Raw genomic sequence first — 63,158 nt, 5'->3', positions numbered from 1 at the left:
GCCCTGGGGGTGTGACTCTGAGGGACCTGGGGGTGTGACTCTGAGGGACCTGGGGGTATGACTCTGAGGGGCCCTGGGAGGTGTGACTCTGAAGGGACCTGGGGTTGTGACTCTGAGGGGCCCTGGGAGGTGTGGCTCTGAGGGGGCCCATGTGACAGATTTGTCCCCGAGAGGAAGCTGGATGAGAGGGTCTGTTGGATTGCACTTGTATTTCTTCCTTGTACTGTGGAAGAAAATGCACTCTCCAGAGTGCTGTGCTCTTCTGGAGTAATTGGAGACAGATGCTCCTGTTAGGGCCATTTCCTTTTGTTCCTTGGCCACAGGCCCTGGGCGTCTCCTTGGGCAGCAGCGGGGCCCAGCTCTCGTCTCCATCATCCTGTTTTCTGGATGTGATCTGGTGTAGTTCTTGTACCACATCAGGGGGTGGCTGCCACCTGAGCCCCACGGCCCTTGCTAGAGAGGAAAATGCCGCCCACGGTAGCTCACAGCCCCCTAAGCCACCCTAGCTTCTAGATGCACAGAAATAGTTTTGTCAATTTTCTCTACAAAACCTTATTTTTCCCTGCTGCCTTTAGGACAGGGCAGAAATTGATAAACAGGGCTAGTTTGGGGCCTGGGGATTCAGCCTCACCAACTGGATGAAGTGACCACCCAGTCTCCACGGATGTCACGCTTACTGGGTGGACTCTCTTGTTCCACAGCTCCAACTTTTCGGGGGTAAGACCATTGACCAAGCATCAGTTCCAGGTCAGCCACGAGGATGTGGAGGCAAAAAAGAGAAATACTTGAACCTCCAAAGGCAAATGATCTGAACTGAGTTCCCCAGTCTTTTTGGGAGAAAAGGTCCCCCCTTGCAGGCGTCCCCACAGGCTGTTTCTGGAAATCCAGGCCAAACCAGCCCACGGGCCGCAAGACTGCGGGGCCAGCCCTCCCCTGGACCTGCTGCTCCGGATTCATGCTCGTGGGCAGCTCATTTTTTTGTATACATTTTGTTTTTCCCCGGACAACTCTCAGCCCCCGTTTAGAACAGGCCTGCCAGTTTGAATATCCTTTTGGCAGGAGAGGTGGAGAATTTCATTTTTCCACCCAAAGGCCTCACGGCTAATACCCTGCCAGATGCTGGGCGGCCTCAGCAGCCAGCCGGAACCTAGCTCTCCCGGAGGACGGAGGCACTATTTTCCCTGGACAAGATGAGCAAGAAGGGCTTTTCCAGCGAAGCCCAAGCTCCTGAGCCCTGTGCCATAAACTACCCCCGCATCATTGACATTGACCTTTCTGTCAGCCATGCCTAGGCCTGGCCCCGTCACAGGGGAACGAGCAGGAGCCAGGCCTCGGAGGAGTGGGATGGATTCTGCCCTACCACATGGACATCATGTGGATTTTCTTGTCTCCCTCATTGTGAAAGATCTTGTAAAGATCTTGAAGAGACGAATCCCTAGTGTCCTGATGCCTGGGGTCACCTGACCCAGGGGAAGTAATTGTCCCTGATCTTTGTCCAGAGCCTTACAGTTTGCCAGGACAGTGTCTCCTGTGGCCTGGACGGAGCTGACGGTGGGTAGACGCTCCCTCTGGTCACATCCCCCTTATACGGGGGCTCCTCCCCCCTCACCCACACATGCTCAGCTCTGCGGGGGACCTTCTCATTTGTCTTCTTTCCATTTCCAGGTCCTCAGCCCTCTGCTGGGTTTCCTGGCTTCTTACTCCCCATATATATATTTCCCCCCACTTTAAATTCCTTGGCTGTGGGATCTCCTGCTAAAGCCCCGGGCCCCAAGTCTTCCCCACCATCTCCTTGCTCCTACCTCTGGGCTGCTGGGCAGAGCAGACCCTTGTCCCTCTCTGTCTTCTCTCAGGGAAGCCTTGCCTCCCTTCCTGTCGCAGCTGGGTCACTTCAGAGTCCCTTCCTCAGTCCCCTGTCCCCCGGCCGCCTTCCCTCCACAGAACCTTCCTCTGGCATTTCTGGAAAAGGAGGCTGCTGCCTGGCCTCAGCTCCCCTCTCCTCCCCTCGCTCTCATGGCCACCTGTGATGTGGTGTGGCCAAGTTGTCCGACCCCTTCCTGACATGCCTTCGTCCTCTGTGAGGGAAGTGACGCTGGCGCCGTCTCTGAGCGCTCCTGTGAGGATCCAACAGCACGCAGGGAGGAAGGACCCGGCCCCAGAGTAATCACTGTGTGAGTGAGAGCGGCTTTATTCTGGCAACTTCGGAGACAACTTGTCTGTTCAAAGCTTGCCCTCCACATAGTCTCTTAGCTTATCCCTCCCACCCAGGAGGACAGGCTTCTCCCCGTCTCCACATGACCGAATCCAAGCTTCTGGAGAGGGGTTTCGGGTCCCTTCCAGGCAGGCGCGCCTCCTCCACCCCAGGCCTGAGCTCTGCCCCCACCGACGGATGCCCCACCTTCCATGCCAGGTACTTCTGTCTCCTATGACCTTACTCGTGTGGCTTTGCATCCTTTCCCTTTTTTTACTCTTTTTTTTTTTTTTTTTTGGTCATTCCTGCCACCCCAAAGTAAACCAAAACAAGCCTCCCTTTTTTCTATTCAAATGTGTATCAGTTATCTACAGCCGCAAAACACTGCAGAAAATATCACAATTCGGGGACTTAGAACAATGGCATTCATTTAGCTGATAGTTCTGTGGGTTAAGGTTTGGGGGTCTCAGCAGTCAGTTCTTATCTTGGATCTGCTCACATGTCTGCAGTCAGGTGGCATCGGGACATCAGGATGACCCAGCCACGTGTCTCTCCTCTACCCCAGGGCTAGCCCAGAACGTTCTTTTGGTGGGAGCAGAGAATAAGCCCAAATGTGTGAGCCTTCTCAATCCTCCAGGTGGGTCCCATTGGCCAATGCAGAGCAGGTCCCGTGACTGGTCCCGGAGTCTGAGGGGAGGCACTCCAGGGACAGGGTGAGGAGGATGAAGGCTGGGGCCACGAGGCAATCAGCCCTCCCCAGACAACACGCTTTCCACGTGGCCGGGAGAGTGTTCATCTCTCTGTATTACACTGGTCTGTCTACACATCTGCCTTTCTCCCTCGCCCTCCGGCACCAGCTCCTGTGGGGGCAGGGACTGCGTTTTATTCACCATCATGTCACCACTGCCGGCCCCAGAGGTCCTCACTGGTGGCTGACTGGAATGAATTTGTTCTCCCATCTCAGTCTCAGTCTCAAAGAGCTCATTATGCTCTGCTTTTAAACAGATGTCTCTCTCATCTGTAGCCAAATGCCTTGCCTTGCCCCCACTGCCCCTCTGAGTTCCCCGCTGACTAACGTCACGTCCTCATGGTCAAGTCGCTTGACTATGTAGTCTGGAACCACCCTTCCCCCACACCCCTTTACGCCCATGGGTAACTGGACTTTTGAAAGCCACTGGGTGCCTTTTCCCACATTCAAACTATTCATCAGCATCTCGAAGCCTCTCTCACTTGTTAGTAATGAATGGTCGTTTGCTCTTCAAAAGGTTCTCCTTCTGGCAGCCTAGGACTGTGGACAGAGCCTGGCCTTTGGCCTCAGAGAGACCCATCTTGAATCCCAGCTTACCGCCTTCTGGATCTGTGACTCTTGACCAGGAATGATGCAGAGTCTGTTCTCCTCTGAGCCTGAACTGTGGGCTCGCTCCCATTGCTCACCAGGGACATTCAGCCAGACTCTTGCAGAAGACCCAGAGGTTTTCTACACTTCTAGAAGATTCTGGACCCCAAGAAGAGGGAAAGTTGAGTTGAGGGGTTGCATTTTTGTTCTGGAAGTAATGGTGGGAAAAGCAGACTTTAGATTTAAACAGACCAGAATTCAATTCAGATCCCCCTCTCCTCCACCTGACCAAACCCTGGGCACAGGATACTTCTCATTTGTCTCTGCTCATCTCCTTCTCAATCATCTCTCTCTCTTTTAAAGTTTCTCCTTCCGTGTCTTGACATTAGGTTCCTTTAAGGTTCTAGCCTCTCAGATGTTCTCTTTTTATGCTCATTTTCTTGTGAAAGCTTGACTTTTCAATAGCTTATCTGAATTGGTACCTTCCAAATTCAAATGACCAGCTCTAAAATCCCACTCAGGATCCACTCCTTCATTCCCATTTCCTGTCAGAATGGTTTCACACTGATACTCTATAAAGAGCTCAAATCTCAAATGGAAACAGGCTCCCCATCCCGATTTACCCATTTCTGTTAGCTGCGCCATTTCCCCGCCCTTCCCGTGTCCACTTGTCTCTCGTCGGCCCTCTTGGTTTCCTCCTTCCTGTGATGACTGCTCCCATTTTCCCTCTTCCATTGAGCTTCAGATGGGCATGCCACTTCTACTCTAGAAGGTTGTGGAAACACTAATAAGTAACCCTTCCTGGGTACATTTTCTACCCTCTTCCAAAAACAGCGATACAACTTCTGGATTTATGGAGTAAGGAAGTGAAGTACTGATTGTTTTTTATTTCTCTGGGCTATCTTGTCAGTACGACTATGGGCAGCATCCAGAGTTAAGATGTAAGGGGGACAGAATTCTCTATGCTTCTCTTTATTCCTTCTCAAGAAAAGTAGTACCAACCCCACACCCTTGGTGAATGCACATAGGAAGCCTTGGCCTCTGGCCTTTCGACATCTTCACATGTGTGAAGGAGGGTGGGAGTTTTTCCACTCCTGGCCGAGTTCTTTCCAAGAAAATGATCTCATTTATCTTGCTGAAAGGTTTATTTTTACAGTGCACATTTCATTTTCCATTATTTAATAGGCACATAATGTCCCGCAGCTTCCTTCTAAGTGATCTCATGCGTGGGGATTATATGCATTGTTCCAATTCATATAGGCACCCCAGTAAATCTCCATATATTTCTTTCAGCACTGCGGTGATAAAAATACATTGGGTGATGTGTGCCTGTAGTTTGGTTTGTTTGAGGAAAGGTTTTAGTCTGAAAAATAAATACTGTTGACTTAGGAGCAGGGGCTGAGAGGTAGGGCTCGGCAGCAGATGGTCGGGGACCCCCACTCCAGGCAGGGCTTGACATGGGTGGGAGGGGCTGGGGGGGGGACAAGATGTCCACGGAAAGTTATTCGTGGTGCTTGGCAAAGGTGGTAGGGCAGAATTTCTGCAGGCCCAGTGTAATAGGTGTAGGGACCACTGCAGTGGGGTTTGCAGCTGGGGAGAGCGATGGGGCACCACTCTGAATAGGACAGACAAAAGTGGGAATTTACAAGCAGGGATCAGGGCAGGGAGGAGAGGTCAGTGGATGGAAAACAAAGAGGAAACATCAGGGTAAGGAAGGATTCTGGCTAACCTGACCTAACAGAGTTCTTGCTGAGGGCTGGACAGGCGGTCACATGTCACCCAGGGGGAGCGGGGGAGCCCCATCAGATATCAAGGCGGGGGGATGTTGGAGAGGATGATCGAGCAGGGTTCTTGCTCAAATTGGACAAAGCAGAGATGAATGCAGAAGTCCAAAAGTCGAGGCCTCATTGGGAAGAAGATTCTGAAGAAACTGATTGAGTTTGGTCAAGGAGAGATGTTTGTCAAAAAGGAAAGTCTGACTCTACAGCTTTGCTATTTACATTTAGAAAGTGATGTTTGCCAAGGCTTTCAGAACCAAGGTCCAAGATCAGAGACAGATGCTTAAGACATCCTGGGAGGCGTTCGGTGCCCTGGATTTGGGGAAGAATACTGACAAATCTCGGAAGGAATCTAAAAATTTACCTCAGCGTTGTCTGGAAAAAAGCTCTACCCAGTCTTGGTCTTGTTTCCAAAGGTTTGCAAGCCTAGTGAAGTTCTTGTTCAAGTGCAAATAGCTGGCAGCTACAGGGGTGTTTAAGCAAAATGCGTCTGAGAGGTGATGGCCCCTCAGTCTCAGAAATTGCCAGTGAGGAGCTTGCACACCTTCGTGAACCTAGGGAGGTGAGAGCTTTCTGGAGAATCCTGGTCCAAATTCCATGATAAGAAATCAAAGCTCTAGGAAACAGTGGTGGCAATTTTTCAAGAAATGGATTTCAACTTTAAAAGCAATAGGAAAAAAGTTGCTTACTTGCTTTTATAAATAGGAGAAAAAAATATTAATCAATCAAATTCTCTTGACTCAGTTTCTTGGAAATTGACCCTAAATCTTCCCAAGAAAGATATTTTTTGAAATCCCCGCCCCCCACCCACCCAAGTGTTCTTCAGAATTGACCCTGATTAAAGTGTTCTTTTACAGTCTGTGTATTTTAAGTTTTTTAAAAGATTTCATTTATTTATTTATTTGAGAGCATGCATGAGTGGTGGAGGAGGGGCAGAGGGAGAGACAGAATCTCAAGCAGACTCCCCAGTGGGCGGGGAGCCCGACACAGGGCTAGATCCCTCGACCCTGAGATCATGACCTGAGCTGAAATCAAGAGTCAGATACCTAACCAGCTAAGCCACTCAGGCGCCCCACAGTCTGAGTGGTTTTTTTTTTTAAGATTTTATTTTTCTGCGAGAGAGAGAATGAGAGACAGAGAGCATGAGAGGGAGGAGGGTCAGAGGGAGAAGCAGACTCCCTGCTGAGCAGGGAGCCCAGCCCGATGTGGGACTCGATCCCGGGACTCCAGGATCATGACCTGAGCCGAAGGCAGTTGCTTAACCAACTGAGCCACCCAGGCGCCCAGTCTGAGTGTTTTAATAGACTTTATTTTTTAAAGAAATTTTAGGTTTACAGAAACATTGAGTTCCCATATATCCTGTTTGTCCCCTGACTTTCCCTATTATTAACATCTTGCATTATTGTGGTACATTTGTTACAATTGGTGAACCAATGTTGATACATGATTATGAACTAAAGTCCGCAGTTTACATTAAGGTTCATTCTTGGTATTGTACAGTTCTGTAGGTACCTCCTGATGTTTGTGGAAAAAGGCAAGAATTAATTCAGAGAAAACTCCTCATACTTAGAAAAAATGTCTGAGACCTGAGGTGATTGACTATTCATCTGAGTTACACGTTCTTGAGAAAGATTTATTCCGTGCAGTGTAGGGCATAAAATTTGCATTACATCTGGTCTTTCTTATAATAGTTGTATTATAGGAAATTCTCTCAGGAAGAATTTCATCATCAGAATGAGCAATTGTGTGTATATATACGTATCTGATGGGGAATTAAAATTCAATTTTTGTATTTGTCCCTGAAGACACCTTTAGACATGTTGCCTCCAGACAGCCCACATTCATGACGCAAGTTGTATCTTTACTCAGAGTGGGAAAGGTCCTTGTGTACACAACCACTGTGCTCAGCAATTGTCACCATGCTTGAGCCAAGTGCCACTGGGGAGGGAGGGAGAGGGGGGTGGGAGGGTTTTGCTCTTCCTTTCCTGTTGTAGCCCTGGTTCAGTGGCGGAGGACTCCCACGCCCTCTCCCCACGTGGAGGCATGCTAGAGAGGACTATTCTGCTCTCCTTACATCCTGGGTTCTCTCTTTTCCTGGAAGAGTGGCTACTAGGATCACTCAGGGACTGACATCCACAAGCCGGTGTCTGAAGGGTCACTGCACTGAGAGGTCGTGGGCATCACCTCTGCACTTTCAGGATGACCCATGTGCAAGGCGTGCCAGTTACTGGACTCTCATCTTTCAGCTGCACACTCACTCTTTCAGACCCGGCTTTGCAATGTTGAGGCTGGTTCTCTGCAAAGCCCATTTCTGCTTTGCCATCTGCTCCCTGTTGGACCCTGCCAATAAAAGACCTACACGGAGCCTGCAAAGTGTGTGGAGAAGAGGGGACTCCATGCTTCCTGTCTACTTGCTGTTCCTGTGAGCAATGTTTCTCTACCCCAGAAGCAGTGAGCCTTCCTGTTGCAGAAGATGAAGTCTTCAGTTTCTCCAACTCTTGCAGAGCCAGCCTAATGGCACCCTCTTCAGATGCCACACTACCTTCAGGCCTCGCCCACTGCAATCCAGAGTTTAGCAACACCTCAGGGAGGGTTTGCCCACTGATGACTACATCCGCTTCTTCATTCACTCTTTGGCTATTGCTCTTCTTGCATTGCTCCCACTGGTTGCAATCTGACAGAAGAGGAGAGGTTGAGTGCAGCCAGACCCACCTAGCTGCACACTCGTCTTTGTAGACTGTGTGACTGCCAGGCTACATTCATGACTATAAACTATTGCATACTGCCAATAGGAAAGAGGCCTGGGAGAGATCTTAACACAGAAGGAAGAGAGAACCTTCTATTTCTGGTTTTGGCAGTGTAGTATTCCTGGCAGCTGTAAGAGCAGTAAGAGTGGAGTGATGTTGGAGCAGAGGTAAGGCTGCTCTGGACTCTGGGAGGCTGGTGGAGGTAGCACCTGGTCGGCATTTCCAATCTTTGTGACGTCTTTGATGGTTACAGCAGCAGGGGAAGGCGCATGGACTCCTGTATATTTTGTGTGGGGGACAGACATGAATCTGGGGGAAAGGGCACTAGAGGGTGAATTGTGTAAGGCCTAATGACAACCCCTCAAAGATGTTCATGCCCTAATCTCAGAAAACTGTGACTATGTTATACTACCTGGTGAAAGGGATTTTGTAAATGTAATTAAGGTTACAGACCTTTAAATAGACACTTAGTCTTGATTTTCTGCATAGTGTGGAATACAAACCTTAAGTTAAATGTTGGTGTGGTTCCACCTAATAAAGCTTAAAAACAAGACTCAGAAGGATCAAACTTATTTCAAATAACTTAACTGTGTTCCTGAATAAAGATCAAGAATATTTATAGGAGTATAAAAACATTCAGAAACCAAGGCAAAAGTCATAAGGTTAAGCAGTCAATCAAAATAAAAAATTGTCAATCATGCAAAGAAGCAGGAAACCACAACACATAATGAGGGAAAGAAACCAGTCTGTAGAAGCTGACCCGGAGCTGACACAGATAATAGAATTAGTAGACAAGATATAAACACTGTTATAACTGTATTCCATGTGCTCAAGAGGTTATAGGAAAGACTGAACCTACTAAGTAGATACACAGAAGATGTAAAAAGACCCAAAATGAACTTCTAGAGATGAGAATCACAGTGGATTAGATGAATGAAAATATGCAGGATGGGATTAATAGCAGAGTAAACATTAAAGAAAAACAGTAAATTTGAAGACATAGCAAAAGAAACCCAATGAAACACAGAGAAAAAAGACTAATAAAAAAATAGATCATATAAGCTATAGGACAACTTCAAGTAACCTTGAAGTGCTCAGAATTCAAGGGTGGAAGGACAAAAATATTTGAAAAAAATTAAGACTGAACACTTTCCAAATTTAGTGAAAACTATAAACTCACAGACCCAAGAATTTCAATGGACGTTAAGCCCAAGAAACACAAAGAAACTACGAAGGTACATTATAATCATATTGCTTGCTACAAGTGACAAAGCAAAATACTTAAATGAAGCCAGAAAATAGGGGCACATTATATGCAAAGAAACAAAAATAAAGATGAAAACAGCTTTCTTATCAGAAATATTGCAAGACTCAAATTACTAGAATTAGAATGAAAGAAGGGACATTACAACCAATTTCACAGAAATAAAAAGGAATATAAGAGAATACAATGAACAAATTGTATGCCAATAAATTGGATAACCTATATAAAATGAGCAAATTTTCAGAAATTCACAATCTATCAAAACTGAGTCATGAAGAAATAGAAAATCTCAATAGAACTCTAACAAGTTAAGGAGATTGAATTAGTAATAAAAAAATCTCCCAACAAAGAAAAGCCCAGGAGTAGATAGCTTCACTAGTGAATCTTACCAAACATCTAAAGAATTAGCATGAATCCTTTTCAAACTGTTTCAGAAAAATTAAGGTAAGGGAACACTTCTTGACTCATTTTATGAAGCCAGTATTACTTTGATAAAAAGCCAAAGACACCACAAGAAAGGAAAACTACAAGTCAATATCCCTGATGAATAATGATACATAAATCCTCAACAAAATATTTGCAAACCGAAGTCAGTGACATATTAAAGTAATTACACATCATGAGCAAGTGAAATTTACTCCTGGAGTGCAAGGATGGTTCAACAAGTGAAAACCAATTAATGCAACACACCATGTTAATAGATGAATTAAAAAAACCCACATGATAATATCAAATGCAGAAAAAAACATTTGACAAGATTCAACACAATTTAATGATAAAAACACTCGATAAACTAGGAATAGAAGGAAACATCCTCAACATGATAAAGCCATATATGAAAAACCTACAGTTAATATCATATTCAATGGTGAAAGACTAATAGCTTTTCACTAATGGAGAAAGACTAATTAAAGTCAGGAATAAGACAAGGATACATATTTTCACTAATTCTATTCAACATAGTACTGGAAGTCCTAGTCAGAACAATTAGGCAAGAAAAAGAAATAAAAAGCATCCACATTGGAAAGGAAGAAGTAAAATTATCTCTTTTTACAGATAGCCTGATCTTATACATAGAAAGCCTTAAAGATTCAATGAAAAACCCTGTTAAACTAATGAATGAAATTATCAAAATTGTAGGACACAACAAAAGTCAACACATAAAAATCTGTTGCATGTCTATAGACTAGCAATGAACACCCCCAAAAGGAAAAAAAACCCACAATTCCATTTATTTTATTTTTTAAAAGATTTTATTTATTTGAGAGAGAGAATGAGATAGAGAGAGAACCTGAGAGGGGGGGAGGGTCAGAGAGAGAAGCAGACTCCCTGCTGAGCAGGGAGCCCGATGTGGGACTACGATCCTGGGACTCCAGGATCATGACCTGAGCTGAAGGCAGTCGCTTAACCAACTGAGCCACCCAGGTGCCCCTCACAATTCCATTTATAATAGTATCAAAAAGAATAAAATACTAGGGATAAATTTAGTCAAGGAGGCAAAAGTCTTATACACTGAAAACTACAAAACATTGCTATAAGAAATTAAAGAAGACATAAATGGAAAGATATTTTATGTTCATGGTTAGAAAACATAATTAAGATGTCAGTACTATCTAAAGCAATCCACAGTTCCAACACAATTCCTATTAAGACCTCAATGGGATTTTTTTTTTTTTTTTGCAGAAATAGGAAAAAACCCATCCTAAAGTTTATATGAAATTTCAAGGGTGATAGCCAAAACAATATTGAGAAAGAAGAGCAAAGTTGGAGGACTCACACTTCCTGATTTCAAAACATACTACAGAGCTACAGTAATCAAACAGTGTGCAACTGGTGTAAGGACAGACATACACAGACCAACAGTATGCAATAGAGCGTCCAGAAATAAACCGTCACATACAGAGTCACTTGATTTTCGGCAAGAATGCTAAGACCATTCAGTGGGGGAAAGACCAGTCTTTTCTATAGACAGTGCTGGGAAAACTGGATATCCACAAGCAGAAAAATGAAGCTGGACCTTTACCTTACACCATATACAAAGTGTGACTCAAAATGGCCTAAAGACCTAGACTTAATGGCTGCCCCTATAAATCTCCTAGTAGAAAATGGGAAAATCCTGATGATGCTGGTTTTGGCTTGATTTCTTGGTTATGACCCCAAAAGCTCAGGCAACAAAAGAAAAAATACATAAATTAGACTTCATCAAAATTTAAAACTTTTGTGCATCAGAGGATGCTGTCAGGAGAAGGGAAAGACAAGCCACAGAATGGGAGAGTATGTTTGCAAATCATGTCTCATATAAGGAATTAATACCTAGAATAATAACTCCTCCAGCTCAAGAACAAACTCTAAACAACCTAATTCAAAAATGGGCAAAGGATTTGAATATTTATTTCTCTAAAAAGATGCTCAACATCATTAGTCATCAGGAAAATGCTCATCAAAACCACAATGAGCTACCACTACACATCAACTAAAATGACTATTCTGAAAAAAAAAATAAAAAAGGAAAATTACAATGGTTGGTGAGGATGTGGAGAAATTGGAACCCTTCTGCACTGCTAGGGGGATATAAAATGGTGCAGCTGCAGTAGAAAATAGCTTAGCTGTTCCTCAAAAAAATGAAACATAGAATTACCATGTGACCCAACAATTCCACTCCTAGGTGTGTACCCCAAAAGAATCAAAAGCAGAGACTCAATCAGATATTTGTACATGCATGTTCATAGCAGCATTGTTTACAATAGCCAAAATATGAGGGTTGTCTGGGTGGCTCAGTCAGTTAAGTATCCAAGTCTAGATTTCAGCTCAGGGCATGATCTCAGGGTCACGAGCTTGAGCCCTGTGTAATGCTCTGCACTGGGCATAGAGCCTGCTTAAGATTCTCTCCCTCCTTACCTCCTCTAGCACACACGCACACTCTGTCTCTCTAAAAAAATGAAAACAAAAACAAAACAAAACAAAACAAAAAACAATAGCCAAAATATGGGAACGACCCAAATCTTTGTCAACAGATGAATGGATAAACAAAATGCGCTATATACATAACTATGAAATATTGAGCCACAAAAAGGAAGGTAATTCTGACACATGCTACAACTTGATCAAACCCTGAAAATATAATGCTAAGTGAAATAAGCCAGATGCAAAAGGACAAAAATTGTATTATCCCACTTATTAGAGGGATCCAGAAGAGCAGACTCATGGAGAAAGAAAATAGAATAGAGCCTCCCAGGGGCTGGGTGTAGAGGGAAAGGTGGTGTTTATGTGTTTAATGACTCCAGAGATGATGAAAGAGTTCTGGAAATGGATGGTGGTGATGGTTGCGTAACACTGAGAATGTACTGAATGCCACTGAATTGTGCACTTAAAAATGACTAATGTGGTAGAATCAGATGTCACATATATTTACCACAATAAAGTAAAAAAAAATATTTTTATCTGGATGATGATATTTTTTTTTTTCAAATTTTTTAAAAGATTTTATTTATATAGAGAGGAGTGGGGGGAGGGTCAGAGGGAGAGATAATCTCAAGCAGACTCCCTGCTGAGCAGGGCTCCGATCCCAGGACCCTGAGATCATGACCTGAGGTAAAATCAAGAGACAGCTGTTTAACCAGCTGAGCCACCCAGGGGCCCCAAACATTGTTTCTAGTGTTCAAAGACAGTATTTTGCCGAGATTTCTTGCTGACCTGTTCCTTCTACTTGTATTTCAACCTCTTCTTTGCTTCTCTTGTCCCTGTCCTGCTCAATTTTGGTTTTCCTCTCACTAGTTTCTCTTCTATGGGGGACCCCATCCCAGGAACCTTGGCCAACTCAGCAGATCAGTTCCAATAGTTCACGTGGACCAGACCAGCCAGTTCCTTCCGACGCCCCTCATTCATGTATATAGAGTGTTCTCTGCTCCTCACCTGTGTTTCCCATGGACTCCGTCAGACTAGAGCCTTGGTGGCCTATCCTGTTCCTTTATCCTCTGATTGTAGAAGGCGTTTGCCCAGATGTCTGAGGGTCATCCCATGGCGTCAGGTCATCCTGCCCTGGACTTAGTCACCTCCTTCACTCCACCTGTGTCCTCTGGTCAAGCACAGTTCGAAATCCATGTATCTCTGTCTAGACTTATGGAAGCATGTTTCTCATTAGGTTTTAGGGGAAATTCTACTTCCTGTGAATCCTGGCTTGGAGTTTATACTTAGGCTGAGTCAAACCAGGGGTTCTGTTTCCTCAATAGGACGCAATGGGACCCGTTGACACTACTGCAGTGTATGCTCCCTTGACCTTTCTCTCTCAGGTCAGCCTCTTGCCAAGATGGCGACATGCCCCTCGTCGTTTTTGTGTGTGGCCTCAACTGGACTACTTTCAAAGGCCTAGTTTCCCGACTCCGAGATGCCACACCATTTCTGCTGTTCCTTCACTCTGTTTCTGTCCACTTATGGAAGTGCTAGAATTTGATTTCTGAATTTTGCAGGAGAAAACAACTTATCAGAGAGAATGATCAGAGCAGCTTATTCACCAATAATGAGGAAATTAGGACCGTCTCTTACATTTCATTTCAGCTGTTAACCCCCTTCCACGTTATTCAGTTTCTTTGCTTTTATGTAGGTCCATTGTGCCTCGAGACCCGTTGCTATCATTGAGAAGAATAATTGCATTTTGTTTGTTCCTAGTTTCTCCAGCCTAACACAATTCCTGAGAAAGGAGGAAATAGGTTATAGTGGCTAAGAGTTGTTGGAGACAAGCGTAGTTTTGGTTTCAATGTACGGTATCTATTCTCCCCTTTCTCCCTCAGCACCCTGAGAGTTCTTTATGGGAACTACTGTGGCCAGAATTGGATATGATCGGACAGGATTATCATTCATTGTGCCAAAGGTGTGGACGTATGGCCCAAGCCAAGTCTACCATACACTCTTCACCTGCATTTCAGAGATGAACCAAGACAAAAACAAAAACAACCCTGAAATGTGTTGGTGGCAATTGGTCACAGAGGCAGCACCCCATAGGGGCAGATGTCTACCGGTCCTCACACCCCTTTTTAAAATTCTAGTGAGGTGAAATTCACATAATATACAATCAACCCTTTTAAAGTGTACAATTCAGCGGCATTCAGTGCAATCACAGCGCTGTGTGACCACCACCACTCTCTAGTTTCAAAAGCATTTTCCTCACCCCAGAAGACAATTCCGTACCGCTGAAGCACGCACTCCCTGCTACTACACCAGTTCTTGCCACCAAGACGCCTGTCATTATTTCTGGTTCTTCAGTGTTCTCTCCAATTCTGTGGGCTACTTTGTATCCTTGTGATAATTCTTTTTCTACTTCAGTTACTCAAAAGTCGCATTCTCTTGCTTGCAACCCAATCATTCCAACTAATACAAAGCTAAGAGTTTTGGAATCAGAGAATTTTAACCTCAAGTGGAAAAAGTAATTGTCCTGGTTATTTTTTTAAAGATTATTTATTTATTTAAGAGAGAGAGAGAGCACAAGCAGAGGGAGAGGGACAAGCAACTCCCTACTGAGCAGGGCGCCCGACGTTGGGGCTCAATCCTGGAACCCTGAGACCATGACCTGAGCTGAAGGCAGACACCCAACCGACTGAGCCACCCAGGCACCCCTGTCATTGTCAGAATTAAATGAGATAATTCATGTAACGCAGTTGTGGGGTCTTTGTACAGTGAATGCAGTAAATAAGTTATAGGTAATATTATTATAATTATTATTATAATCATTAGGTATTAGATGAACATTTATTTAAAAAAAGATTTATTTATTTAGTTTTTTGAGAGAGAGAGAACACGAGCAGGAGGGGCAGAGAGAATCTGAAGCAGACTCCATGCTGAGTGTGAAGCCCAATGTGGGGCTCGATCTTATGACCCTAAGATCATAACCTGAGCCAAAACCAAGAGTCGGATGCTCAACCGACTGAGCCACCCAGGCACCGCTAGGTATTAGATGAACACTTAATAAGCAAGTTACTACTCCATACAGTATCTGATTTCTCCCACGGTGTGTTTGCAGACTTGAACTTTGTCAAGTCTAGATTTGGTTAGGTAGGATGAATAGGTACAAAGACAAGACATGGACATATGCACACTTGGCAGGAGAGATGAAGATTAATAAATAAATAGTCAAAATTATTGGCGAGTATAGAATCATCCTTTTTATTTTTATCACTTAAACCCTTTATAATAAATATATAAAATAACAAAACGAAGTGATTTAAGAAATATTGGGATGGGTTTTAGAAATATCAGGGCTTATAACAGGCCTTGGAACTGTCCTGCAAGAGCCCATGCATTATTGTTGTGTGTAATGCCCTGTGATCTGATGCCATGCACGGCCACATATCTCTGTGATTTTGGCCAAAGAAAGTTCTGTTTCTGTAGACATAGTGACCAATTACCAACAAAAGAAATATCAGCTTTGCAAAAACAGACTGACTTTTATATATTTCTACCAAATGCAATAACAGAGATAAACATGATATAGAATTTCTGTGGGAATCTCAACCCCACCTTTTTTGACTTTTCCAGGGACTTTCAACCAACTGAATGCTGCTCAGATTGGGTGGTTTTTTAAAAACTTGTGTTATTGAATACAGCAGGCAGGTTCTGTGAATGGCACTTTGATTCTTTTGTTTAGAAAAAGGGACCTGCATCTGTTTCCTATCAAAGGTTTTTACCAGAGTGCTCCTTGCTTCAATGAAGACCACCCTGTATGCTTGAAATTTCTCGTATCTGGAAGGCATAATGCCATCTTTGGAGCAGAACACCCTGCGTGCTTTTTGAGCAAAGCAGAGCCAATACTGCATGCTAGCAAACAGATGTTCAGTGGGCACCCTTCAAGTATCCACAAAAGCTAAGCCTATTCTGATGGAGCAAAGGGATCAAAAGGGTTTAGGAATACATACTCTGGGTCTGATTTCCCTTCCTCCATGCTTGCAGTCCACGCACATTAGAGACAGAGAGCCCAAACATTAATGTGGACCAGAAGCTGTGCTGGGCACATGGGACGCACAGAGGTGGGTATGACTTGACTCTCATCCCCGCCAGCAAGTCATTCCTGGTCTAGAGGGGACACCTAGAGTGGGCAAGAGCGAGTGCACAGTAGAGGCGGTGATCCAGCAAGGCTAGGGGACGTGGTTTCAAATGGGAGGACGGCCAACCCAGCTCCGGGCTGCATCCTGAAGAACATGCTTAGCAGAAGGCAGGGCCATACTGAGTTTTGGGCATTTTCCTGGGAGCAAGGAGGAGGCCTGACTGTATCTTAAGTAGGAGGGCCACACAGCACCCATCATAGTGCTGACTGAGTATTCAATATTTGTAGAACGCAGAATGGAGGTGCCTGTGGGAGTCCTCCCAGAACTGGGTAGAGGCGCATGTAGATATGATTCTCCTGCACAGTGTGCTGTCAAGGAGCTCAGGAGGGGCCAGGAGTGAGACATGGGGATGGGAGTCAGTGGTGTAGAAATGGCGACTGAATCCACAAGCACACAAGATGCCGGCGTGTGCAGAATGGGATGAAAGTGCTGATGGCTAAGTCCTAAAGACACCAATATTCAAGTCCAAACAGAGGGGAGGAGCATGGGAATTGGACTGGCAGGACTGGCCAGGAAGGCAGGGGGAAGCCAGGGAGTAACAGTGCCCAGAGCAAAGGGGTGGGTTCGTAAAGAAGGACATGGCCAGGGGCATCCCGTGCTGCAGAGACCTCACATGGGAGGAGGCCCCCATTGTCCTCTGGAGCTGGCACTGTCCCGACAGAGGTGCCAACCCAGTGGTGGGGGGAGGAAGTCTGCTCTAGCAGTGTGTCAAGAAGTGACCACGGGGGAGACCATCGGGGTGGATGACTGTCTTTTTAGAACCTAGAAGTTCACCTGTGAGGGAATAGAGAGGAAGCTAAAGCATATGGATAGTTGGCTTCTGGTGAGTTTGGAAGAAGGAGGAGCATGGGGAGATGCTGAAAGGAAGGAGGAGGACAGAGAATTTCCTAGAAGCCAGGTCCTGATGCGGCATGGAGAGACTCCTCTGGTCTCATTCTTCTAAGAACCCTGAGCTTTGTCAGGGAATCAGGTAAGTGAATTCTCAGGCTGGCCCTCCCCACCTCTGCTACTTCCTACCGGTCTCTCCATCCGCCCCACTGGACCAGGACTGAGCCACACTTGACTCGCCTTCAAAGCCCCAGAGTTAGAGAAGGAATCATACAATTGCACAGAGCAAAGCAGCCCAGAGAAGTTAAGTGCTGTGGCTAAAGCCCCTACAGCTCGCTGCAGGTAAATGACGGCCTAGAATTCAGGTCCCTGGACTCTGAATCCAATGCCCTTTGCGTTATGTGATCCCGCATTTTGTTCCACGTGGTTCGGTTGCCTGACTATGGAGAGAGAGAGACTTTTCCTCCTAGCAGAGTTCGACTGGTAATGCACAGAAAAATCTCCTCCTCAAGAACACCACGGGGCTATGTTCTTCCATCCAGAGGCACCATCCAGGGATCAAGGAAGAGTCTCTCTCCCTCTCCCATCTGCACTTTTCTCTTTCTCCCCCTCCCCCTCCCTCGTCCCCCAGCCCCTGGCCGCCTCTCAGAAAGGCACTGTGGGGCTGGGAAAATGCCCCAGGCGAGCATCAGTAGCAAGCACAGCCTACTGTTGATTCGCAGCTGCGGTCGGTGCCCGCACAGCCCACACGGGTACTTGGCAGGCGGTCTTGGCTCTCAGTAGAACGGTGCTTTGTTACCATGAATGATCCAGGGCACTGAGTAGAGCTGGCACCACCGACCCCAGGACTCCTGCCAATCGGGTCCCCTGCTCTGGGGCTTGAACAAAGCAGAGCCAGTATTGCATGCTAACAAACCGAGGTTCAGTGGGCACCCTTCCCTGCGTGACTGTGCATAGGGCAGGACCGAGAAGAGCCTGGCGCATTTCAGAGAAAGGTGGCTGTGGCCCGTGGCTCCCTCCTGGTAGGGCCTGAGGGCTTTGGTCTGAGGATCTATGGGAAACGATTTCCAGTCTCTGGGTTGGGTGCAGCTCTTTACGTGTGACCACAGGGCCGCAGTTGATGCGAGGGCTGGGGGCAGCCCTGTGGGGAGAGATACTGGGGAGGTAGGGTATCTCTGTTATCTGAGGGAACGGGGCTGGAGGCGTGACCACTCCTTACGATGGTCCACCGGCCTATCCCAGAGAGCCCACGGAAGTCTTTATTTAGAGAATTTTTTCCCTTACCTTGTCCTTCATTGAGGGCTTACGGTGTTACAATGTGTCAAACACTACGATCACATACAGGAATTGCAATCTATGAGCCGTCGTAGAGTTTGCAGCCTGCAGAGTTAGGTCACAAGAAAGTTAAGGTACTCCGTGAGTGCTCACTTCGTGAGTGCGAAGCTGGCCCAGGTGAGCAGGCAGCTCCTCGCAGTGGGGGGAGTCCACCCCGCAAAAATAATAAGTATCCTCCTCTCAAGCTGAAATCCCACCGAGGAACATCACTCCTTAGGCTTAAAGTTTTCATCGTGCTTCAAAATGTCAGTAAGAGAGGACATTTTCTTTTTCTTTTTTTCAAAGATTTTATTTATTTATTTGACAGAGAGACACAGCGAGAGAGGGAACACAAGCAGGGGGAGTGGGAGAGGGAGAAGCAGGCTTCCCACCGAGCGGGCAGCCCGATGCGGGGCTTGATCCCAGGAGCCCGGGATCATCACCTGAGCCGAAGGCAGACACTTAACGACTGAGCCACCCAGGCGCCCCAACATTTTCTTTTTAAATATCATTAGTCACTTATACTGTTGTGAGAATAATTTTCAGGTTACTTGATAGCATCATAGAATCTCAAGATGGGGAAGGACACCACCTCCTCCTGCAGAGGCTTGAACATCTTCATCCAAATTCTGCTCAAACAGGAAGCAGCATTGCGTTCAAAAGGCTCTTGGCTGCTTCATGAGCCCCTCTGAGCCTCAACCTGCATAGTTTAGAAATCTGTTTTATGGGGATGAGAAAACCAAACTTGTAAGACTGAATATTAAATGAGCTATTTATAAAGTATGACTGATTAATTTTTTTAAAGATTTATTTATTTATTTTAGAGAGAGAGCACAAGTGGGAGGGGCAGAGTGAGAGAGAGAGAATCTCAAGCAGACCCCACACTGAGTGCTGAGCCGGATGCAGGGCTCAATCCCACGACCTTCACCTGAAGTCAAGGGTCGGAGGCTTAACCTAATCATTCTTGAAACTAAGAAAAAAAATACTAACATGGATTATCATTTTGACTACTTTAACAGAAAGCAGTCACTAAGGTAGACAGTAATTAATTCAATATTGTTTATCTGCTTACACTCTCATGTCTCTTATCTGCTTGTTTTTGTCTCTTATCTCACAGATCATGTACTTTTTATTAAAGGGTTTATCAAAGTATAATTTAAATACCACAAAACACACCCATTGTAAGTGTACAAACAAATGCTCCTTAGTAAATGTGTAGGATTTTGCAGCCATCACCATGATCCAGGTTCAGAATATCTCCATCACCCCACACAGTTGTGCTGGCTCAGTTAATCCCCACTTCCATTTCCACAGATCTGTGGAACAGATCTGTTTTTTGTCTCTATGGTTTTGCCTTTTAAAAAAGGTTTATGCAAATGGAAAGTAGAAGAAGCATATATTAGCAGCTTATTTTACAATATTTACAATAATTCCATTGTAAGAAATTTTGTTAATCTATTCTCCAGCTATGGATTGTTTTCATTGTCTTGGCTTTATAAATAAAGCTGCTATTCATAGTCACCTACAAGTCTTTGTGTATACATCATATCTTTTCATTTTTCTTAGGTAGGTACCTAAGAGTGGATTTGCTAATTTATGTGGTAAGTATATGTTTAACTTTTAAAGCAAACCCAACTGTTTTTCCAAAGGAACGGTACATTTTACATTCCCACCAGCAATGGATGAGGGGTGCAGTTTCTGCATATTTTTGCCAACACTTGGTATTTTCAGTCTTGTTCGTTATAACCATTACGGTGGGTCTGTGTGGTATCTCATTGTGGTGTGAATGGGTAGGAGTGTGCATTTCACTAATGGCTGATCAGATTGAGCATCGTTTCATGAGCTTATTTCCATTTGCATATCTTCTTTGGAGAAATGTCTATTGAAATCTTTGCTCATTTAGAAAATCACGTTGTTTGTTTTCCTGTTGAGTTGTCGTTCCTTATATATTCTGGAAACAAATCATTTTCTTTTGGTCAGTTTAGCTAAAAGAGTATCAATATTGCTGATCCTTTTCTTTTTATTGTTGATCTTTTCTAAGAACTGACTTTCTATTTCCTTGAGTTTCTCTATTCTTCAGTTTTCTAGTTCATTAATTTTTGCTCTGATCTTTATTTCTTTCTTATTGCTTTCTTTGGATTTAATTTACCTCTTTTTCTCTCTTGTTTTTTTGGTCTCTCATGTTTTTTTTAAGACGGAAGCTTAAATTACTGATGTGAGAACTTTCTGCTTTCCCAAGTCCTCATTTAGTCCTATCCCATTCATCTTGATATGTTGTATCCTTGTTTAATTCAGCTTAAAATATTTCTGATTTCCATCATGATTTTTCTTTGACTCATGGATTACTTCTAAATGTGTTTAATTTATAAAAACTGAGATTTCCCAAATTTCTTTCTAGTTGTGATTTCTAATTTAATTCATTTGTGGCTGGAGAACATACTCTGAATGATGTAAATCCTTTTAAATATGTTGAAATTTGTTTTATGGCCTAGTATATGATATAACCTGGAGAACATTCCATCTGCTTTTGAAAAAACTGTGTATTTATTTTAAAGTAGAGTGCTCTAAAAATGTCTATTATGTTGACAAGTGTCATTCAAGTCTTCTGCATCTTTGCTGATTTTCTGTTTAGCTGCTCTATCAATTACTGAAGTGGGGTATTGAACTAATTGTTAAAGTGTTTATTTCTTCTTTCAATCTATGCATTTTTGCTTCATGTATTTTGAGGCTCTACTATTTGGTAGTATGACATTTATAATTGTTTTATCTTCCTGATGTATTTACCCTTTATCATATGTAATGACCCTCCTTGTCTTTAATAATATTTTTTATCTGGAAGTTAAATTTGTTTGATAGTAATATAGCCACTCTGGCTCATTTATTGCTACCATTGGCATGGTATATGCTTTTTATCATCTTACTTCCAACCTATTTTTGTCTTTTTGTGTGAAGTGTGTCTCATGTACGGTAGCCATTGAATCTTATTTTTTATTTTTATTTATTTATTTTTTTAAAGATTTTATTTATTTATTTGAGAGAGAGAGAATGAGAGACAGAGAGCATGAGAGGGAGGAGGGTCAGAGGGAGAAGCAGACTCCCTGCTGAGCAGGGAGCCCGATGCGGGACTCGATCCCAGGACTCCAGGATCATGACCTGAGCCGAAGGCAGTCGCTTAACCAACTGAGCCACCCAGGCGCCCTGAATCTTATTTTTTAAATCCATTCTGATAATCACTGCCTTTTGATTATAGTGTTTATCCATTTATACTTAATATAATTATTGCTGTGGTTGGATTTAGGTCTGCCATTTTGTTTTCTGTGTCTCATTTTGAAAATGTGTTCCTCCTTTACTGCTTTTGTGCTAACAATTCTTTCTAGGTATACCATTTCAATTCCTCTGTTGCTTTACTGCATTTTTGTTATTTTCTTAGAGGTTGCTTTACAGATTACAATATGCAAATTAACTTATACCATCTACTTCAGGTTAATACTTGCTTAATTTCAGTAAAATATAGCAATATTGCTTCAATATATCTCAATTTCTTTCCTTTCCTTTGTGCTATTATTATTATATATCTCTACGTATGTTACAAACCTAAGAATAGAGTGTTATAATTATTGCTTTATATAACCTTATGTCTTTTAACAAAATTAGAAGAAAAAAGAAAACACATTTATAGACTTTTATATTAACTCACAGATACCATCTGTAGTGCTGTTCATTTCTTGTAAATTCAAGTTATTATTTGGTGAGACCAAAAGATCAGGAGACAATTGCTATTGAAAAGGTAACTTGTTATATTCACCAATCCCAAAAGAAGGGGGCATGCCATGTCATGCAGGGCCATACAGAGAGGCACCAGAATTGATCAGGAAGCAGAGGGAGCAAGGGGAAAATGTGGGCAAGAGTCTTTATTGTGGTTTCCATAGGAAGGAATGGGTGAGGCAGGGTAAGCAGTCTGACGATTGGCTAGTTTGTATAATTTCAGCAGGCTCTGGGGCTTAGAAGTGTCCCTAGTTGTCTGAAACCTGGCCATGTGGTGATTAGGGTAGGTGGATAGTGGCCTGGAGTGTCAAAGTCCCATAGAGGAGGTGGTTGGGGTGTGGGCTCTGGATTGGTTGGCTTGTATATGAAAAGCACACTTGCAGGCAAGCTGTTTGCTACTTCTGGGAATTGACTAGCTTTGGGAAGGGCAATCCCTCCAGGGTTAGCAAGGCCTCAAGATATCAAATATCAAGTACAGAAACTAGAAAACATTGTTATTGCATGATGCTCCTATTGCTGGGTGAGATCAGGGAAGGGTTGGGAATTGAGAAGAGATCATGTTGCCCCGGCATCTTTAGCCAGGGGACAGGAATCTGATGAAGTTTCACTTCTAACTTGATCTTCATCCCGACCATTGTGCCCCCTTCTCTCTCTGCACACCCCTCCATTCCCCCTCACCTGCCACAAGTATATAAATAAGAAAATGAGACCTAACATTTACTGAGGCAATATCACGTTATTTCCCATTATTCCAATTTGGTGGGATTTTCCTATTCAGTGTCAGGGAGCTAAAACAAGGCTTCTCCACTCTGTTCTTCCCCATCATGGTAGAAATGAATGCAATCCAGTCTGACCTGAATCTGGACTACCGAGAAGAAAAGCATTGCACCTGACTTTTCTGACCCAAAGCTTTAGACACAAAGGATGTCTGGACTGGACAGACACTGTCTTAGTTACCGCCTCTTGGAGGAGGAAATAGGGATTTTCATGTTGTTCCACTCTTACAAGTAAGCATCCAGAATTCCCCTAAGGTTTGCCCCTCAATAAGGAAACACACCTAAGATGAAGAAAATACTTAATTATGACATCACAACTTTCTGTTCTCATCTCAGGCCCCAACACATTTATAGAAACATTGTCCTGTAAAGGATGTTCGAGTGTAATGATTGACATTCCACTGAAGCCAGGGCTCTGTGCACTGAGTTACACTTTGGATAATTAGTACTGGGAAGAGGTGGGGAAGGTGGGGGGAGAAATTGCTAACAATGCCTGAACCTGAGCGTAAGGCACAGGTGGTAACCTCAGCCCCTCTTAGGGCAGGGATTGTACAAAGAAGTAGCATAAAATCAGAGATCATAGCTGAGTCCATTTCATTCTTCCAAGATCAGGATGGTGGGGCAGGGAGAGGAGAAGGTTGGATAATGGGAGGAGAGCTCTACACCAAGAAATGTTCTGAAGTTCATGGTCCAAAAGTCAAGACTCAGCCGGACAGACTGCATCCTTGCTGCGGAAGCCTCAGATGTTCATTGTCAAGTTGATGAACTGGGAACAAAAAGACAGAGAGAGAAAGTGAAGAGTTGGTTATCCCTCTACTCCCCTACCAGCCCTGGTTGGTTTGTGTCACAGCAGTTCCGCCATCCAATCATCTTGCCTTCGAATATGGACTTCCCCTTCAAACCCGAAATATTTTTAAAATGTGAATTCCCAACACTTTCAGTTTTCCAGAGGTCCTGAGATCTTTCTGAGTTAGTTCAAGTCAAGTGCAGAGAGAGAGAGAAATGTGCTTTCTCCCTGGCAAAGAAGAGAGCCTTCCTGAGGCACCTCAGGCAGGGCAATATGAAGTGCCTTTTCCTCTTTGATGAGGGGTCCCCTGATGGTTAGGACAGAGGTGGTCCATCAGGAAGAGGCTGCAGGCTCAGCATCTGGGGCTCTTTACAAGTGAACTGGTGAAGTTGCATGCAGTTCCTTCTCTAGCCTGAGGGCATCCTGCCTCTTCCTCCCCTTGCCCCCTGCTTTCTTATCACAGCATGGTCACGGGGAAACACAATTATGTGGGATGGTTTCTTCTCTCTTCTCTGCTCCACTTCCTGGACACAGCGTATGCCAAGGTCAGGGTCAGGGAAGGCAGCTGGGTGAAGGAAGACACACAGGCTCTTCTAGCAGAGTAACTGTAGGTGGGGCAAGGATCCGATTGTTACCTAGGTGGATGGGAGGGGGCTCTTGAACTTGGCTGCATACTGGACTCATGGGGGAATTTTAAAAATATCAATGCTTGGGGGCGCCTGGGTGGCTCAGTTGGTTAAGCGACTGCCTTCGGCTCAGGTCATGATCCTGGAGTCCCTGGATCGAGTCCCGCATCGGGCTCCCTGGTCTGCAGGGAGTCTGCTTCTCCCTCTGACCCTCCCCCCTCTCATGTGCTCTCTCTCATTCTCTCTCTCTCAAATAAATAAATAAAATCTTAAAAAAAAAAATATCAATGCTTGGGTCCCACCCCGAGAGATTTGGACTTAATTGGTTTGGGTCATGGCCAAGCCATTGGGATTTTAAAATCTCCCCAGGTGATCCTACTGTGCAGCCAGAGTTGAGGATGATGGGCTCGAAGGGAGAAAGAGGGAGAAGACTCGAAGATTTGTCCTGTTGTCTTAGAGATGGACAACTGTGGGCGGGGCAGGAGTTCACACCAGATGACTTGGGTCTGTTGAGGGGAGGGTGGACAGGATAGAGAGCTCATTCCAGCACCCCCACCCATGGACACTTGGTTTGAAAGTGACCCCTTGATTCTGAGGCAATAGAACGCTTCCTCCACGCTTCTGGTACGTTCGTTGAAGCCTTTGGGAGAGAGTGTTGAGTACCAAACCTGCCCACTCTCCCCCTGCACTCTGGACAGGTGGCCACTGTCCTTTCTTCATGCTTAATAGTGGCCAAATATTGATGTAATTGAGAAATCTGGGTCTAGGGGTCCCTCTTGTTTTCATAAGGGGCCAGTTGGAGTATGCACATCTTTTTCTGGAACCCCCCAGGTGTTTTATATGGTTATCGGTCAGAGGAGTTATATTTATTGTGTTGTGTGCATTGAAGTTTAGAGAGAATACTAGAAAAGGAAAATGCCCAGCGTCTGTCTTCAGGGAAATCACAGTGTATCCAGGGATCGGAGATACACACAGAACATTGGTGATGAGGCGACACAATAAGTGGCCAAATTACATGATATTTTTTTAGAAACCAAACTTTTGATGTAAGATTAAGGCCTGATCTCTCTGCAGATGGGGAAACTGAGGCGCAGAGAGGGTGAACTGACCAAAATCAAAGCACAGAAGGGGATGTTCCATCCCATTTAATACACACTGTCATCAACTTCTTTATCTTGATAGTCATTAAAGTGGAACCCAAATCCAAAGTTGCTACTGAATTTGGAAATGAGCCAGTGTTTGTGGTGTGAATGTGGAAGAGGGTGGGGAGGGGAAAGAGCTCAGAGACAGGAAGGAGGTTCGGGCTGCTGGCTTTGCTACTGTTAGGTCCAAGGGAAAGCAGAGCTGGACAGGAAGACACGGGAAAAGAAAGGAGAAAAATGGGCAGTAGAAATCACGGGAACAGGGCACCTGGGTGGCTCAGTCGGTTAAGCATCTACCTTCGGCTCAGGTCCTGACCCCAGGGTCTGGGGATCGAGCCCCGCATCGGGCTCCCTGCTCCGCAGGAAGACTGCTTCTCCCTCTCCCACTCCCCCTGCTTGTGTTCCCTCTCTCACTGTGTCTCTCTCTGTCAAAATAAATAAATAAAATCTTTAAAAGAAAAAAAAGAAAGAAATCATGGGAACCAGTGAAGGGAGGCATTCTATAGTTTCCTCCCTGCCTTTGGGTAGGAGAATGTCTAACCAGCATTCTCAAACTTTAGTATGTGTAGGAATCACTGGGGATCCTCCTAAAACAAGATCTGATTCAGCAGGTCTGGGGTGGGGCTTGGTACTCTGCATTTCCTGTTTGTGTAATTTTTTATTGTCTTCATTTTACTGACATATAATTGACATTAACACTGTGTAAGTGTTATATATGTATTTATATATTGCAATGTGATTAGCTAACACCTCTTTCAGGTCACATGATTATCATTTCTTTTTTGTGTGTGGCTAGAACAATTAAGATGTAGTCTCTTAGCAACTCTGAAGTTTATAACAGTTTTGTGGGCTGTAATCACTATGTGGCACTCTGCATTTCTAACAGCTCCCCTAGGTGATGCGCATGCCGCTGGTCTGCGGACCACACTCTAGGCACTGGGGACAAGACGGTCCACACCTGGGACACCTCTTCAAAGCCTCTGAAACTCTGATCCAGGCTCTTCCCTCCATCACTTTTGCTGTGGTTAGCCCTGTAACTGGCAAAAGTTGTGTCTTTCTCAGGGTTTTTGAGGTGTGTGCAAACATGTGCATACATGCAGGCGCGTGCGCACACACACACACCCCAAGAATCATGAGACCCACAGGACAACATGCACAAGGGGAGTGAACGAATTGGAAGCTAGAAGGCAGGCAGGCTGAGGAACCCATACGGCAGAAGGAAGAAAAGAAGAAGGCAGGGTTTACTTGCTCACTCTGTTCCAGGTGATTAATCATTTTATGCCTCAGTTTCCACTTCTGCCAAATGAGGATTCTGTTAATCCTTAGCTCACAGGACTATTGTAACGGCTGCATTAGCTGCTAACTGACTAGTACCTAAAAAATATTAGCAGTTGCATTGTTGTTATTACGCCCATGGCTAAGTGTGACCTTCACATGCATTCAGCAAACATTTATAGAGCGGGGGCTCTGCCTAGCCCTGGCTGGATCATACCTCGTTTATGTTGAGATGAATGAACTCCTTGTCCTTGTTCTTCGTACTGAGAGCCTGGAACACCCCTAATAGGAGAGACACGAGAAAGGCATCATTGTGGGGACAGTTCCTTCAACAGGTTTCTTTCTTTCCTAGTGACCTTGGGGCCTGCAGGGCAGTCCGTGGAGGAGCTGCTCCATCTGGTGGTAAGCAAGGATCTTCTGGAATGGCAGGCCAGACTCAGGCCGACTGCACGGGGATTTCTGTCACACGGTGGAGGCTCTTGAATTCCTGGGATGGCAGAGCTGGTGGCCTTAGCATTGGGTGGCACGTGCTGTCCTCTACAATATGCCAGTCAGCTGGCCAGCTCCTGGACCCCAAACATCTCCCCTATGCTAACTTTTTGGGGAGCTACAGGTCCTTCGTAATCCACGGGCCTTCTCCCCAGAGAAAAAGCTCATGTACATGAAGTTTTGCATAAGTCTTGAAAGCCGTTCAATCTCTACAAGTCCCTAAGGAGAAGGTGACCATTGTAGGCGCCCGCACACGTAGGAGGAGCAGGGGGAGGACGGAGAGCTGGCTGATCTGGACGTCTCAGCTAACGCACTGAAAACTGCTTTCCTCTCTGGGCCTCAGTCTCCCCTTTTAATCGAAGTGGCCAAGCCAGTCAAGTCTGGCTTCCCGTAAGAGTCTCCCAGGAACTTTAAAAATATAACAAAAAGGGGGAGGGGACTGTCATAGAACAAAAGAGACAGAACCCAACAGCCAAGTGCAGTGAGTAGATCCCTAGACAAGCAAGCAAACGTGGGAAGAGGACCTGGCGAAGTTCAGCATGGGCCAGGTCTTAGATGATGTTGAGGGCTCACTGAGAAGTGTGTTGGGGGTACAGACGACATGAAAACAAGCCTACCTGTTAGAGATATTTACAGAGGGAAGGACTGAATTTCTGAGCTCTGTTATCAAATAATTCGAAAAAAGTATATGTTAGAAGAACATATGAAAGATTAGCAGGATGATCATTGTTGAGGCTGGTGTAAGGCGCTAGAACCATCTGGGGGATTTTTATAAACAGTGAGGCTGCGTGCCGCCCCCTGGATTCTAATTAATTGGCCTCTTGTGCAGCCTGGTTATCACAAAACATTTTTTCCTTTGAATCCCCTTCCCCTATTTTGCCCACCCCCCAACCCTAGGTCATCGAAATTTTTTAAAGTTACCGGAGGGGTTGTAATGTGTGGTAAAGTTTAGGAACCCTGGTGTGGGGCCCATGGGGACTGATTATTATTCCTTATACTTAAGTGTCTGATTAAAAATTTTGAGAATAAAAAGTTTGAATAATCCTGGGGTAAAGCCCTAGCCTTGGTATTTTAAAAAGTTCTCCAGGTGGTGGATCTAAGGAGAGGATCCTGGAGTAGGATGGTGTTAAGCCCAAAGTGCCTTCTCCCTAATATTCCTCGATTTTGTAAGAACAAGCTGAGAACCCCCTGCTGGGAAGGATCGGGCTGAGAGGATTTAGAAAGGACAGGGGCAGCTGAGAGAAGAGAAGCTACCAAATCTTATTCTTTTTAGGTCCGTTTTGACCACTGTGTAATTCTAGTAAGTGACTACCTTTCAGGGGGGCCTTTCTAAAATGCATCTCTTACTAGCTAGTGGTAACCACCTAGAGAAAGCCCAGCCTCCTGGCTTGGCGTGCAAGGCCCTTCAGGACCTGCTTGCCTCTCTCAAGTCATCACGGTCAGCCCACCCATAAGCCTCACTTGTCCCCTAAGTGCGGTTTTCCCGGGGATTACAGCCTGGGGACAGGTAATCACAGGTAGAACACAAGTGTCACAAAAGAAGCAAAGGGACCTCTGGCATGGTAGACCCGAGGATCACAGGCCCTGCCTTGGTTTAGCAAGTCCTTGAGGTCACCTAGCAAACATCCTTTAGAAAATGCCAAGCAGGACAGGTCCATACTTCATGGGGCCCAGCGCAGAATGGAAATGTGGGAGCCTTTGTTAAAAAATGATGAAGATTCAAGATGGTGACACTGAAGCGTGAAACCAAGCATGGGCATCCTCAGGTGTGCAGGGCACTGGGCACCGACACATTTCTCTCCCTCGCCCCCAATCATGGTGGCCACCCTGGTGCTGGGTTCCAGGCCCCTGGATGCGCTTCGTTCAGCTTCAACTTGGTGACAGTGTGACCACAAACTGCGTGCTCTAAGGATCCCTACACATAATTTCTCTCTCTCTTCTTGGGGTAACACATCTTGTTTGGGAAAACCAGGTCAGCATCTAGGGCTTAAAAAACACAAAGGTAGGGTGGAGGGAGGGGGACAGAGGAGGAAAGTAAAGACGAGGGAGAGAGAGAGACTCCTCTGATTCTGTGGGCTATGATGGATTTGACCCCGGATCAGACCTTCCCTCAGATAGGAGGCGGAACCCCCCCCAACCCGTCCTGCAAGGACACTGCAAGTGTACACGCAGAGGATGACTCAGCAAGCGGAGTGGCCCGAACCCAGAGGCCATGGATGAGAAGATTCTTAAGGACGGCCCGGCAGAGAAGACTCCCGCACCCCCACCCCTCATCTAACCACGCACATGGCACAGAGATCACACGACAGAGCCTCTTATCGCCAGGATTCATGGCTGGCTGGCTGTCACCCGCTCCTGGAAGGGAACTGAGGGGACGGGGACCCCCCTCGGGGCCCAGGGGCCGCAGCCCCACCAGCCACTCACGGCTCGCGTTCTCCAGCCGGATGAGGCAGTTGAGGAAGTCATCAAAGCTGAGCTGGAGCCCCTCGTCCGCGTACCTGAGGACGATCAGCTGCAGGAGGTGATGGTTCAGCTGAAAGCCTGTGGGGCCGGGGAGGAGATACAGATCTGGTCCTGGCTGGGCCCCGTGGGGTGCACCTTTGGGGCACACCCAGTCAGCAGGTGGGCTCCCCGTCCTCAGTGTGGATGCAGTGTGACAGTGTGCGTCTCCATCAGGAGGGATGCTGGTGGACTTGTGAGGTCATGCTCTTGGTTTTGACATTCACCTACCCATTGTATCTTGCTGACTTTTCAGGAAGCCTCACTTGCGGGAACTTAAGCCGGATGGTGTCTGAGCCCTACTCCCACCCCCTCTCCCCCACCTCCCTTTCTGGAGAGCACTTTAACCCAAAGGTGTTGAGGGCTCTGGAAATCATGTTTCTAGAAGGGATGCTGCTGCCCCAGGTGAGTGACCCCCTGGGGCAGGGGCTCATTCACCCACCCAGGCTGAGCCAGAGGCGGTCTGCTTTGCTTCTCTGGGATTCCTGTCCTTATTGGTTAAATGAGGGCTTTAGACAGGTAAAGTCACTTTAGATCCAATATTTAATGCTTCAATGTCTAACCTACATCCTAGGGATCCCCCTCTTGACTTCAGTCTACATGCTCACTTTCCAGGGAACATTCAATGTACTGCTTAGACGTCTACCCACGTCTTCCCTGCTCCTTAGTCCCAATCCCAGACAGAGGAGGAGGCCAGTCAGACACTGGGAGCGGTTTCTGGAGCCAGCCAGTGGTGTCGGTTCTTGGTGATACCTCAGATCCTAGCATGTGCTCTCCATGGGGCTGGAGGAGGGGTGAGCAGGGCACCCTCCTGCCCCCCACATCTGCCCCTCTGCTCCATCCTCCTCCCCTAGAAACAGGGTCACCAGCCCTTAAGAAAATCAGGCCCTCCTCCTCTGTGGTATTTTCCACTTTATAACTAACCTTGGTTTTTTCCCTCCCTTTCGTAGGACCCAAGATGGTCCCGATTTTGGACATTCTGTCCCTTTATCAGACCATGAAGCTGACGATGTTTCCAGATGTTTGGCTCACCTGGGAGGGAACCCGATTCTGAGCTCTGGCAGGGCCCAGGGGGCACGTCTGTGAAGCACGCTTTGTGAGAAACACCACGCAACTGGGCAGGGGCTGGGGGCTGCAGTGGCCTCAGAACCACGGCTGTGAGCCCAGGACGGCAGAGCCCCAGAGACTCGGGCTGCCCTGGTGGTGACTGCCAGAGGGCGAGGGACACCACCTGGCTCCCATCCTTTGTGTACAGAGCTGATATAAACCGTGACTACCATCTGGTTTGGGTTCCGTCTGCTGGGGACAAAGCCGGGGACAAGGCCAGGGACAGGGCTGCAGGTGGCAGAGGAGCTCCGTTCCCCGACCCTGAATCATGGGATCGGGCACGCCCTGCCTCGTCCATGGTCATCACCCTCCGAAAGCAGCAATTAGAGGTTTGGCGGCCCTGCGGCTTGCCACCAACGGGCCACATGTACCTCTGCTCGGCCAGAAAACTTGGCCAGAGGTGGCAGAGGGGGTCAGGCTAAGTTCACCCTTAGTGGATCCATTTTACAGATTCCTGCCAATATCCGTACAGTGGTTTAAAACACGGGCCCTGGCGTGGGCGAGCGAGTCCTGAGCCTGAGGCCTGGCTCTGGCGCTCGCAGGGCTGTGCCCTCAAGAAGCATGAACTCGGGTCAAAGACCGGCCACCTCATAGGGCATGAGAAGCAAGGGGCCGTCCACAGTCCCTGGCCACGCGCAGCCCACACTTGACCTCCCAGGCTTTGCTTTACCTGTGGCTTTCAGGGCGCTCCGCAGCTCGTAGGAGGACAGGGTGCCCGACTTCTCAGTGTCGAACTGAAGGAAGAGGTTCTGTGGGCAGGACAGAGGCATTGAGAACCAGAGGGAGGGTACCCGAAGGCGCCACCTTTGACAGTAACTGCGTACAGCCTGGACAGGAGGAGAGGCTCCTCCACCTTTGGCTTTCCTTTCCCTTCCGGGGGCAAGCCCTGGGGTACTTCTGTAAGCAGGAGAAGGGAACTGGGGAATTGCATCACGATTCCTTCCCTTCAGCCCTTTCCCTTGGCCGCTGAAGACCCCCTCCTGCTCCAGGCTGGCGCAATCCCCAGAGGCCATGCCCGGCGGGGTCACGTACTGTCCACTTCTTCAGCTTGTCCCAGAACACTGTGAACTCCCCGAACTCCAGCTTCCCGTTGCCACTGGTCTGTGCCGAGCGCGTTAAGGAAGGAAGGAAGGAAGACGAGCGGGGTTTCAACCCAAGGTGCCTCGCGGGACTTCAGGGATGGAGGGGCAACTGCTGGCCTGGGGGACAGGTGGCACAGAGTCAGGGCTCCTAGGGAGGTGGCTTAATTATCAAACCACGCATCTCTGAAGAGGGGAAATGGCAGAGGTAAGATGGGGATGGCACCAGCAAGTTCAAGAAAGCACAATAAAATCATTCCCTTATTATTCCCTTAGCTGGGACCCTAAAGTGGCAACAAGACCCCCAAGTCCCTCCAAAAGCATCCCCCCCCTCCACTGGACAGTCTGTGCCTCTTGATTCTGTTCCAGTTCTAGGGGCTGCCTGGTCTTTGGATGTTCTCCGAGAAGAAGACTATCCTACCGGTTAAAGGTGCCACATTCTAACAGGGTCTGCACGACAGGAAAACACAGCCCTTTCTGCCCACAGATTGGAAGGATACATCCATTAGAGAAATGATGTTTTTACAGGAAATCAGGCTTAGCTTCTTGAATTGGAGGTCTTTTTCTGAAATCACACATGAAAGCAGAATTCATTGGACGTGGGATAAGATAAGCCTATGGCCGGCTGCTGGAAGTCCAAGAGCGTGATCAGATCCCGGGCTGGTGAGGGGGAGACGTGCTCACTCTCAGGCTGCTGGTGAGAGCAGAAACTGACATGGCCTTTGGGAAGGCAACACTGCACAATATAAAAAAACGGGAAGATCTTTCCATTCACTTACCCTAGTTTTAAGAATCCCAAGCAAAGAATTACAATTTAACATCTTTATCATCTGGTTATGTATAATGGCAAAAATTTAGAGATGACATAGACGACCAGTGGAAGGGTAGGAGCAGAAAAGGTTATGTGCGAAGGATGGATTGTTACACGGTCCTTAAGAACCATGTTTCTGAAGCACATTTAATGATCTGGGGAAATGCTCATAAAAAGTCAGTTTAAAAGGCAGGATTTGAAATTATTGAAGAACTTTGAACACTCGTACACCGCTCGTAAAAGAGTCACTTTGGAAAACAGTCGGATGGTTCCTTAAAACAGGAAGTACAGAGTTACCGTGTAAGGCAGCAATTGTCCGAGGTATATACCCAAGAGAAATGTCCACACAGATGACTCGTTCATGAGTGTTCACAGCAGCATTATTCATAACGGCCAGAGAGTGGCAACAACCCTCATGGCCATCCGCGAGGAATGGAGAAACAAAACCTGGTATACTCCTACAATGAAATATTATCCAGCCATAAAAAGGATTGAAGAGTCCTGGCAAACACTACAACGTGGATAAATCTTGAAGACGTTATGCTAAGTGAAAGAAGTCACTTAGGATCACCTATTACATGATTCTTTTTATTTTTATTATTTTTTAATTTAAAAAAACACAATTATTTGAGAGCGAGAATGAGAGAGAGATAGTGAGAGAGGGAACACAAGCAGGGGGAGTGAGAGAGGGAGAAGCAGGCTCCCCGCTGAGCAGGGAGTCCGATGCGGGCCTCGATCCCAGGACGCTGGGATCATGACCTGAGCCGAAGGCAGGTGCTTCCCCGACCAAGCCACCTAGGCACCCCACATAATTCTTTTTATATGAAAAGTCCAGAATCGGCAAGTCTATAGAGATAGGAAGTAGATCAGTTGTTACAGGGCCTGGGGGAGGTGGGGAGTGACTGCTACTGGGTATAGATTTTGAGTGATGGAATGTTCCAAAATTGGTTGTGGTGATGGTTGCACAATGTTACAAACACACTAAAAAGCATGGTGCGTGAATTGTATAGTATGTGAATTATGTCTCAAAGCTGTTACATTAACAAAATTGTATCTATAATTTAATGACAGTTGTGTGTGTGTACATATATGCACACACTGAGAAACACACCAATGACACATGATACACACACACATATCTTAACAGCAGTTATCTATGGGTGGTTAGATTATTGGTGGCTTCTGTCTTTGTCTTTAGGCTTTTTTGCATTTTTATGTAATTTTCTCCCATAACGGGCATCGTTTTTGTAATCAGGAAATAAGCAATGAAAGCTATTTTGAAAGTCTACCTAAAGTCAGCCCTGGAGAGCAGGGAGCCTGGGGGAGCTGGAGGAGAGCCAGGCAGCGTGAGGTCACAGGTCACACGTCCCCTCCAGAGGAGCCCTGGGGTCCCCGATGGGGGGGGGATGAGCACTTACTCTTTTGCAGCACAGCATTTAAAACATATTCCAGTTCCTCCGCTGTCACCTCCATGTCCTGTTGAAGGAGAGACAATTGCTTTTTATGGCCCTTAGCGCCTTCTTTGTTAGCTGCTTCTAGTTCTGAGCTTGATTTGGCTCAAGCAACAAGCCCGGCCCTCAAGGACCCTGCTGCGGGCCCGTGTACCCATTTCCCATGACTGTAGCCTGCTTAACTTCTCAGGGACTCACGTGCCCAGCCCAGAAAGGATGGAAAAACTGGGCCAGGGGAGGCAAGCGTCCCTACCCCCTGAGCTAAAGCTCCCCACGTGGCGCTTCTGTTGGAGGACTTTCGTGTCTGGGTCTCCAAGCCCCTGCACAGCAGAACCGCCTGGAGAGTATTAAAAATGCCCACCCTGGGGGGCTCACTCCACGCTGGGAGCTCACTCCAGGGACCATTTCAATCAGAAGACTGGGAGGATGTCCCATGGATTCTTTTCAAAACCTGTAGGGTGATTTCAGAACCACTGATCTCGGGCCGTCCACTAAGTCCATGAGATCTCAGCATCCAGGGCCCTTAGAAGCTTGTCAGAAATGTAGAGTTTCAGGCCCTGCCCCAGACCTTCTGGGGAGGAAATCGGCATTTTCCCAGGATGCTCCGGCAAGGGTTATGTGTATGACAGTTTGAGTAGCACAGACTCAGGGCTCCTTTGGTCCAGGGTTTTGAGCTAGTAGTGCGAAACAGTCACCTAAGAAGTTATTTCCATATGCGCCTGCCCAGGTTCCACCCCTGGAGCTTCTGAGGCCTGGGGAATGGGGTTTGGGGTGTTCAGCCCTAGAGGAGAATCGCTGATGCAGCCCAAGCCCCCCTGGGACAGAGCAGGCCAGAGGTGGAGCCACACGTCTGAGCCAACAGGCCAGTCCGAAGAAGAGCAGGACTGGAACCAGCGAGCTGATTCTACAGGTGCTTTTTGGTCATAAGTAAAGTTGGAAAGAATCTCCTGCAACATTCCCTCACTTCCCTTCCAAACCTGGGTCTCCATTTCTGGCAACTTCTGTCCCTCCTCAGCCGTGAGGAGGAGCTCACCCAGGCCGGTCTTCCAGCCAGCACCCAGAGCTGGACGTTTGGCGTTCCTATCCCACCCGGCCCTGCTCCGCCCTGCCCGGGGCTGCTGGCCGCCCTGGGAAGAGCAGATGGCCACCTTGCCTGCTGTGGCTTACACAAAGTAAGTCACACGAGTCCCCATTTTTCTCCACCCAGACTGCAGTCCCCAAGTCTCCCTGCCCTGCTATTTCTTACACTGCTTGAAATCCCGCCATCAGGGCTCCCCCCGCCCCGGTGCAGGCGTCACACCTCTTTTATGATTCAGGAGCCCTGGCAGGGGAAGGAACCAAATGTAGTCATCAGCACCCACCATGAAATGGTCAATCAGGCTAATTTTATTTATGGCTACGAGGGAGCACAGGTGGGGCAGTTTCTAGGAGAACGGAGCCTGGGGCAAGAGATACCCAGGGCCCCCAAGAGTGGCCAGGGCCCCCAACAAACAAGCTGACAACCGAGGGGGCAAGAACGGGGTAGGGGTCGGAGAGCAGGAGGCGAGAGACAGATCCTCTCCTTCCCCAGTGGCTGGCCCTGGCCCGAACTGCCAAACCTAGCCATGCTGCTGATGTTACCAGACAAAAATCATGTTTGCAATTTCATGGTGACGTCCCCGAACAATACCACCTTCCACCAGAGCAGAGAGAACATTCTAAAGGCAGTGGTTTGTGGACAGAGTGCAATGAGCCACCTCTTCAAGGCTTCCTCTAGCCTTCCACAGAAAGCCCCTGGGCCGGGCTGAGCTCCTTTGGGGGCCCTTGTCCCACCAATGGTGGCAGCCCGGCGGGAGGGGTGCGGTGGGGGAGGCGGTCTTTAGAGCCTCCCAAATGATCAGGCCTGGCCTCTTGTTGGCTGTAGCTCCACCAGGCCTCTGGGAAGTGCTGCTGACAAACACCTTACTGCATCCCTGGGCTGTGGAGGAAACCAGGCCCCTCAGCACTGCAGGGGGTCAAGGCCAAGGGCAGCCTGCAGTCAGCCCTACCTCACCCGCAACTTGTTCAAACAGGGCCCGGAACTGCAGTTCCTCCTCTGTCTCCTGGCCAGGTGGAGTCGGCTTTGGAGGCTAAAAAGAAACCAGAGGAACTTACATGGGATGCACAGAAAAGACACTTGGCGTTTACGAATATCCCAAAGAAATAGCAAGAAAAAGAGGCACGCACAGGAGACCTTGTGGTCCCACGGGAGAGGCTGGGACCTCACTGCGGTGAGGAGGGGCCAGAAGTGGCCACTGCCTGGAGCATTAAGAATGGCAGTCAGATTCCTTGTGAAGGCTCTTCAGCGGGAGAATCTGGAAGGACCAATCAGGGGGGACATTTGCAGATAAGCGCGCTAAGGGAGGCTGGAGTCCTGACCGAGCTGGGGTCCCAGCCAGGGTGGCCACGGCTCCCACCTCCTCCATCAGACTCCTCAACACTCTCAGCTGTAATTACTTGCTGAACCATCTGTCTTGACAGGTGGTGAAATCTTTGAAGGCCGCAGTCTGTCTCTAGCAGGCAGCCCTGGGCCTAGCGCATGGAACGAGCTCAGCAAATGCTTTGGGTGTTTCAGTTTTGTTTTGTGCAGATCAGTGCTGACTTTGGAAGCGTCACACTGTCCCAGGTACACCTCAGCACCTCTTCAAAGTCTTACAGCCCTTGGACAAGTATAAATCCCACCCCCTCTGCTTCCTACCAACACACATACGGTAGGGAAGAAGTCCCGTGTTCCTCCAAGTCCACTGTCAGGGAATCTACTAGCCACTCTCATTTTCTTCTTGATTATTTTTCTTAAACCAAATGCATTTTAAAGACATCCCACCCCCTTCAGAAGCAGCACCCAACTCTCGGAACAGAGCGAGTTGGACAAAACCATGTTTGCAATTTTATGGTGAAGAAACATCGTGCACAGAGAAACATTGGTCCAAACAAAGCTTTCTTCAGCGCACCTACCTCGTTCCCATGCCCCGTCCTGGTGGGACATGAGAGCCTTAGAAGGTAGAAGGCGTGTCCCCCATGAGGTTGGAATCAAGGTACTCACCGGATCGCAGATAAACCATTCCCTGAACTTCAAAGCTCTGAATGACACTGTGATTGAAGGGAACTTTCGGGACAGTCACTGAACCCCACCCTCCAGAGTACCCTACGAAGGCTCACCTCTGGAAGTTCAATGTCCACGTCCCCATCCATGTCCCTGGGGGGCAGAAAACACGCTGGCTTACTTGTGGATTAACTTCCTCTCTAGGATCTGCAGCACTCAAGGACCCAGAGGTAGTGGAAGTTTCTGGCCCATTGAAGCCCTTCTTTTTCCATGAGGTTTACCTTTCACAGGGCCTGCAGACCCCCTGCACTGACCTCCCTCTCTTCCCCCTTATTACTCAGACCCTGCTGGGCATGAAAATAAGAGGGAGGCAATTGAGCCATCGGCCAAGGAAAACTTGTAAGTTCTAAACTTCTAGAAGTAAAAGAAACTGAACCAGCTGCCACCCCTGTTTCCTGGATGCCCTATAACAAGGGATATTTATGAAGTGTTACATAGGCTAGCAGAGCCCTAGAGGACCCACAAGTGAAGCAGATTCATTAAATATGCCCCATGAGCTCTACATTCCCAAAGGAGATTCAGTTCCTTGGACACCATCATTCAGTCTACTGAGGGTGAATTATTTCTGGGGGAATTGGAAAAGATTATAGAGCAAGTTGAGTCAGAACTTAAAATTCCCTCCAAAAGCTCCATCCTTTACCCCTGGCCCCTCCCCGAGGAAGTGAATCCCTGCTCTCACTGTGGGTGTTGGGGGTAGGCTGTGTGTGTGTGCTTATGTCTGGGGAAAAGAGGACAAACAATGGAAATGTTTATTTTCCTGTTCATATATTTAAGGGAACCTATAGTATTTGGGAAGCGGTAATATTGAGAAGAGGACCAGGCTTTAGCTTTCGGTGATGCTAAAACATTTGGAAGAATCTAATCTTACAGAGTAAACACAAAGCACTCCCCAAGAAAAACTGCTAAAACGTCAAAGGGGATACCAACAAGCAAACATTAAGATGGAACTAGGTTAGTTCTCCCCTCCTCCTTATCCCCTGGGCACGCACAACAGAACGCTTTTCAGAGGTTATTTAGGATAATCTCATGAGGACGAAGCTAATGGAAATAGAGCTTCATGTGGTTCTTCAATCACTGAGCTACAAAGCTGGTGCTTATGTTCCAGATCACAGCAGATTAAAGGACCTCATTTGGGGGCAAGCTGAGTATGGGCTTAGCTTTGCCATGTCGAACCATCTACAGATGCCCTCGGACTGTGCCCCACTGCTGGGTCAGGGAACACAGGTGTGGGGCAGGCACAGCCTGGCTTCTCCTCTCTTGTTCTTATTGCCCACAAGAGCAGTCAGTCTGCACGACTCTCATGTGGGTGTTTTTGTGTGAACAGATCTTGGGAAATCCATCCTCAGCTTGTACCAGTATCTGGGAGAAGACTGGAGATCAACTCTCCAGCAGAATTTTCAAAAATTAAAGAAAGATCTTTAATTGCTTCTATTTAGCTAAGGAGAAGGACCCATACCTTTTGTAATCAGCTTGGGAAACCCAACCAGACTGGACAACTGGGGGTATTCTCAATGCCTGCAGCCAATCCAATCTTATCCCACTAAACAAAAGATAAAACCAGAGGCCATGAACTCACAGCTGGCTCCATCTTGTTATCTAAGGCCGGTCCCTAGTTGGGGATTGATCTAGCTCAAATGCAGAATTAGCCAATTTGGCCATTCTCTGCGATCTCTAGAATGTCTCTACTGGGAAAAGAAGTGGATGCTAGTATCTTGTACCATTTTTTTCCCTCTGCCATAGAGCAACCGATGGCAAAGGGTAGTAATGGGAAACTTTTCATAGAAGTATCTAACACAAAATAATTTTGCTAAGACACTGCAAAGGGGGAGGTGGCAGAATGTCGGGTATATAAAATAGAAGGCAGACTTGTGTAGTGTAAGCACTTGACAATTAGCTTTTTTGATTGTAGTGTAAGTGCCTGGCATTAAGTTTTTGACCGTCGAGGCATCCATTTCAAAGACATTCATCTCAAACACACAGCCAGCTACACAGCTAGATACAAAGCCCAGCCACCCTACCCACGAGGTTCCCTCTTTTTTTAAAAAGCTCTGGTAGACCATTTGGCCCACTGCTTGCTTTTCCTTCAAGCACTTTAATTCCTGCTTTTATGTTTGAAGTTCACCAATAAGGAGCCTGCGAAACCTTAGGGGCCTACCCTCGACCCCAATAAAGGCAGAACCCCAGGCCTGTGTACTCTCTCTCTCTCTCTCTACTCAGGACATCACTCTGTGGCCCCAGGTGTGCCATGTACCCTCCAGAACCTGTAAGTAATAAACCTTGTCTTTTCAAAGTTCCTTGGGTTGTTGCCGAGATACATCGGGCAACCATAAAAAGATCCACAAGGGTCAGTCTGGCCTCAACGTTGGCTCCGGTTGGGGAAAGTCTTTGGGGTTCACCACAGGAAGTACAGGCCCAGGTGAGTTCTCTCGGGCATTCCTAGTTGATGGCATTGCTGCCCATAGGCGACCAACCCCAAACAATTTGGCGACATTTATTTAAACTGAAGCTGAAAGAATGGGTCATTTAGGAAACTTGTAATAGTCATCCCCTTCACTGTATTCAAAAATGAGTCTAGCACTTCTAATTGTGGGTCCCACTCCAGAGGTTTCTTGAAAATAGGGTCTGGAAAATGAAGGTCTCCACCCGAGAGGGTCTGGTGAGCATGATTCTGGGAGTGGTTGGAGAGAACAACTTTTCAGTGGCTTGTTCGAGGGAAGGAAGGAGCAGAACCAAAATGGAAACATATCCTGCTTTGCAAATGGGTTAAGAAACCCTCCTGGTTTCTCAGGTGGATTGTGGAGAAGGGAAGAAAGGGGTCGTGGCTCCAACAGTCTCCTGTGACTTCCCAGGGACTAAGCCACTAAATGAAGAGGAATTCTTGAGCCTGTTACTCACTGGGTGATGGCTTTCTTCTCTGAAAAGATCCTCAGGCAGAAATCGGCTTCCTGATGGGGCTCAAAAGTGCTGGGAATCAGGATGTATTCCCCAGGGGGCAATTTGAAGCGGTCGGAGACTTCTCTCAGGTTGATGAACGTTTTGCTTCTGGCCTGGGAAGCATTGTACCTGAAGAAGTCTTTGTTCAGGTGCTCGTCTTTGCCAGGGCTCTGCAATGGGAGCATAACGGGGTTGATTCTATAAGGAGGGCCGTTGGTTTTGGGTATTTGGACACAGTTGGGGGACTGGCCACTGAGTCTCGGGCATGTGGCCAAGGAGGAGCTGAGAGTCCAGCACCTTAAGTGGCGGGCTCCAAAGAGCGGCTTAGTTCCTACCCACCTGGTAAATGGCGTAGCCAATGGTCAGCATGTCGGCTCCAAACCTCTTGAGTTTCCTTCGATCTTTCTGCATCAGGGCTACGAGGAAAGTGCAGTCCTCCTGCCCCTCATCTTTCTCAGTCAGGGACAATTTTATTTGTGGATTGGTCCAGAAGGTATCTGCCCTTTGAAAGAGGTGAATTATTTCATCTTCCTTAAAAAAACCACAAAAGACATGCACACACACACACACACACCACACCCTCCAACCACCCCCACCACATCCTCCCAAACCTGAGAAAGTCATTCATTTCTTCTCTCCCTGTTCCGATGGCCCTTGTGCTCTACTTCCCGTAACCCCGGTGAGAAGGCCAAGTGCTCCCCTTTCAACTCCACATTCTCTTGAGCCATTTCCCATGCAGCTTATAAAGACATTCTTCTGGGTCTACGATTTGCTCCATCTTATTTTTCCTTTGTGATATTTCAGAGGAGAGTGCTGTGCCCCTCTGGTTGTGCAGTGTGAGCAGAATCCACCCCACTCCCAGCTCCAAGCGTGAACGCTGATTGGTTCATCCTAGTCCCTCTTGCTGCGGACAGTTGGAACAAATCCAATCAGCTTGAATCATTCACCAGGCAATATGGGTACAAGGAATTCCCAGTTAGAGGGAAGTTGGGGCCTTTCGTTGGATGACCCTGTGCACAAGTGAGGGCTCAGGAAGTCCTGGATGGTGCTGGCAGCTCTCCTGTGACTATAAAGAAATCCCGACTGAGGAAGAAGTCAACAGAGGAAAGAGGACAGAGCAGAGAATTCCAGACCAATGAGTTGATGGAACTATGCCTGAAGCCCACTCTACTTCTCTGAACTTTTCAGCTATGCAAGGAAAAAATTCTTTGAATTGCTAAACTAGCATGAGTTGTGCTTTCTATTACTTGTCATGGGAGATAACCTAAGTGACCAAACAAGAGTTTCCCCGAGCAATTCTTATCTGACTTCCAGCTACATCTCTGCAGCCCTCACCAGCCATCCCGGAAATCCTACTAACTCCACACTCAGGCTTTCTCTAGGGTCCTGGCGCTGACCTGCTGATGTCCCCCAGACTGCACTGGACACTTGGCAATGACAGAGAGAGTGACAAACAGATTACCAACCCAGGAAATTGCGGCAGCCCCCGGCCGTGGAGCCCCGCACCCAGCTTCCTTGATGGACCGTCACCTCCCACTTGTGGAGAGCATCCTCCTCCAGGGCGTCAGGAGTGAGGTTGCAGATTTCCACTTTGTCGAAGTGGGCCTTGAAGTCCCTAAATGCCATCCTGCAACAAGGTGGAGAGACACCATTCTCCATAGGAAGTAATGGTGATGCCATGATCCATTCATTCGCTTAATCATCTAACCAACCGGTAGTGAGTGCCCGCACCTGTCCTCAAGGACGGGGGAGAACTCACGTGTGGGCAGACAGAAAATACACAAGCAAAGCTAAGGAAAACCCAGGTTCAGGGACTGTAGCCCACCCCTTGCATCTAGAGTGGGATGTAAGCAGTGATGTGCGGGTCAAGGCTCTTAGGAAGTGGGGGTGTCTCCTCCAATCTTTCCTGTCTTTCCTCTTCTGCTGGCTTCCTGCAGATGGCTGGGTGACCCCAGGGGATGGTGGAACCACACAGAGGAAGGGGCTTGGGTCCCTGAATCACTGCATGGGGAGAGCTACCCACAGAATAGGGATGTCCTCCTGGACTGTTACAATTAGTGAGAAATAAACTTTATTGCATTTGAGTCTTTATACGTTTTGAGTCTACTTCTTACAGCAGCTGGTGTGACCCTAAGTCATTGGTGCCTTGAAGTATGGAGCCACTGTGACAGAATTCTAAACTATGTGATAACAGCTTAGCACTTGGGCAGGTTTCAAGGAAATATTAGAGCTGGAAAATAGATATCCACGTTACAAATGGGAGTATACTTGTTAAAACTGTAAAAATATGGAAGACAGAGGTTGTGTTCAAGGGGAAGAGGATGGAAAAAGCTAGAATATTAGTGTGTGCTGGTTTTTGCTTGCTGTGTTTAATAAGGCCTATAAGAAAAAAAGTGAGCTCAGACAAGAATTGACTGGTTTGCTCATCAGGGAAGAAAGCTGGACATCAGAAATGTGTGGTCTTGCAGGGTTGGAAGAGCCCACTGTTTTCTGGACCCCACAGGAAGAAACAAGATCAAAAGAAGCTTCTAGAAACAAAGGCCCATTAAAAACTCCCAGTTAAGCAAAGAGATTCCACCCCATAGAAAGTTCAGATTAGGAATGTTTCCTGCCCACTTAGGTCTATTTTTTTGGATGCTGTCAAGGTCACTGTCCTCAGGGGCCTTTGTCATCAAGTGGGACAAGGGAGTAGCCCCAGGAGCAGCGGGGCTGCCTATCTTCAAACACACCACGCAAACTTGGACGATGGGTAGTTCAGAGGAGGGATGCTGGCTGGAGACCCGGCTCAACCCCATGTTCATATCAAATTCTCTGCCAACCTGGGTGAACATAAGGGGCTTGAGACCAATGTATTTGATTTACCAAAGAAATTGAACAAAGACAGACAGAAAGCAAGCAAGCAAACCAAGGGCTTTGACGAGCATCGTACCAGAACTCCCCGTCGTCGAGAGCCGTGTGACACAGGCGCTTTTGCTCGGCTGCGCCAATGGAACACCACTCGGAGGAACTAGGAGGAGTAAGCAAAGCCGGCTGAAACAAGACTGGCCTTGTCGGGGCGTGAGCGTCCCTCCCGAGGCGCCAGGGTGGTGGCTATGTGGGGATTGATCCTGGTCAGTGCCTACTCCCTGGGCCCCGGGAACACCCCAGGGGATCTAGAGGCTGGTTGCAAAGTGCGCGTCCAAGAGCAGCCAATTGTCAAAGGTCCTCGGGATCATTTGAAGTCCCTCCGTAGGGGCTTATCACGGGACCATCATAGGACGTTGAACACTAGCAAGGTAGCAGAAACCTCCACTGCAAGTCAGAAGGGGACTGACGTGTGCCCCAGAGCATCTCCCGATCTCTCTTCTTCATTGGTAAGTGACGTTTCGAAAAGTGATAATAGTATCTTATGTTTGCTTGGGCTTGACATTTCACATACTAAACGCTTTCTTTAGGTGAGCTCTCCAGGAAGCCTCCAAGTTCACCGTGTCTCTGCGACCCCTACAGCCGCCTCCAAATTGTTCCAGCTGAGTAACTGCCACCGGGGTACCCAACTGACGTGGCCCCTTCATCCACACCCTGCAGAGCTCGTCCCGGGAAGGACCCAGGAGAAGCCCCTCTCCAGGTCCTGTGTGCCAGGGTCAGAACAGCAGTACCCAGAGCCAGGACCTTCCGAGGGGCTCACACCCCAAAAGGGGCCTGTCAGGCTAACGCGCTTTCAGTACTTGGCTCCTAACAGGCGGGGTCAGGAGCAGGGATCAGGATGGGGACCTGCCCTCCGTCACCCCGAGGCTGAGTGGGAGCAGGAGGAAAGCTTGCTTCCAGCCTTGACCCCAGGAAATGCACTTCCCTTATTTCTCCCTCTGCGTGTTTCCCAGGAGAAGAAAAAAAAAATGGCCCTTTTACACGCTGTGTCCTCTAAACGGAAGAACACTCTAATAGTCTATGTGTGATATGAAGCAGGCTCATTAATTTCAATTTCAATATTTCTGTTCTTTCCATTTCTGCCAGGAGAGGGAGGCCGATCTCTTTCCTCCTGTGATGTTGGTGTGAATCCATCTCTGCCAAAGCCCCTGGGCTCTGAGAAGGCAGAAGCCAAAGTGGGGGGAAGGTGGTGGGACAAGAACCACGATGGGACCACAAGCCCCCACACCCCCAGGCTGGAGTCAGGTTAACAGAGACACAGACACTGATGGCTGGTGACATGGTGGCCTCGTGCTCTGAGGACAAACACAACTCAAGTTCATTTACTGAGGCTCTAGACATGCTGGAGGTCTCCCCAGAGTCCCACGAGCTGTGAGCAGGCAGGGGTGGGACAGCAGGACCCCAAGATGGCAGAGTCCTGGCTGAGGGAGCAGGTGGCTCAGGTGGGCCCTGCCCAAGCACATCTAAACGTTCCCGGATGCTAGCCACCTGGGCCGCTTCGCGAGGGAAGAGGAAGGGACACATACCCGCAAGGGAGACCTTTCTATATAATTGGGGGCCAAGAAATAACCCTGGTTGACTGCTCTGGAAGTCCAGACTCCAGACTCCTCTGGACCTCTAGCCAATGGCCAGGGACCAATCAGAGAGAACCCTGTAGTGACCTGCTTGGCAATATTTTGGGGATTCTCACACCTCAAATACTCATGGCCACCCCTACCCCCCACACGTGCGCTCACACACACACACCCTGCATATTGGAGCTACTCATCACTGGAGATAAAGCCTCTCACAATATCATGGGGAGATGACATCTCCCCATGGGAGGGAATATATCCACTAACGTAAGTAACAGTAACTGGAAAGGTGAAAAAGCCGTTACAAGGGTGTTCAATTTTGACTGCATGGTGGGCCAGAGGGCTGAAGAGGGAGGAAGTAAGGTCAGCCCAGCAGCAGGACAGTCCCCTGAACGAGAGCCAGGAGGGAACTGTAGACACAGTGCCCCTTCTTCATACACCTGCAGAAGCCCCAGGAAGGCAAGGAGGCAGGGACTGACCTGTCACTCCAGGACCCGTTCCACTCAACCTGGCCCCAAGGGTTCCGGACTCTGATGAGCTCCGTTTTCTGGCCTTGGAAGTTTACCTAGAGGGGAAAAACATCAGGGCAATGTGGAATGATACATTCATGCGTGAGCTCCAGAGTACTTCTCCTCCAGCCACGGTTGGCTTTCCCAAAAGCCTCTTGACTATGACACGCAAAAGACATGTCAAAACTCATCAATTCTTAACTAGCCCTTGGAACCCTCTAATTCCTAGTGAGCACAGTGGCTGGCATCACCAACAATGATTATTAATCACCCCAGAATTGGATACGCTGCATCTGGGAAATAAAGTAGAATTACAAATAACAAGAAATTAGTTCACGTGAATCTTCAAATGAATGAGTTTTCTGTCTGGATTGGAATCGCCCTAGAGGCGGGGGCCGAGTCTTATTTATTGGTGTATCGTCAGCATCTAGCACAGCGAGAGGTAAAGAGTAGTTTGTCCCAAGTGCTCAGGGACCTATGAGTGAGTTTTCTTCATCCTTAATATCTTACTCACAGATGAACGAAAAGTATATAGGCACACGCTGGGAATTTAAACAACGATAAACAAAAACCACTTCCAAGTCTTCTGAATCCAATATTCCCCCTTTCAGGTGTCAGGTGAGGATTTCTGCTGTCCACATGGAGAACCCTTGAGCCAGTAAAGAAAGATGTTCAGCCATGCCCTTCACGCTCTGCCCCGGACCAGGAGAAAGGGCCAGTGCATTTCAGAAAGATTTTGGAGGAAAGAGAGTAGAAGTAAAAAATTTCTGTTCATCAACTAACCAGAAATTTTAGCTCAAAACACTTTATCCTCATGCGCTGGGCACAAATCATATTTTTGATGTGTAAAAATTAAGTTAGTATAACCTCTCCAGAGTCTAGGATGCAGCTTGCAGCTCATCATTTAAGATGTTCATTACGTGAAAAGTGCAGGCAAGGTAAATGTCTTAGAGGTGGAGAGAAAGGAAAAGCCACTGAACAGATGGGGTGGAAGGTTTCTATTACTGGAAACAATATTTGGAAGCTGCAACATTAAAAATCACATGCCTACTGGGGCGCCTGGGTGGCTCAGTCTGTTAAGCGTCTGCCTTTGGCTCAGGTCATGATCTTGGGGTCCCAGGGTTGAGCCCCGCATCGGGCTCCCTGCTCAGTAGGGAGCCTGCTTCTCCCTTCCCTCTGCTCCCCAACCCCTGCTCGTGTTCTCTCTCGCTCATTCACTCTCTCTGTCTCAAATAAATAAATAATCTTTAAAAAAAATCACATGCCTACTCAAGTGAGTGATTGGCAAGGCATTATGGGCAGGGAAGGAGGGGAAAAGAGCTTATGCAAATAGTTCAGTTCTAGAGAATCTCATTGCATCCGCCACCCTGAATGCTCTGCTCACAATCCCCTGGTGAGGAGGCAGGACAGGCTTCCTTCCGCACTGCTTACTCCCCACTCCTCTGGACTGTGTTGCTCAAAATGTGGGCAGCAACGGGAGAGACCAGAGGTGCTGCATCCTCTACAGACCGGGTTTGAGACTTGTCCAGCCGAAGCATGAAGTGGGCTTTTGGACTTCACTGAACTAGAACCTGAAAGAATGTGGCCCTTGGCTTCTTGTCCTCCTCTTCCATGTCATTGCCCCTCCCTTCTCTTTCCCACATGTCCCTTCAGGAGCTCTTGTCTAAACCAAGCACTCCCTAGAAGTCAGAGGGGTACTGTGTGGGGTCTAGTAACCCCTGGGGATCAGTTCTACACTGGGCCACTGCGGCAGAGAATGGGACTTTTGACGGTTATTTTTATGTGTCAACTTGACTTGGCCACTGGTGTCCACATATTTGCTTTCACACAATTTTAGGTGTGTCTGTGAGGGCATTTCTGGATGAGATTAGCATTTGGATTGGGAGACTGAGTAAAGCAGAGGGCCCTCCCTGATGTGGGTTGGCCTCATCTAATCCGTTGAAGGTCTGACTAGAGCTATAGAAGTTGGAGGAAGGGAGAATTCATTCTCTTTGTCTGACTGCTGAGCTGGGACTTTGATTCTCTTCTGCTCTTAGACTGGGACTTATACCATTGATTCTCTTGGTTTTTGGCTTTTGGACTTGGACTGGAACAACCCCACCAGATTTCCTGGGTTTATAGCTTACAGATGGTGGATCATAGGAGTTCTCAGCCTCCATAATCATGGGAGCCAATTCCTCATTCCCTATCTATTTATCTATCTATTTATCTATCTATCTATCTATCTATCTATCTATCTATCTATCTATCTATCATCTATCTATCTATCATCTATCAATATCTTATTGATTCTCTTTCTCTAGAGAACTCTAGAATTAAGGAAGAAAAAAAAAAGAAAAGAAAAAACAAAGCCTAGACTCTTACACTAGCTAAACCAGGTTGGTACTGATAAAATCACATGTTTCTCTTTCTCTCTCTCCTGTTTTGCTCTTTTGGATTCCAGCCTGCCTCCTTTAGATGAGACCTTCTCTAAAATGTCTGAAGGTGTGGTTTAAACTGTGATGCACTAAATCAGTATAAGGGACTAGCACTGCTGAGTCTATTCCTGTACCCTATCCACAGGGGTTCATGTCGCCTACCTGGTCAATTCCTGTCACACTGTAGGCATGGCCCTTAATGAGACCAAAAGGTGTCCGGGCTTCAGATTCTGCAGCATTTCTGATCTAAAATGTGAAAAAAGCAGCGTTGGACCCATTGGGTAAGTCAAGCCTTCCCTACCTGCCCAGACCCAGCTCCATGCCTGGCCTGGTCCCTTCTGCTCCCCCATGTGCCTGACGCATATAAGATCACCCCTAAGATGGTTAGCTGGGACATAGAGCAATTCCCAGTCTCTTACCAGGGTGAGGAGACCCTCATTCCCAGCTCAGACTCCAGGGAAAAGTTCACTTTTTTGCCCCCACACAGAGCAACTTGACCCCACCCCCCATCATGTAGCCCAGCACAAGATAGAGGTACGATCCCATACACCAAAGAGAGGATAAGAAGCATTTAACAGTCTCACATACAACCCTATGTCACAAACTTGGAAACACAGAGGAAAGGGATAATTTAGTAGCAAAGAAGATATTCCCAAGGTTAATGCAAGAGGAAACACAAAACTTAAATATGTTCTCTTAAAAAACTGGGGTGAGGTAAAACTATACGTGTGTATGTTTGCATGCATAAAGACGTTGGAGAAAATACTGTTAGATTCCTATCTACTGATGTGAATGTTTTAATGCTATAGGAAGTAGAAAAAAAACAAGTTTCGGAAAAGTATGGAGTAAGACTCCATTTAGTAAAATCTATGGAGTAGGACTCCATTTAGTAAAATCAAACTGACTTCTTCTATGGTTTTGTATTTAGGCACATGCCCGTATGTGTGAGTAAGGAGGGGGGTGTGAAGGGCACACACTGGGTGTCCCAGGGCTGGGACTTGGGCAGGGGCGTTGAAGTTTGCCTTTATAGATCTAGGATTGTTCCACCTGATATAGTAAGTGTGCCCGAACTTTGTAATTTGAAAAACATTAAATTAAAGCTTTTGTTTTAATGAAAATACATAAACATTGACACCACTGCGCCTCCCCCCACCCCCCCGGAAAGTTATGCTCCTCCTCTCGCCCAGCCAGGGCACCTGCTGGTCTACAGCCCGAGGGCAGTGCCAGGAATGTGAACACGCAAGTGAACGACTTACATCAATGGAGCAGCCCACCAGAGAGCCCCTCTTCAAGGCCTTCTCTAGAATCTCATAGAAGTTCTCTGGAGCCTCTTTCGTTGCAAAGGTCTCTGCTACACCCCCGGTGAAGTCTTCCATGGCCTCGATGGTGCTGCCCCCCTTCAGAGCCTCATAGCTCCCATTCAGCCTGTCTCGGAAGGAAGGCAGGGACACCGTTGCAGGGAACAAGGAAGGCCACCAGGTGGCGCCCTTTGACCAGAGTTTTTCGAACTCTTCTAAGAACCATTGTCTGTCCTGGCCTTGCCCTGGGTTGGGTGGTGTGGAAGGAAGATGGGAAGCAGGGATTCAGCTTTACGTGGAGCTCCAAGGATCCTGGGCTCTCTATGAGACAGGCAGTGCAGTGTGGTGGTAAAGAGTGTGGACTCTGGTCCCCGACTGGCCGCGGGTGCAAGCGGCAGACCCACCACTTGCAAACTGAGGGCTCCGGGGACAACTCACTTACTTAGTGCTTCAGTTTCCAAATTTACAAAATGGGGGTGATGGGCGTATGCTCCCTCCCAGGACTGCTGTGAGGTGTAAATGAGGCTCGCCCGCCCTCCCTCCCTCCCTCTCCCTCATCTTACACGGAACAGGGAACAAGACTTGACCATGAGGGTGTTAGTTATACATAGACTGAGACAAAGTTGAGGATCTTTCTCTTCCTTTCTGGTCTCACATACTCACAACCATTTTTCCTCCACATAATGGTCTTTTTTATTAATATAATTAATATATTATTAATACAATATATTAATATAATATTATACTAATATAAAATTAATATAATATAATTAATATAATATATAAATATAATAAATTAATATAATATAAACTTTTCCATTTAGAACAGTTTCAGATTTATAGAAAAGTTTGTAAACAGTAGAGTTCCCGTATACTCCTCACCCAGTTTCCCCCAGGATTAACATCTTGGTACACTTGTTACGGTGACTGAACCCATACGTTATTATTATTAAAGTCTCTACTTTCTTATTATTTCCTTAGTTTTTACCTAATACGCTCAGTTCCAAGATCCCACCCAGGATATCACATCACACTGAGTCCTCAAGCCCCCTCTCAGCTGTGACAGTGTCAGACTTTCCTTGTTTTCCATGACCTTGGTCATCTTGAGGAATACTGTCGGGTGTTTGTAGAATGTCTCTCGATTGGGATCTGTCTGCTGTTTTTCTATTGATTAGACTGGGGTTATGGGTGTAGGGGAGGAAGACCACAGAAGTAACATGTCCTTCTCATCATGTTGTATCCAGGGTCCATACTGTCATCATGACCCATTGCTGTTGGTAGTGAGGTCATGTCCATTAGGCTTCTCCACTGTAGTTACTTTCCCTCTCCCTGTCCACGCTGTCCTCTTTGGCAGGACACCATTATGAGCAGCCCTCCCTTCAGGAGCAGAGGGATTTGCTCCACCTTTAATTACTTGCAATTCTTCTACGTGGAAGATTTATTCTTTTCTCCAATTTATATTCAGTCATTTATTTATATCAACATGGACTCAGGGATATTTATTTTGTACTTTGGTTTATAATCCAAAGTACTTATTTTATTGCTCAAACTGTCCCAGCTTTGGCTACTTTCAGCCTCTTCAGCTGGTTCCTGCGTCCTTTTGACGTAACCCCACCAGTGTGTGTGTGTGTGTGTGTGTGTGTGTAAAACATGTTCTTTCGCTTCTTGGTACTACAAGATGCTCTAGGCTCATCTTGTGAGTTTCCCGGCCCAGTCCTAGAATCAACCTTGTCTCCAAGGATCTCTGGTTCCTTTCTTTGGAAAAACGGTATTAGAGACCAAGACCCGGGAAGTAGGGGTGCTTGTTCCTGTGGGGCTGCTGTTCTTTCTAGGCCCCCTGTGCTGACAAAGTGAGGAGATGATGTATGTACACCGACCTGGGATATATACATGTGTCTATCTGGAACCATCACTATTAAACAAAACGTGAGAGCAGCCTGAGTCTTCAGCCCTAACCCACGACCACAGGCATCATTCTAAGCCTCCTCTCCTTGCTTCTCTGTAACCTCCTCTCCAAAAGTGAGAAACCTAGCTCCACCACCTGCCATCCCTCTCCTTAATTGTTCAACTCATTATATACATATAATGGTATCAGAATTGCTGTCCTTGCCCGTATGAGAAACAACTTAATCAGCCTGAGTAGAATGCTTCCTTTTGCTTTTAATCTTACAGACCCCATTCATGCCCACAGTTACTCAGGTCAGCTCCTTTTTTTCCTACCCCTACAATGAGTTTGTTGCATAAATTTGCAATACAGTTAGATGAAATGCATGGTCTGCATTTCATCCTGGGATTCCTCATCCTTCTCTATGATTTTTAAATCTTCATGTATTAAGCTTCTTTCTTTGTGCTGTGAAGTTTTATGAGTTTGATAGATGAATGGTGTCACGTATTCACGATTACAGTATCATACAGAATAGTTTCACCACCCTTAAAAAGATCCCTTGTGCTCCACATATTCATCCCTACCTCGTCCTTCCCTCCACCTGAACCCCTGGCAACCACTGATCTTTTTCCTGTCTCCATAGTTTTGCTTTTTCCAGAATGTCATATCATTGGAATCATGCAGTATGCATGTAGTCTTCTCAGATTGGCTTCTTTCACTTAGCAATATGCATTTAAGATTCATCCATTTCTTTTCATGGCTTGATAGCTCATTTTTAAATCACTAAATAATGTTCCATTGCCTGGATGTACCACCACTTGTTTATCCACTCATCTTGAAGGACATCTTGTTTGCTTCCAGTTTTTGGCAATTATCAATAACGGTACAATAAATATTTGTGTGCAGCTTTTGTGTAGACATAAGTTTTTATCCAACTCATTTGGGTAAAAATGACTTTTTACCAGACTCGTTTACCAGGGAGTGTGATTGCTGAACTATTAGGTAAGACTATGTTTAGTTTTATAAGGAACTGCCAAAAGTCTTCCGAAATGGCTGAACCATTCCTCATTCGCACCACGAGTGAATGAGAGTTCCTCTTGCTCTACATCTTTGACAGCAATTGGTGCTGCAAGTATGTAGTGGTATTTCGCTATTGTTTTCATTTGCAATTTCCTAATGACAAATAATGTTGAGCATCTTTCCATGTGCTTATTTGCCATCTGGACATCTTTTTGTGGTGAGGTGCATCCCAATCATTTTTGGCCTCTTTGAATGACCAAAAATTAAAGATCTTCTTTTTTAGGAAACTTATTCTTCAGTCTTTGAGTGGATACCCTTCAAATTCCACTGGATCCCACCAGCTGGAATTCCTGACTCAAGCCTTTTCCACAGCTGCAGGGGGAGGGTTTCCCTGGGCTGGGCTCACCGAGGATGAAGCCATGCCCGCCCAGCCCTGGAGAGCACAGGCCCTGGCCCTGGAGAGGATCCTGCCGAGGTCTCCTGGTGGGGGACTCACCATGGGGTAGAGCTGGGGCTGGGCTGCCTGGCTGTCCTGCGCCCCTTTGCCCATCTGAAACCTGTCCGGTGCCTCGGAGGGGTGTGCATAGACTTAGCTGGAGCAGATGGGCATGGGGGGCAGGTAGTATACCTTTGGTTCTTCTTTGATGGCTTTAATTCTGTCCTGCTGATTTCAGGATCAATTAAACCTCCGTTTACCTTCACTTAATTTTGCCACTTGCCAGAGTTAGAAGCACAAATGTGCTTCCCAGTTCCCGTCTCTGAAGACAGGTTTCCCATGGCCTGAAGATCCGGGATGAGCCCAAGAGGGACTCCCAGGGGAGCTCTGCTGTCAGCTGAGCACAGAACTCAGGCTGCTTGGCCTTTTGCTGACAAGCTGACGGGCTGGACATCGAGAGTGCTGGCGGGTACCAAGGTCATCTGGCAGGTGATTAAAAATGTTTGGGTTCCACTTACCTTGAGCTTCCTCAGCTCATTAAATCCACAGAGACAGAAATCAACATGGTGGTTGCCAGGGGCTGGGCACGGGGGACGGGGGGGTTGGAGTTTAGCAGGTGCAGAGTTTCAGTTTTGCAAGTTCTAGAGGTGGATGCTGGTGATGGTTGCACAACAGTGTGAATGTACTTAACGCCATTGAGCTGTACACTTAAAAATGATTAAAACGGTCCCTTTTACCACAGCCCAGATGTTTGAGCTATGATGGTGCTTGGTGGCAGGTTGGGAGAGACCAGTTCTGGTAACACATCCAGATTTTCCTCCGCCTACCCTCCCAGCTCTTTGGAAGGTCAGGCACAGGGGGGACATGTGTCGCCACTCACTGAAACTCCCTGGAAAGGCCCCGGGGGTGGAGACCTGCTTCCTGGACAGCACCCTTCCTCCCCGGGCAGGGGGCACTCACTTGGCGTAGGCTTTTTCCAGCAAGGCGCTCCAGAACTCGCTGTGGTCGGCGGAGTGGAGGAAGATCAGGCGGTCCCTGAAGGTGGGCAGCCGGTCATCGATGACCACATCCAGCCACTCACTGTGCTGCCAGAACTGTTGGCCAGGACGGAGATGGAAAGCACGGGGGGTGAGTCCCAGGGGAGTCCAGCCCCGTCCGTGTATGTTTATCACTTGGCTCTTTCTCCCTCAGACCACACACTGCCCTTAGGGTCCTGAGGAAAATCACATGCGGGTCCCATGATGGGGCTACCTGGACTGTGTCCACTGAGCCACAGGCTGAGAGCCCCGCCCTCCGCGGACATCCGCCTGAAGACCCCGTGTGGACCCATCAAAGCCGGGGGCCGGCGGGACAGGGTCGCACGCGGACACCATGGGGTCGGCTGGGTTAGCTCTTCTGTCTCCCGAGGGAGGGGCGTAGTGTGGGGTTTGCTCTGCTCTTGCAACAGCGCGGTTCTCTATACGCCCTTCCGTCAACCGGCTGCTGGGCGTCTTAATGTTCCTTCATCTTCAGTCCCCTCCTTGCCCGGGGGTGGAAACTCTCAGACTGACTTTTTTTTGGCCATTCACACAGAGAGAGAGAGAGGCTGTAATGGGGCAGGTGGACACTTGTGCCGGGCGTGCAGACACGAGGTGAGTGTGTGTGCATATGTGTGTGTGTGTGTGTGTGCATGTGTTTGCGTGTGCTCACACACGTGCTTGTGTGTCCATGTGTTCACACACGTGTGTGCATGTGTTCACGTGCACTCGTGCATGTGCGTATGAGTGCGTGCGTGTATCTGCGTGTGCGTTCCTTCTCACTCAATTGGCCCGAGAGAGACACGAAGGTAAGAAGAAAGAGAAAGTAAAAAGAGGGGAGCACACGCAGGGGCTCCGGCAGCGGTCCATTTCCAGCTTTGCCGGGGCATCCCAAGCGGTTCCGTGTCAGTGATCCTGCCCCAGTCCGACCAGGCCGCCCAGTGTCTGGCCGAGGTTGTGTGTGTTTGAAGGAATATTCCCCCGGGCTCCCAGTGACAGGCTCTAAGGGGTGTGTTGGGAAGCAGCACGGCGTGGGACACTACAACCCCCCCCCCCCCGGGTGGGCTCCCACTTGGGGGCTTCACCCTCCCAGCACATGTCACTTCAGGCTTTCTTGGGGGCCTTTGTGACTTCAGGTTCCACGGACGCACTGCTCGGGGCTTCCCGAAGCAGGTGCAGGGTTGGGGGCAGTTCTGGGCTGGCCTTCCAGGGGGGAGCTGGCTCAGGGGATCTTACAGGGCGGCACAGAGATGGCCCCACCGGCACCCTCACGCCCGCACTGTGGCTGAGGACAGGAGAGGAGCAGCGAGGGGGCCTCACTCCCAACGCCCCATCCCAGATGTCAGCATGTGACTGACAGGCCCCCGACAGGGCAGCCCCAGCCGATCAGAGGCAGGGCAGCGGAGCACAACAGGGCACTGGAGGGAGTACTCAGACGGCCGGCCTTGGGGACGGAGGGGACAGTGTGGTGGCCCGGGAGGGGAAGGTGACCGTGCGGGGGCAGAAGTGCGTGCCGGCCCCATGCTGCCACCTTCCTAGGATCCCTTTTAGTTCTGCGAACCCCACAAGGTAGATACGAGTCCTCTTTCCAGACAGTGTGTGAAATCTGCCCGAGGAAACCCTCAGACGTACGGGGCAGGGCAGGCGTCAGTGTGAGCTGGGGCCCTTTGCAGGGGCTGCGGGGGAGGAGAGGACAGAGAACAGGGCCGTGAGCAAACCGGAAGCCAGCTCCCAGGCAGGCCGTGCCCCGGGGGTGGCTCTGCAGGGGTCCCACAGGGGCGACGTGTGTCCCCCCCCCCCCGACCTCCAGCAGGCGATGCCTACATGCTTCTGTCCATTTCTACTTCTTACCCTCACTCACGGCTCCAAATCTGTATTTCTTCAATAAGGAGGATCTCCCAGTTTATGAGAAATAATCCAGTCCCAGGGAGGAAGAATTGTTTTAGGCCATTTATGCTAAAAGCACAAGCTGTTCCAAAGACTAAAACCCGTTGGCAAGGACCTCCAGACTTGCCACAATCGCACGTAAAGTCTTACTGTCTATTTTCCGGAAGGGCTCACCACGTCCTCCTCCCGCATTGAGAGGCGATCCCGTGACACAGCGTGGTTTGGGGTGCTGCTTTCACGCAGATGGGGTCACATTCCTCCCAGGGTTACCGAGCAGCTGAAGAGGCTCATGACGTCATGCTGGACCCCAAAGAGCTAACACTTCCGGTCAAGGTTCCCTCTTACCTGGAAGTGGAATATTCCGGCATAACCGGGTCCAAAGCTTTGGTCCTGGGGGACGACTCTCGCCAGAGCATTGTCGTTCAGCGTCAGGGAGGCAATGGCAGCTAATAACCAGCAGTCCCCTGCAAAACGAGAGCCAGACATCACGGTTTTCACTGCCCACTCACAGTGAATGGGAAAACGCTATGCTGGAAGGAGAGGTGGGGCGTCCCAGATGTGGCCACATCTTTTCCGCATTTAGGAAAACGGACAGGATACCAACAGATACCTCTGTCCTCCCCTTCTGCCTCCCTTCCTGGCTCTTTCCGTGCCCAGTTTATCACGCACAGCTGTTGTCCTCCGGGCCGTGTTATAGGACACGCTCACTTGGGTTTCAGACTGACGCTCCATTATGCATCAGCTCTGTGCATTTCCAGAGGCTTCCCCGCCAGAGGGCCAAGGCTGCGGACGCTCGTGTCAGCGGGGCTGGGTGAGTAGGCATTTCGTAGCTGCAGCCCAAGCAGTTGGGGGTCCTCAGAAATAGCCCCCCGTGGTGCCCGGGGAATGCATTTCTGGGGCTGAGGCCTCCCCACAGCACAGACTCGGTTGAGTTAGAGAGGAGAGTAGCTCCAGTTATTTTTCATTTTCACGATTTGCTGACCGGTCTACTGATTTCCGCAGCCGTGACTTCCCACTGACACCATCTGGAGGACACCTCCAAAGGGAAGTCAGACGTCAGACAGCATTTTATCTGTGCTGTGCCAGCCTCTCGCACGTACCACTCGCCCGCCCTGGGGCTGGCACCAACGCCTCTTGCCAGGGCCGCCTACGAGCTCCGTGTGAGCAGATACGTGCAAGTATCCACTTCCCCAACCTCTCTGTTTTATCCCTGATCTCTTTGTTGGCAGTACATAACACCGCCGTCATTGGAATTCTAGACCCCAGCACACTTAGCTCGGCTTCCTTGGGCTTCACATTTCTGGAAAATACCATACAGCCCAAGACCCCTTTCTGATTGTTGTGCACAGGCAGGAGCGACTCTCAGAGGGTGTAGCATCAGGAAAGCTACTTGCAGAGTCACCCTGCTTCTGGCTTTCCCTAGAGTGTCACCGGGGGGAACATGCCAACTGGTTCCTCAAGCATCCGCTGCTCTTAACAGCCTGGGGTCCGGCTTTGGGGAGATGCTAATGAGAAGGGACACAGAATCTTTCAGGATCATTTGTTCAGCAAACCTCACTGAGTGCCTCCGGGGGGGGGGGGGGGGCGGGGGGCGGTTCCTGCTCTCAGCTCTGGGGTGGTCCTGGCCAGAGTCCGGGTGGAGGGGGCCCCCTGCTGTACGCTGACCTCCTCCCGGTTCTTCTCTAAGTTAGATCTTTGCCCAATGTAGGAAAATGCGTTTCTTTTCCTAGAGCGCAGCACCGCATGTCTATTCAGCCGGGAAGGCCCTGAGCTTTTGAAGGGGGGGCATTCAGAAGCCAGTGCTATTCATACAATTTAAAGCAAAGGAAAAAACTCAACAACAAAGCAATATGGCTTTATCTCTCTGCTGGGCCTGTGTGGATGCATGGCATTGCCCAGAAGAGGGTACCCTCTGAAGGTCAGTTCGTCAGGCAGCGGGGTGGACAAGAGCATGCAAGGGGCCGCTAGCTAGCTGGAGGGACTGGCGATGGTGTTGGTCGTGTTCTAGCTCTTATTCTGGGTGTCAGGCTCACCGCCCTTCATTTTATTGTTGTCCTTCCTGGCTTATACAGATGTTATGTACAATATTTGGAAGTAATAAAAGTGTTACAAAATGGGGCTCCTGGGTGGCTCCGTTGGTTGAGCGTCTGCCTTTGGTTCAGGTCATGATCCCAGGGTCCTGGGATTGAGCCCCACATGGTCATGGTCAGGGCTCCCCGCTCAGTGGAGAGTCTGCTTCTCCCTCTCCCTCTGCCCCCCCCACTCGTGCTCTCTCTGTCTCTCAAATAAATAAAATTTTTTTTAAAGTGTTACAAAATAATAGTTATATTCAACACCAACCAAGGTTAAATATGCAGTTGGAATTCCAAATAGATACTTGCACTCATGCCACAACCCAAAACCTTGAAACACAGAGGAGCCTATACAATGCCTTTTTATCGAATAGCAACATAGGGATAAGGCAGGGGCCGGGGAGGGGGCAGTGAGGGGAGGCAGAGGAAGAGTCTGGAGGGAGAGATGAGAGAGGAGATGAGGAAGGGGCAGGCAGAGTCTCCCAGAGAAGGCTGACCCCCAACAAATGAAGACCAATCTGGATGTAATTTTTTTTCAAAAGGTCAAAGTCATAGCTAGGATGTGTAATTCTATCGTCTGTGTACAGTTGACCCTTGAGCAACATGGGGGAAGGGGCGCTGACCCCCACCCCCAACCCACCGCACAGTCGGAAGTCCACGTATAACTTTTGACCCTCCCAAAACTTAACAGCCAGTAGCCTTACTGGTAACCTAGTCAATTAACATGTATTTTGTGTGCTCTTTATATTCTGTACTGCATTCCTACAGTAAGAATGCAGCAAAAAGAAAGTGTTAGTAGGAAAATCCTAAGGAAGAGAAAACCCACTGACAGTAAGACACTGTGTTATTCAAAAAAATCCATGTATAAGTGGATCCGTGTTGTTCAAGGACCAACTGTATCATGGATCAATCTGTTGATCTGTCATCAACTATCATCGCTCTAGTTCTGTGACTCTGGGTTCTTGGTTTGGGGTAGCTGGTTGGTGAGCCCGGTGGTAACTCAGCTGTAGGCCCGGCCTCATAAGCTTACATCTCCACTGGTGGGGTTTTTGGGGGTTTTTTTGTTTTTAAGATTTTATTTATTTATTTACAGAGAGAGAGGGACGCTAGAGAAAGAACACAAGCCAGGGGAGTGGGAGAGGGAGAAGCAGGCTTCCCGCCAAGTAGGGAGCCCGATGTGGGGCTTGATCCCAGGACTCTGGGATCATGACCTGAGCTGAAGGCAGCCGCTTAACCAACTGAGCCACCCAGGCGCCCCTTTTTTGGGTTTTTGAGGAGGTCTTTTTTTTTTTTTTTCCATAGATAGAATAAAGATAAACTCACTCCAATTTTGGGCTAAATCCTGAAATGCAAGGTCCACTTTAACAGACTTGGGGGCACTCTCAGGTTAATTTTAAGAAGGAGACTGTGAAACTCCAGGGGGGGGACCCCCCAAAGTCTGAGCCCCTGGTGCACTGTGGCATAATGGTTAAGAGCAAGTTCAGATCCTGACTACCTCGCTATCAGTCCTGTGATTTACGTTACTCAGCCTCCCTCAGCTTTGGTGTCTCATCTGTAAAATAGGAAGGGTGACCAGGACGGAGATCCAGGGACTGAGTTAATGCATGCGTGTGTTAGCCGTGTCACGGTGCAGGGAGCCAGAGCAGCGCCGCGAGGTATCTCCGTTCTCTGTGAACTGAGCCCCACACTGCAGCACACCCACCCCCAGGGGTACAAGAGGGCAAGGAGCCTGGAGTCCCCGGGGCTCCATCCAGGTGGGGGCAGACTGGCAGACTGGGAGGGAAGAGAGGAGGAAGTAGCCGGGGGTAGCAGTCATATTCCCCCAGACCCTGTGCCCCTTGGGGGTCCCATGTTGCTCTTGCCATGGGGGCAGCTCAGAGGCCCTGTCCTGCTGGCCCCAGGGGTGCTTGTTCCAACCCCCTCTCTCCGTGCTCCATCCCCTCACACTTACCAAGCTCCCCCTGGCAGATATCTGTCCTGGTGGCCCCTCCAAGAATGAATTCTGGGTTTTTCACTATTTCCTGGAAGAACAAAGGCATTACTGGGCCATTGTGATTGGAGCAGGCTCAGGGTCTCTCTCCCTTCTGGGAGCAGAGGGCTTTTTTCTTATTTGATTCTTTTCCGGTGGAGGGGTGCCACAAACCTGGGCCTGTCTCTGGTAGATGGCACCCCCTGGGGAGAGATCCTGCCTTCTGGGCAGCCTCTCAGCGCTGGACGAACAACGGACTATGAACTGAAGATTCCCATTGTCACTCAGGCCCTGGGCTAGCAGTTGGGGCGGGGCGGGGGCAGGGCATGAGTTCGAATCCTGACTCTCCACTTATGGGCATTGTACCCTCTGTGGGCTTCAAATTCCTCATCTTAAAATGAGGTAATACACACACCACAGACCAGCGCCTAGGATTAAATACAAATTCATGCTCACCCACCCAGCTGCTTTCTTTTTTAAAATATGCATTGTGTATATATATATATATACACATACACATTATATAGTGGGAGATACATGCACATATCTCTCATTAACTTTACCTCAGTGCATTACGTATATTTTATTCCATATTGCACATAATTATATTATTATGTGTACATAATTACTTATATATACATATATAGAGAGAAAGAGATACTATAAAGCATTAACAAAAAAGTGTTTGAAAGCAATTGTATAAAATTCGTCTATTCTTTATATTTTCCTGAGTCATTAGTCTCCATTCCTGATAGGGACTAAGGCGAAGAACAAGAGAGAAGGAGTCCCTGCCCTCCTGAGTTGCTGAGGGACTGGGGGCCAGACCATGAACAGAGGCATGGACGTCCAAGTTCAGGAGCGGTAAGTTCCAGGATGGAAAGTAATGGTGTGGGACGGGGGCTGTGTGGGGGCTGGGGCAGCCAGGGAGGACCCCCTGGGGAAGCAGACAGTTGAGTAGGGAGTCACGTGAGGGTCCAGGGAGAGGAAACAACAAATCATCAGACATAGAGGGAAGTCCTGACACACAGCAGATGCTCGGTCGTTTTAAGAGGATCTGAATGCAGGCCGAGTGAGGGGTTTTTCCCACCTCTTTCCAGAAACAGGACTGGAGCAGGAGTCCTCACCAGTACCTGGGTGGTGGCCCGGGGGACAGCTCTGCCCTGAACGGTCTTCCTCAAGCTCCCCGGGACCCTACTTCTCCTCTGGTCTGCGTCCAAAGTATCAGCAGGAGGATGGCGATTTCTTTGCAGGAAGGGGGATTGCTTAAGACGAAGAGCCAACATGTAAAATGACAGCGCTCTCCCTGCGGCCCCTGGGATGTGCCGGCCTCGTGGAGTGAAGGACACCCCGGACATCTGCCCAGAGAGCACTGCGTGGGCTTATGTGTTTTTCCAGTGTTTCAGTAAACTGGGCCAGGAGAATCTCTGAACACTGTGCCATCGGCTCACCAAAAGCCCAGGCGTGGCAGGGGTCCGACCGACACCCCGAATGCCGGCTCCTGAAGGGCAGGCAGGGCCATGGATGGGGGTGGGGGCAGCTCCTCTGGGCCAGTCTCCTGGCCCGTGCAGACCCTCTTACACTCCTCTTCCTCAGGTGTTTGCAGGTGGCTCCGGGCCAGGCCAGTGGGGAGGTGCAAACCGACCAGGAAAACGTGCTCCCCTCAGGAGCCCTCCCCGATCAGCAGAGGGGCTCTGGGCACGCCATCTAGCTTCTCCAGGCTCTGTCTCCATCTGTCATGTGAGGCCACCTTCCTCCGTCGTGGACATTCGGGGCCAGGTGCACAATGTGTACAGGAGCCCCTGCTCCCAAGGGCCCCCCAGGAGCTCCCACAGCAGCCAGCCCCTATCGGGGGAGCGCAGCAGGGCTCCAGCCAGCAAAACTCCCACCGCCCCGGCCCCATCCCTATCGCCCACTCCGAAGGCGGGCGGACCCCGCCCAGCAGGCTGTGGCAGACGCCGGCCTCTGGAGGCCAGATGGGCTGTGGGCGAGGAGCCCCCCCGCCCCCCTCGCGGCCCTCCCCTCCCCCGCCTTCGGCTGGCCCGTCCTGCCAACAGAACCAGCTGGGCCAGCAGCTGCCACTGCCTCTCGGCTCCATCATGCAGCTAGCTGTTTTTGTCCAGGAGAGTTTTACCAAATTGCCTCAAACTGTGGATGGATGGAGACAAATACAGAAGGAGAAAACTCAGAAACTCTCACCAAGTGAACAGGAATTAGCCGTCAGGTGTGAAGTGGTGAGCTCCCCGGACGCGTGGCTGATACAGGGGTCTGCCCAGCGTTTCTGGGAGTCAGTGAATCCGCGCGGGGTCTGTGAATGTTCAGGCCGAAGGGGCGGCCCCGTGGCCACCGGCCATGTGGCCACGAACGCCGACAGATGTGCGTCTCAGGCGCAGGGGCGTGGGACGTGCGCCCGTCTCACACGCGTATTGGTTCCGTGTGTGCTCTGGATGCATTGCGCTTGTGCCTGGACGGCCTGCGTGTGTGGGGCCCAGGGGTACGTTTGTTCTTGCAAAATGCTGTTTGGGGGCTTGAGGATGAGGGTTACCTGTTACTGTCCTGGGACAGGAAGATCAGAGGAGTCTCGACAAACCCGAAGTGAACCCAGACAGAGGACCAGGCGTCCCGGAATGTTCCCTCTTGGGGCCTGTTCTGTTCACTTCGTACATCATCAGGGGCTCAGCCACGCACACAGACTTTTCTTTACTTAGTCATTAATTTGAACGGGGAGAAGCCGCGTTTGTAACGAGTTTGGAGGGGCTGGGCCCTACGACCGGCAGCTGTGTGCTACCCAGGGCTGTGAAGACGCGTGGGGATACGGGGGTGTCTCTGGAGGCACAGAGTGGCAGGCCCGGTGTGCAGGGCAGTCTCAGCCAGGGGGCCGTCAGCCTGGGCTAGAGGGGTATGAGCATCTTCAGCAAAGAGGTACCCTGGGTTTAGGCTGAGAAGTTAGGGAGGGAATTGCATAGGAGAAAGCAGAAAGGATGCAGGCAGACAGGGAGGCGAGGAGGAAAAGGCCGAAGGAAGCGCTTGTGAGCTGAGGAAGTCAGGCTGTGGGCCCAGGAAGGCAGGCCCTTGGCTGCACCCCAGACCCACTCCTCCCCATTCCGACACACAGCCCTTTCCAAGAGGCCCACTGGAGGGGAGTCCCCCTTCTCTCCCAGCGGAGCCTATCGCCCCACCCCCGCTGCAGGCCCCCAGGGGCTCCCCCTCGGTGCGCGCCTTGCCCGGGGCTCTCTGGAGGGTGGGCCCGGCTGCCCACTGCCCTCTGGTGTCCCCCTGACTTTTCTGATCCCGACCGCTCTGGTGCTCATGCCCCCGCCCGCGAGCACAGCTGTGTTTGACAAGAAGGTGGTGCTGGGGAGGGCCCCACGGTCCCACTGGGCAGCTCGGCACTTGCTGCCTGAACGTGCACCACCTAAGTGCTGAGCAGACGTGCGAACAGCACCCAAGCCACAAAAGCCTTCTGGAGGGACACTGGCAACGCTTAGCCTTTCCCTCCTGCCGCCCGCCCACCTGCACACCGGGGACGCTGGCCCTCCATCCTGCAAGAGGAATCTCAGTCCTCACCCCCACCCAGCCCCTCGCTGCTGACTTCACACAAGTCTGTCAGAAGTCGGCAAAACCCCTAGCCCCTCGGATTGCAAACAGATGGGGGTGTTTCTGGGAGTGAGTACAGAAGGGACCATCTCAGGGGCACACAAGGAAAGGCAGAACGGATTCTGAGAATGAATCCATAGGAAGGACAGCAACAGTAGACCTG

General features: G+C 48.4%; 1 protein-coding gene across 1 annotated transcript; it reads right to left on the bottom strand.

The window, feature by feature from the left end:
• Positions 1 to 23,563: 23,563 nt before the first annotated feature.
• CAPN9 (calpain 9) lies at positions 23,564 to 56,326 on the bottom strand. The gene is made up of 18 exons (XM_032430417.1): positions 55,706 to 56,326; positions 53,418 to 53,551; positions 49,075 to 49,243; positions 47,981 to 48,064; positions 45,372 to 45,457; positions 43,344 to 43,421; positions 41,881 to 42,041; positions 40,754 to 40,911; positions 40,376 to 40,584; positions 37,537 to 37,573; positions 36,387 to 36,467; positions 34,327 to 34,384; positions 32,598 to 32,662; positions 32,051 to 32,119; positions 31,689 to 31,767; positions 29,837 to 29,953; positions 27,141 to 27,205; positions 23,564 to 23,859 (listed from the first exon to the last, which is right to left on the bottom strand). Exons 1-18 carry the CDS (start codon positions 55,844 to 55,846, stop codon positions 23,833 to 23,835), a joined length of 1,818 nt encoding a protein of 605 aa, XP_032286308.1. The 5' UTR covers positions 55,847 to 56,326; the 3' UTR covers positions 23,564 to 23,832.
• Between the last annotated feature and the right edge of the window lie 6,832 nt (positions 56,327 to 63,158).

The sequence above is a fragment of the Phoca vitulina genome, unplaced genomic scaffold (genome assembly GCF_004348235.1).
Source record: "Phoca vitulina isolate PV1807 unplaced genomic scaffold, GSC_HSeal_1.0 scaffold43, whole genome shotgun sequence".
Lineage (NCBI taxonomy): Eukaryota > Metazoa > Chordata > Mammalia > Carnivora > Phocidae > Phoca > Phoca vitulina.
Note: the sequence above shows the minus strand (reverse complement) of the source record. Positions and strands in the feature narration are given on the sequence as shown.

What these genes read in the sequence shown, in the direction of transcription:
- CAPN9 (XM_032430417.1), bottom strand. Translation starts at nt 55,846, where the DNA reads ATGTCTGGCTCTCGTTTTGCAGGGGACTGCTGGTTATTAGCTGCCATT. An exon ending in AACGGGTCCTGGAGTGACAG is followed by an intron (nt 43,422 to 45,371) that starts GTCAGTCCCTGC and finishes TACTCCTCCTAG; the next exon opens with TTCCTCCGAGTGGTGTTCCA. An exon ending in GAGCGCCCTGAAAGCCACAG is followed by an intron (nt 29,954 to 31,688) that starts GTAAAGCAAAGC and finishes CCGGCCCCACAG; the next exon opens with GCTTTCAGCTGAACCATCAC.